This window comes from Camelus ferus, chromosome 4 (genome assembly GCF_009834535.1).
Source record: "Camelus ferus isolate YT-003-E chromosome 4, BCGSAC_Cfer_1.0, whole genome shotgun sequence".
Classification (NCBI taxonomy): Eukaryota; Metazoa; Chordata; class Mammalia; order Artiodactyla; family Camelidae; genus Camelus; species Camelus ferus.
Genome location: NC_045699.1, coordinates 41,052,426 through 41,124,514, shown reverse-complemented (window position 1 = coordinate 41,124,514; position 72,089 = coordinate 41,052,426). Strand labels below are relative to the sequence as shown.

Below are 72,089 nucleotides of genomic sequence, written 5' to 3'. Positions count from 1 at the left end.
CTGCCAATCTGAAACATTTATCAGAGTGTTTGAATCTGCTCACTTCATGGAAAAAGATTTGTCAACCTATTTAAGGACATGTACTTTGGCCAGGTAAAAGAAAAGGTAAATTCACCTAAAGTCCAAAACAATGGAAGGAGTCAGCAATTGCTAAGCACTTACTGAACGGTTGTCATTTACTTTTCAAAGAAACCTTAGACTTGATAGCATACCTATTATACTATTAATAAAAGCTGGGCTCAAAGAGTTTAAATAAATTCCCACAGCTACTAAATAGCTGATCTATGATTAAAAGCTAAAATCCCGCCTCAAATTCATTCCCTCTGACCTCCATTACACCACACTGACTACGATGTGAAAGAGAAACTAATAGGACACCGTGGATTTAGAAACAGAACCCACCCTGGAGGAGCAGTGAAATCAACACACATGACCCGGGAGGACATAATTTCAATTGTCTCCCTGCCAGGTTATCTTGACCACTGTGGCTTTTTCCTACCTAGATTCTTTCATTCAACCTCCCTGTGACCCAGACTATACACCAGAAGTCCTTCTACTTGTACAATAACAAAACAAAACAAAACTTAACCAGAAAACAAAAATGAATACAAATGTTTGAATCAGTTGATGGTTATTGTGGCAAACATGGCACAGCAAAGAGATCTGGGCTAATGTGCTCCCGGAAAGAATAAAGCACTAGAGGATAAAACAGTCTCCCTACTTGGATTCTTCCCACACACTGACATGGTACTGCTCCATAGTTTTTTGGTCACAAACTTTCATATAAATCACTGGAACCACTACATCTCTTGTCAAGTTGGTTTCAAATGACACCAGAGCACTAAGCAGCGGTCACAGGACTGTCCCCCTGCCAGCTTCTTGCACGTGGCCACCCCTCTGCCCACCCTCGGAGTAGACCGCATCTTGCTTACTAGACAGAGATAAATTCCTCACTGGCATGCTCATCAGACGCTAAGCCAGACCCCTCTCTCTCCTTCCTCTCCTTTCCTCCCTCACTGCGGTTATTTATAGAGATCACAGGTGAATCGGGGGAAATTATTACAGTGCAATGACTGCTGAAAGGCTGGAAGCTAAAGAAGATGGATTATCATAGCTCTGACATGATTTGTATGGATTTCCAAAATTAAGCTGTTCGCTTTAGAATGACCACCTTCCTCCCGCCCTGGGCTTTGCAGCTGCCCCGGTGATAACCTTCATCTGCACTTGTGAGCCCAGAAAGCTGAGCACGTTTTCCATTACCTTTTGAGCGAGTGTGTAAGGTTCTTCTGGCCCCTCAGTAATAGCAGGGCTGCTGGTGAACTGAGTGATAAACACCCACTGAGAGGGATGTAGCGTGGAAAGATCTCATCACCTGCCATTAGCTCGCAATGAATAATGCAGCATGCTCCATGGCAGGTGTCAGGGTGGGAGAGAGAACCGCTCTCCGGAACGCTCTGGTGAGCACTTCAGCACAGAGTAGTTGGTGAGAGCAAGAGATACATGTGACAAAATTACACAAGCTATTGTGTTCCAAAAGAAAAGGGAACTTTTACTTCACAAATCCCTGGCAGGTTTTCTTTCTTTCTCCACCTTACAGTTAGGACAGGGTAATGTTGCCTTTTCTTCAACTTTTACCATTCTAATTCGGACCCCTTGCAAAGGGAGTTTCTCTTTAATTGCCATTAGCCAGCTAAGAGTACATTTCTCCATTGGTTCCAGTTCTTTCTCTGCTTTGTATACCTCGGTCTTGATTTGTATGTGTGGACCTTTGTTGTTTTTTTTTTTTTTAAGTTAATAGGCTTCGGTTAAATAGACATATCAAACAAGAGCAAAGGTAATCTTTTCTGTGTGTGTTTATACCCACATATGCATACACACACACACACCCCACATTAAAGTGGTAATTTTTTGCCCAAAGAATGGGTAGCTAACAGGCTTACTGCCTTTGAGAATCTGCCTGAAGGGAATAATATCAGACAAGCAGAGTTGAAGACAAAAATGGGATCCATTACTGGTTCATCACAGCACACAAATCCATCTATCTGAGAGCCACAAACTGAGGTGATTTGGAGCCTCAGATCTCAACATGTGGAAAACTTGCGATTAAATTAGGTCAACTCTCCTCAAGACTGGCACAATTTCTGAGCACTCAGGAGTAGTTTTTCATTTTTCAGCCCGTTGTCATCTAACTTCCAGTCTGGAGAGATATGAGAATTAAATTCCAGGACCCCCTAAATCCCACATTTTCTGAGGCCTAAATGCCAAATTCTCTTATTGTGTTGAGCTTCACCATGTAAGGTGAGAAGGAAAAATTTTAAAGTCCTCTGGTTAAAATTATGCTGAAGAATTTTTCAGTGTGATGCACACAACTACCAATAAAGGAGTCACTGAAGACACAGCTACAACCTGTCCCTACATCTAATTCTGTATCTGCCCTTGTCAATGGAGCAAATCAAGCTTTGTTCCCAGACTTTTCCCGCATCGTGAGGGAGGGAAAAGGGCCCTGACAGACTGTAGCACCATAGTAAATTAAAACAAAGCCTACCTTTGACTGTATGATGTCTTTTTTCTTTTTCAGAGAGAATAGAATAGTGCAGCTTTTAGGTTTTCATCTAAAGTTATGAATTTAAGTTTTCCATATTACCTCTTCTCCTTTTTGGGTATTGAATCATGATCAAATAAATTGAATTTATTGAATTTATTTTGAATTTATTTGGGTATTGACTTTATTTTGAATTTATTTTGGGTATTGAATTTATTTTGGGTATTGAATCATGGTCAAATAAATATTCCTTGGGGGTGAAACAGTTACTACTGAAAACAAACATTTGGTAAAAAGAAATAATGAATTTCTGTAATCACTTTCTAAGACTAGGGTTTCAAATACAGAAATTCCAAACCCAATATAGATCCCAGTGGATGCAAGCAACAACAAAAATTAATTTTTTGACATATAAGTAGTATATTCACATTAGACTTTAAAAACTTCAGAAAAATAGAACAAAATAAAGATTATCCTCTGTTCATTTACCTCTTGATATTTAAGTGTATATTTTAATGTATATATATGATATACATATATATAGTCTTTTAAAATAATTATACTATGATATGTTCATCATAGTTCTCTTAATTCACTGGGGAATACCTTTCCTTGTCAATAATTCTGGATCTACGTAATTTTTAAATTCAATTTATTTAAACTAAAAAACAAAATAAAAAAGAAACAGTTCACCCATTTTCCTGTCCTCCTACTCCTTACTTCTGGCAACCACCAATCTGTTCCCTGTATCTATGAGTTTGATTTTTTAAATTTGTTTCTAGATTCCACATATAAGAGCGATCATACAGTATTTGTCTTCCTCTCTGATGCCTCTTTAATGTCACTTTGACTGTCATTTTTCAGAACATCTTGAAAAGGGTGATTACTCTTAGTTGACAGAAATGGAGTTGTTCCAGAGAATTAGGGACATACAGTCAACAATTAGGGGCATCTCTCTTTTACCTTGTTATCCCAAGAGACTGGGATCCACAAAGTGCCTTTAACTGCCCCCAAATGCCCAGTTTAGTCTTGCCCTCCTCCACAACTCCCAGCTCCCTGTTAGAAAATCTATCAGGATCCACTCATTCACTTGACAGTACCAGTTAAGCACATGTGATATGCCAGGAATGCAGCTCCGTGCTGGGGCTGCTATGTCCCCGCCCAAAGGAGGATCACATTCCACTAGACAAATAAATAATTAACCAAATAAGTGAACAAGTACATAAGCACTGTGATCACTGCTATGAAATTTTAAAATGGATATGCTAACTAATAAGCAGGAGAGAGGGCTTCAGTAGTGAAGTTGGTTAGAGAAGGCCATGTAGGAGTGGACATTTGACCAGACAGTAAGGAAGATCAAGCCAGCTGTATTAGTCCAGGTCCTCTGAGAAGCAGAAGCCAAGACGGGATTAATGTCCATCAACAGGTGACTGGATAAAGAAGATGTGGTATATTTATACAATGGAATACTACTCAGCCATAAAAACCGACAACATAATGCCATTTGCAGCAACATGGATGCTCCTGGAGAATGTCATTCTAAGTGAAGTAAGCCAGAAAGAGAAAGAAAAATACCATATGAGATCGCTCATATGTGGAATCTAAAAAACAAAAACAAACAAACAAAAACAAAGCGTAAATAAAGGACAGAAATAGACTCACAGACAGAGAATACAGACTTGTGGTTACCAGGGGGGTGGAGGGTGGGAAGGGACAGACTGGGATTTCAAAATTGTAGAATAGACTACACTGTATAGCACAGGGAAATATACACAAAATGTTATGATAACTCACAGAGAAAAAAATGTGACAATGAGTGTGTATATGTCCATGAATGACTGAAAAATTGTGCTGAACACTGGAATTTGACACAACATTGCAAAATGATTATAAATCAATAAAAAGTGTTAAAAAAAAAAAAAGTACAAGGACTTTTTTTTTTTTTTTTTTTTTGAGAAACTGCCTGTGTTGAAAGGATGGAGTAGAGGAAGGCCCAGGTAAAGGAAAGGAGGAGAGAACAGTGATTAGAAGAATCTGAGGCTGCTGTGCAATCCAAGAAAAGTCCAGCAAAACTTCCATGGGTCCCAGAGCTGAAGTCAACAAAGAAGCCCCATGTTTCCTAGGAACGGGGCTGCCCAAGTCTCCCCACAACCCTCAGTCACCGGTGGGGAGCAGTCCTGAGAGGATGGCCTCAATGCAAAACGAGAGAGACTTCAAATCACAGCAGCAGGAGCCCTCGGTCAGGCACACCACCTGCAGAGAAGGGCTGTGAGACTCAGGCTCACGGCTACCACGACCATCCTGTGAAGAGCAGGAGGAGAATTCCAGGGAGAGGGAACAGCCAGGACAACTACCTGGAGCTCATAAACCACTTGGAATAAATTAAGGGAGCTTGGGTTGGTTTGACAGTGACAGAAAAATACACGAGGGCCTATTCATGGGGTCTTAAAACATCACAGAAGTAATAATGCCTCAGTTCCTGACCACAGTAACTGTATGCCAGGTACTGCTCTAATCACTTTATATACATAAACTCTGTTCATCCTCATGACATCTCTAAAAGATGTTACTGGTATTATGCGAACTGCAGCAGTGAGCAAAGGGAGGCCAGAGAGGTAAAGTAACTTGTCTAAGGTCACATTAGTTTGTAAGTGGCAGAGTTGAGATTCAAGCACAGACCCTCTGCCTGCACTTAACCACCATACTATATGTTGTCCCTGGTAAGGGTTTTGAATTTTGTGCTAAGAAACTCAAGACAGAAGTGGCATAACCAGAATTAATAAATATACATTAATATGTGGTTTCAGGGCATCTACTTATCCTCTTAGCCCCTTGAGAATCTTTTTTTTTTTTAAATAAACCTAAAGTAATCACCTAGAGTTTGAACTCACAAAGGAGGCAACTGTAGGAGCTACTCTCACTCACTCACAGAATGGCTGAACAGCTGCCGGTTTTGCATGGATCTGGAACAGAAGCCTCTGCAGGAGGCCCAGGTTCCCATGGGCTCACCTCATCACATTATGTCTTAAAAGCAAAGACCTTTCCAGGCTGAGGTCACAGAACACATAAGCATGGAAGGATGGTCAGAGAGATGCAACATCACTGGCTTTGAAGATGGATAAAGAGGCCACAAGCCAAGGAGTATGAGCAGTCCCTAGAAGCTGGAAAAGGCAAAGAAATGGATTCTCCCTTAGACCCCCCCCAAAAAAGGAGTTCACTCAGCCCTGCTGCCACCCTGAGACCCATTTCAGACTTCTGACCTTCAAAACTGTCAGGTAATAAATTTGTATCAGTTAAGCTATTAAGTCTGTGGTCATTTGTTACAGTTGCTATAGAAAACTATAGCATATACAAGGTATATGGATAGACCTCCTCAGAGGGACACAAAGTGAGAAGATATTTGTGTCCCATGTGAACGCTTACCAAAGGATGACCTCAGTGGAAAAGGATTTTAATAATCAGGTTGATAGAATGACCGGTTCTGTTAATTACCATCAGCTTTTCACCAGCTCCTCCTGCCACTCCCGATGGGCTTATGAAAAAAGTGGCCATGGTTGCAGGAATGGAGGTTATGCAAGGGTTCAGCAGTGTGGATTCCTACACCTCAAAGTCAATGGTTAGGCTTACACATATGAAGAAAGTCTGTAATACAATGTTCAAAATTTGGAAAGATAACCATTTGGTAAGTCTATCATTATCAAATAATCCCTTTGACTGATTTCTCTACTGAAAGTAGAGTATTTGGAAGTTACTTTAAAAAAAAAAAGCATTAGTAATCAAAAGAAGTTTAATACACTACTGAAAATGTATTTTAGGCTTGTTCTTTATGCACAGTAATTACCCTGATGAAGCCTAATGCAAACAATAAGCACTACCCAATTTGGAAAACAATCCAGTGAAGTTACTCGTAAGTCTGTACTGCGTGAACCTTAGGTGGAACAACCCATTCACTCAAAATCTCTTAGAAATAGGAATAAGATGGCTGGCAGTGGTTGGGATTCCGGTAAAAATATGCCTAGTGGTCCCTGGTAGCATCTTAATACTCCTCTTTCTGACTCCTGTGGTTCCAGTTGATGTCCAAATTGGTTTCCAGCCTTCTAATCAATTCTGTAAGCCATATGTGGTAGAAAGCTTCTAAAATGAGAGGCCAGTGACCTCTGCCTTCTCTTACTAATGCCCCTGTGTAATCCCTTCCCCTCGTGTATGGGCTAACCTAGGGACTTGCTTCTAATGAGCAGAAATCGCAAAAACAATGGGATATCACTTTCTAGATTAAGTTATGCAAGATCATGACTTCCATTTTTCTCACACACTCTCTCTGCCTCGTCTCACTTCCTCACCCTGAAGAAGCAAGCTGCCATGTTGAAATCTGCCAACAGAGAGGCCAGTGTAGCAGGTAACTGAGGGAGGCTGCCACCCAACAGCCAGCTGATGAAATGAGGCCTTCAATCTACCAGTCCCAAGGAACCGAATCTTGCCTAACAACCATGAGACTGAGTATGGAAGTAGATTTTTCTTCCCATCTGGGCCTTGAGCTACCTGCAGGCCTGGCCAACACCTTGAATACAACCCTGCAAGAGACCTTGAACCAGAGAACTCTGCTAACTGATGCCCAGATTCCTGGTACACAGTAATCTGTGTGATAATAAATGATTTAGTGGCTCCCTGGAGCACATAGTCCACTTTGTGTGTCTTATTTGAGGATACAGGCTGAAGAAACAGCATTCAACTGGGGTATAATCTCAGATCACCAAAAAGTAAGAGTCCAAGGCCAGACACACAAGCACATTTCAAGCTTCTGCCAATACCATGTCTGCTAACGTTCCAATGGTTGAAGCAAATCATGTGGCCACCCTAAAGCCAGGGGTAGGAACTCACACTCAGCCTACCACAGGCATGGCAAGGGTGTGAACACATCTTACTACTCCAGGGCCATGCAGCATTAGGGTCAATTCCTCAACCTACCACACACCCAATAACTTTTCTTAAGTTATCTATGATGGTTTTCTGTTTGTTTGCAACCAAGGATCCTTACTTACAGAATGTCTGAGAGGAAAAAGAAGCAGTCAAAGGGGGAAAAACATAAAATTATGGGCTTAGCAATAGGATAATGATCACTTAAACCATGGCATATTCATGAATGAAATGCTATGTGGTCATTATTGTAAATTTTTAAAAATATAGTTGATGTGTAATATTATGTTTGCTTTAGGTGTAGTGACTTGACATTTGCATATATTATGAAATGATCACCATAATAAGTAACCATCTGCCATCATATAAAGTTATTATATTATTGACCACATTCTTTATACTGTATATTACATCTCCATAGCTTATTTTCTAACTGGAGGTATGTACCTCTTATTCCCTTCACCTATTTTGTGCCCTCCTCCACTCTGACAACCACCCATTTTGTTCTCTGTATCTATAATCTGCTTTCACTTTATCGTATTTGTTTGTTTTTTAGATTACAGTAATGTGGATTTTAAAGTAAAGAATTTCGGTTCTTTACTTTACACACACACACACACACTACCCAAATTAACAGTTCCAGACTGGTCAGGTTTAAGAACAAAAGCCACATTGCTAGTAAAAAGCATACCTAAATGTGCTCAGCAAAGCAGCTAAAAATCAAGTACATAGGTAAGGGTGTGAAAGGGATCTCTCTTTCTCTCTCTTCTTTTTTTAACTGGACTGGCATTTTTCTATGGGAAAACAAGACTTACTGGGCTAAGAATCTGGTATCCCAATTAAAGAGAAAGGAATTATGAAAGTAACTAAGGGAAGGTCACACTGAAAGATAAAAGGAAGATCAAGCTGGCTGCAAAAGACAGAGGGCTAGTGAAAAATCTCATCCACGCTAGATGTTTACAAACTAAGCTTAGAACAGAGATGTCTCAGAAGCTTAACTATTTGAACAGAGTGGTCACCAAGCGAATTTCCTCTTAATGGAACTGGCTTGGGAAATAACAGGGTTAATCTGGGTCATAATTTTGTACATCAATTTTAAAATAATTCAAAAAGGGCTACCTATGGATCCGTAACAACAATAGGTTGAAATCAAGGTGTATATTTTATCTGATTAATTATCTTCATATTTTAGCACTGTTGTTTGCCCTCAGTAGGGATCAAAGACCTGTTTCTTGAACCGAATTTCAATATAACAAATGACCAAGAGCAACTGTCAAATGGAAATAGCAAATGTTATCCATTAAATATTATCTTAGATGGTTTTTCCCTAATATCTTAATCTAGCTACCTTGTGCAAGTGTTAGAACCAATTGATGTCATCTGTTTTTAATAACCAAGATAGTCTTGTTGATTGGTGATAACATCTTTTAAAGTTCCATTCAATAATCAATTCTACTGAAGAAATCTCCTAGGAAAGTAATTTGGATTTTACTTATAAAATAGGGAAAGAAAGAAGTCATGTAAGTTAAAACAGGACTATAGAGCAGAAACCAACTGTCATGGATTGAATACTGTCCCCCTTCCAAAAAAGGTATGTTCAAGGCCTGACCCCCAGCATGTGCGAATATGACCTTATTTGGAAATAGGGTCTTTGCAGATACAATTAAGGTGTTGAGATGAGGTCACACTGGATTAAGGTGGGCACTAAATCTAATAACTGATGTCCTTGTAAGAGGCCAGACACAGAGGAACAGACACAGAGAAGGTGGTCATTGGATGATGAGAGGCAGAAGCTGAAGTGATGCAACTACAAGCCAAAGGATGCCAAGGACTGCCAGCAACTACTAAAGAAGCTATGAGCAAGACATGCAAAAGATTCTCCCTCAGGGCCTCCAGAAGGAACCAACATTGTCGACACCTTGATTTTGGACTTCTAACCTCCAGAACAATGAAAGAAGAGACTCTTGTTGTTTTAAGCCACCAAGTTAGTGGTAATTTGTTATGTCAGACCTAGAAAACTAATAAACCAACCGCGTTCCTTCTGATCTTTGATCGATATTACAGATTGCTTAACAGATAACAAAAAGAAAAAACTAATCTTTATATAAGGTTACATTGAAACTGAAGAATGTCACAGCAACACCAGTAGCTTTTATTTGAAATGAGGCCCCACCCACCACAGGTGCCCTATGCTGCAGTGGGCTTGAAGCCTATCAGCACAGGAGCACACAGAGTAGGGACTGGATCCAGGCATCTTGTATTCTAACCTGATCAGATGAGCAATGCACCATTTATAATGCCTGCTGAATACAGTCTTGATGAGTGGTGTCCAGGGAGCCTGGAAAACAAAACCAGGGCAGCCCCTCAGCAATTCTGAGCAGCTGTTAGGAAACCAACAAGATTGGGCCATCTGAACTTGCCTCACCAAGTTCATTAGGATACGCCAGCACACATTATTATAACTGAAAATCATAAGCCAGGAAAGACTCTTTAGGGAATAGGTTATTCTCACCATGCTGTTCAGTAGCACAGCTTCTCACAGATGTTGTTAACTATATCACTATCCTTGGACAAAGGTGAAGTATGATGACCCCCTTTTCCAATTACAACAATCACATCTTTGTATGCAATTTTTCTTGAAATGCAGTGAATTCACAAGTTTATCAAAAGTCTTATCTCAAAAATGTAAGCATTTCTCTTAACAGAAACTGACTATGGCTTTATAAGAAATGTCCCAGTGTTAGGAATAAAGAATACAAAATCTTTTGAAGGAATTATTTGATGTTGCTCATTGCTATTGTTGGCTTCTTAAATTATCTGGGAACAAATGTGCATATTTCCTTAAATTTGAGGGAAGGAAAATTTCTTATGACGTCAGACTTTTCAAAAAGATATACATAAAGGATTTAGGAGTATGTAGGAAAAGAAAAGTAAACAGAAGGAAAAAAAGATTAAATACATTATTAAAATTAGGTGTATTCTGATATTTCTGCATCCTGAGGTAAATCAAAACTTTCAGCTTCAAGAACATCTAAGAAACTGTTGCATTTTCAGCATACAATTTATTTTATATAAATGAAGACAAATAAATTGCTCTGAGATAGCAAATCTATGTAGAATCATTGTTTTCTTAATGAAGAGGATTCATTTCTATGATATGCTTTTTTGTCAGTAACTCTGCTAACCAAAAGCAAAACAACAAAAGAACCACAGGGTTGCCTTCTGCAATATTAGATAATAGGAAAGGGGTATAAAAGGATTATTCACTATTACATAAAATACTATCAAATGTGACAGCACTCATCAAATACACACTCAGGAATCTTGAGGCTGGGGAATAGCATGGCATAGTTTAAAAAACAAAATGCAGAAAAGGAAAGATGTAGTCTAGGGCAAATGTTTGGGTATGTGGAAGTGTAGATTAAGGTTGGCTTTCCAAAAAAGTATTTTTCTGGATTCTACAATTCTGCAGTACAGTAAAGAGTATCTAAAGTTGTACAATTTCATAGTATTTAAGACAACTTCTAGCTGGCCTATATATAGGAGATTTTTATATTCTGGAAAGCTCATTTTCTAAAAGTAAAGTAATATAAGGACTAGCTTCTGTAGAAAATGGGAAGATGTAGCCAACACTTACAGACTTCTTTGTCCAAATTCTCCCCCTCAATACATATGCTTATTACACTGGCCCCTCAGAAGGCATGTTCTTAAAATGTAACATTTTCTGGCTGGCCTGGGTTGGGACAATATGGTTGGACCTGAGTTGGGCCTTTCATCCCACTAGGACAATGAGTTTCTCCCCAGAGAAATTGGAATTAAGCATACAATATAATAAACACAGTTTGGCTGGTTTCTTAAACAGAGAAGATATAAATTTAGAGCCATAAGAAATTATTTTCTGCTATGTACATTGGGTAGTTTCAAGTTTTTATAAAAAGGAGAAAAGAAAATTTGAAAATAAGGAATAAAAGCAGTTGACACATGGCAAAAGGGAAGATCAGAGAAAGTCTTAATTAGCATTCGTATTTCTGGTTCCAGTTTGTTCCTGAGGACCAGCTGCAATCTGTATTACAAGATAATCTTTAAAATAATTTCCACCTTATTTTTAAGATATTCTTGATGGACTTTTATTATTTTCAATTAAAGAATGTCAATACAGAAATTGGTAGCAAGATGAGGTAAAAAAGAATGATATGATGGGTGGGATTTCAACAATTCCAAGTTGAGATATTCACAATTCTCATCATGCCTTATAATACAAGAAAAACTAGATTTAAGAGTATCAGTAAAACAATTTAAAAATAAAGAACAGCAACTCAAATCTCACAAGCAGTCAAAGATAAAAGATGCTTTACCTTTAAAGAAGCAACAGTAAGATTAACAGCTGACTTCTCAACAAAATCAATACAAGCCAGAAGCTAATGGAATGGTGGCATTTTTAAAGTTCTGAAAGAAAAGAACTGCCAACCTAGAATTTAAAACACCTTAGTAACATCCTTCAAAAGTGAGGTAAAAATAAAGACCTTCTAAGGAAAACAAAAGCTAAGCAAATCTGTCAAAATCATATTTGCTCTAAAGTGGGGTGAAAGGGAAAAGAAAGGAAGAGAGGGAGGTAGGAAAGAAAAATCTTCTTTACAGATGAAGGCCAACAAACATGCAAGAACTTTAGAATTTTCATGGTGCTAAAGTATCGCCTCACTACCACAAAGATTACTTACTAAGGACAAAGGGAAAATTGTACCTTGTATAATAAGGCCTGGCAATCACCATCTCAAGCAAACAGTCAAGCTTAGCTTAATATTAAGCAACTTGACCTTATGTGCCTTCAATCTACTGCAGTATCACCTCTAGTGTCACGTCTCTAAGAAGTATCCTTGGAGAAAACACTAACCTGAATATCATCAAGCCTCTAGACATAATTTCAAACTTACTAGTATTTCACAAGTTAAAGGAACATGTTAAGTAAGATCACGTGAAAAAAATCAGACAAACTCAAAATAAAGAGCGACCTTACTAGTACTAGCCTGGACTCCTCAAAAGTCAATGTCACATTTTTCAAAACGGGAAATGGCTCTAGACTAAAGAGATTTAATAGCGAAAGTCAATGTGTGAAACTTGATTGGAACCTCATTCTATTTTAAAAAAAATCTATAAAAGGCATACTTGAGAAAACTAGAGAAGTTTAAACATGGACTGAATAGTATAATGTGTTGAATTGTTAATTTTCTTATGTGTGATGATGGTATTGTGTTTATGGAGCAGTATTCTTTATTTTTAAAAGATGTATGTTGAAATATTTAGGATAATGTGTCATGATGTCTAAAATATGCTTTCAAGTGGTACAGAAAAGATAGTGTTAATTGCTGAAGTCTAGGTGGAGAATATACTGAAATCTGTTTTGCTATTCTTTCTCTTCTGGGTATGTTTGAAACTTTCCCTACTTAAAAAGAGTAGGGAATAATTTTTTAACCCCTGTTGGAGCAACTTAACCACAGTATAAGTATCTATTGGTTAGGTCTTTATTTGATGTAAATGACAAAATCCAATACAAAATGGTTTAGGGTCAGGGAGGCACTTATTCTTTCTCATAAATAGAATCAATACTATTTCAGACATGTTTGGATACAGGTGCTCAAATGCTGTCACCGTAAATCTTTCTGGCCCATCACTTGGCTCTTCTTTCTGCTGAGGTAAGCTTATAAGGAGCATGGAAACCACCAGTAACCTCTCATTGACAGCCTATCTGCTTTGCAATCCTGGCAAAAAGAAAATCCATCTTCCAAACAGTTCCAGCAAAATCCCTCAGACCAGCTCATGTCACACCTCTGAACTAAGTATTGTGTTAAAATACTGAATATGCCATCCAGCCGGTTTTGAGACATATGCCTACTCTTAGAATCATGGGTGGAGTCAACTCTACTGACTGAAAGTGATTAAGGGTAGTTGCTTACAAGTTAACAGAAGGAAAATCTGGTAAATCTTGTTATCATCACCAGAAAGACTGGTATGCGGGAAGAGGGTGGGAATGGACAGGGGGGAGGATAACATATGGGCAAAATAATGACCAATTCTTCCCTCTTTAATGGAGGTTTGAGGAGTGCAGAGACCTGGACTATATTGGACATCCAAGTAGGAATTAACATCTCCAGCAAGGAAGGCCCAGGGAGAAGACTGGTAACAGGAAATGATTTTAGCAAATGTATCAAATAGGGAGCTTTCAACCATAAGACACAGAAGAGCTGAATAAAATGTGTGCACAGAAAGCTCCTAATGCTGACATCTTTGAGGCATCCGCAAATGCAGCGTTTCCTCCATCTGACCATCATCACCTGGTTTCCAGGGTCTTCTCTATAGAGACTCTCTCTTAGGGCTCCAATGCCTTTCCAGGTGGCCCTCTTGGGCAAAGCCCCTATATGTTCAGTCCAGAGCAGTTCAGCTCTTTCAACTGAATGATCCCATCTGGCCCAGACCAAACACCTCTGCATCAATGGCACCAAAAAGTCTGTTAGTGCTGCACACTGCCACCATGTCATCTTTCCTTACTTGGCTGTCAGAGTAGCTGGCTAGTCAAAATCTTTGGCCTTTAAATTTATCAGGCAAGGGTCAAGTACCAGTCCCTTCTGTTCTTTCAACCTCAAGGGTACAGTAACAAGATCTCCATGCTTTTTTCAAAACCCTCTCTCTTCGTGTAAAATGAGGGGCAAGTCCCACCCACCAAGAGAAAGCAAAGTGCCACAGATCCTCCAACAGCTTTTCCAAAAAAAAAATACTCACTCTCTCTTTTCACTTTAATCTCAACCTTTTTTCATGCAAAAAGGGATGTTGGGTGAGAGTTTACAAAACTGAATTTTCTGACACCTCCTTTGCAAATTGGACAGTAGTGACCTAGCACCACCACCCCCTACCTCGCTGGCATGACAGATTATTAGCCACCTATTACTTTCGTTTGTGGGTCTTTACTCAGCACTGAGATGCCAATAATCCCATATTAACACCCTATTACACTTGACTGTTACCAGCCCAGTAATGATTTATCCCCTGGGAATGATACCTTACCAATAACGGAATTGCAGCTTTAAGGGAGAAAGGCCATCTGGTAGGCAACCATCTGTGTACCTCATAGCAGAATTCACACTTTTACCTGGGACAGCACCTATTTACCTTCCAATAATCGGGAACAAATGGAAGCCATACAAGAAGGTTTTACTGTCCTGGAGGTAGAAAACATTAACATTTGACTTTTTTGTATACAGGTCACTAGATTCTAAGCTGCTAAGCTTCCCTGTTTTCTAACTGCCATACTTTCAGTGCCTGGCATGAAGCCCAAGGTCTATAAATACTTATTGATTGGCTGACTACAGACCAGTTACTTCATTATAAAAGAGTTTGTTCTCAAAGAATTCATTAATGTCAATATCCTTGCATATGTGATCGCATAGTATAAACATGAACAATGCATTCTATATATTTTAACTCCTGTTCCTAGAATGTTCCTGCCACATCGTGTATTTGTCAAGAGTTAAAATTTAAGAGTTTCTGCATAAATACAATTTAAATCTGCAATCCAATTAATGCATTAAAAGCTGACCGATTTTTTTGCTAAAAATCACCATTTGTCATGTATTCTGTGCCCTGGTATTATTCCCACAGATATAGAAGGCTTAAAAAGGCCACCTATTACTGGAGAGATGTATCTAAAAAATCTCTCAGGCTGCCTGTAATAATCTCCATTATGTATAATGACCATTTTGATAATAGTCTTTAGAAGAGGTAATGGCCCTGCTGAACAGTTATTACCTGTCTATTCATGCTGGAAGCAAGATGCAGAAGCCAGAGGGGACAGTCAAATGGTCCTTGTGGTATATTCTGAGGAAATAAGAAATATTTAACAGAATGCAAGAAACAGACAAGCGAGCGCCTTTTGCGGCAGAACTGGCCACCTCTCTGCCACAAGCCTTCCTGAATTTCATAATTTAAAGCAAATGCTCCCAATAATGGACCTGCTCTCAGCTTTCAGACCAATTTCATCTGAAGCATCACTAGCTGGTCTATTAAGAGGAAGGGGAAAAGACAACTGAACATTACCATATTCCTTCCCGTATTATTGTTAGGGAGCAGACTCATAACAACAGAGACTCCAGTGGGGGATAAGGGATTGTTTCTCATCAGCCCTGAAAAGGGAGGCCTACCTGTGGCTTAGGTCAAACTTAGGACATGTCATGGTTCCAGGGACCAAATTTGATCCAGGCTCAACCACAGCTGTAACTAGAAAACATACCATCCCTCTGTGATAGGTAATTTCAGAGTCTCAATAGCTTCATGCCTGTGGGGCAAACGTCATGTCCCATTCTCCTGGGAACAGATTTTATAAAGCTTAGAGAAGACTCCCCTTTATCCCTACTTAAGTCATCCTTATGCTTCCACTAAAATAGAGGGAATAGTCTGGCTAAAGGTGCAACACAGGGTTTCGATGGGAAAGATGGTCTGAAGGATACTTTTTCCAAGAGGGTTCTGCAGAATGAGGTCATAAATTATTCACAGACATTATTGGTTGGGGGGAGGGGCTGCAAATTCCATGGTCAAATGAAACCGGAAAATTCTGGGTTAAAGTGACATAAACGGATTACTTGTTTTTGCAGTGAGACTTCTTAGAGACTACCATGTTCCTGTGCATTGTGAATCTCAAAAAGGGGGAAACATAATACAGGGAGTGTTTCCCAAAGTAATTTATTCAAGGGCATTTTATTTATTTATAGAAATATGTGAGATGTTATTTGCCATTGGTCTATATCTACCATGTCCAGCACAGCTGCCATTAACCACATATGACAATTTAACTTTGAATTAATTAAATTAAAACTCAGTTTCAGTCACACAAGCCACAAAGCAAGTTCTCAATTAGCCACAAGTGGCTAGGGGCAGCTATACTGAAGAGTGCAGACACAGAACATTTTCATCATTGCAGACATTTTTATTAGGCAGCTCTGCTCTAAATAATCAGTGACATTTTGGATTGAATTTGAAATGCAGCTTTTTTTACCTCTCAACCAATAAATTGTTGTAAAACACATACACATTCTCAAAATGAATTTTCCTTCCACAGAAAACAAAATGGGGAAAAAGAAGAATATCTGATATCTATACCCATCCTAAATTCACACAAATGGTAGCACTTATGGAGATAAAATCTCAGTAGCTTCGAAAATTGAAGGAAGTTGGCAAGGTCTGAAATCAAAGAAACCTCCAAGGACGGTAGCAGAGAAAGGTTCAAAGGTGAGAAGCAGAGAAAACTAACTTGGCACAGTTAGTTCCTGGCACAGAGGTTAAAAGAACCACAGAAATCTGTTCAAACCAATCACTGACCCATAAGTCAAGCATTCTTTGTGAAATTCCAAGTTGCACACATTGCTCTTATTTAAGGACTATAATTTAGAAAACCTTATTTTATTGATCTTTGCTGGGCCCAAAGAGGGAGAATTGATGTGAATTACATAATGCTTAGCACAGTTCTTGGCACACAGCAAATATTCAAGATACGTAAGTTGAAGGACAGAAAACCTTCAATACAACAAGTATTTTTAAGCATATCATATGCTAACCACACATTCTAAGGAGTAATAATACAAAGATGCGTTTCACCCTTGCTCTCAAAGAGCTCACAGCTGTTCAAGTATGAAAATAAGTTTGCCAAAAACACAGGACCGTATGTAAACAGACATAAAAGTAAAGCATGTGGAAAATCAAAAGAGGTTGAGGTCAATTCCAGAAAAGATAATGAGGAAGGATTTCATGGGGAAGGTGACATCTGAAATGTATCCTTAACCATTAGAATTTAGATTACTTGAGATGAAGAAACAAAAATGCATATATTGTTTAGAAAACCCAGAAACCTAGGTTTATATAAAATCTACCAATCTTTATAGTGAAATTCAAGCTTCAACTTCTCCATGAAGCTTGTGCTAACCACCCCAGTCTTCAACAGATCTAACACAGTGGAAAAACAACCTTGGGCACCTATCAAGTCTGGAACTGGAAGTGACTATGACTTCCAATGTGGAGGCCTGAAGTTGGACACCCAAAATCTACATTTTTCTATCGAGAACTAGGTAAAGGAATTTCTATAAATCTGACAGTAGGAGAGAGAATTCTAGTCTATAAAAATCCTCTCATTCCTCATGTTGACACTTTCTTCCATGAAAATAAGTTTGTATGATTCCAAATTCCCCTATTTTCTAGAACAATGATGACATCATTGACAAACCATAAGTATCACTAAAGTTTGCATATTGATTTATATGCTATTCTCAAACCCAGATGGCTATTCTAGAAATGCCCAGAAATAAGTAAATCATATAGAAGTAAAAATGAATCATAAATTTCCTATTCGCAGCCAGTTTTTGAGTTAACAGCCTTCATGGCAACATTCTATCAGTCTGGATTTAGACCAAATCAAGAGTTCTAGAAACCAAACATCAGGCAAAGGGATGAACTGCTTTTCAGGATCAAATGATAGGTGAACATGAGAGATCAGTACTAAAAGAGACTGTCTCAGGAAGGAAAAACAATGGATTGAAGTAACTAAGACATCAAAGGCCAAATTTATCCTAGAACTGGGCCAGGTCAAATAAAACATGTTAAAAAGGGAAAAATAAAAATTAATATATAATGAGCAACTTCTACATGCTAAGCAATATCCTACTCTGGGTTCCCTAGACAAAAGAGTCTGAAGAACTGACTATTGATGCTTTTGAGAGGTATAATTCCTGGGTAGGGAAAATGAGGAAAAAGTTTAAAAACAGAGAAGAATAGCAGGAGAGGCAAGGTGATGCATTATCACTCCGGTCATGGTATCATAATAAGCCATGAACAACACAGCCTGCTCTAAACTCAGACAAGGAGCAGTCTGTGGGCAGAGAAGGCTGGAGGAGAGAAATTTATCTTCCACACTCTCCCCATCTCATGATGCCTACTAGTCAAAACGTGTGCTCTAGGAGTAAACTGCCCCATACGTCTGGAGGGCATCAGCTCACTTCCCCAAGTGAGGGAAGTGACTCATCCAAGTCCAGAAGTGACAAAAGGAGTCAAACACAGGGCATGCAGCTGTTCCATCTGGCTGCTCAGTGCCAACTGCTCAGCCCTACTCAGCAAAAATAGTGTGGACGCAAACAGAGTACCTGGCCATAGTACCGAAGATCTGAGAGACAACAGCACCGATGGAATTGGGGAAGGCCCATAAGGTATGTCTGAAATTAGCCATTACGTTAGGTGTTTTATGTAGTTCTATATGGTAGGTATTATCACTGCTCCTTTACTCTTGGTACATTTGGGTTTTAATTCAAAGGATAAACCTTGAACTATTGTCATAGTACTAAAGCAACAAAGCTTATCCTTGATTCAAGCCTAATAATCTGAATTCTGATGTTTCACCTGTTTCCTTTTTCATTTCTGTATCATCATAGATACTAAACTTGATGTTTTGCTTACATATGATCATGATTCCCAACTTACACATTATTTCACCTATTTATATAATACATGTGCCAAAAATACTGCTCTTAAGAAAGAATAAACTTCTTGCCCAAATTCTCATGGCTATTAAGTGAGAGAACCATACTTTAAACATATACCAGAGTCCAAAGTCTCTCTCTGCTTTCCAACCAGTGCTTTGCCTCTACTTGGCTCCAGTTCATAGAAGAACCCTTATAACTACAATCTGCTTCACCCCCTTCATGGTTCCCTGATGGAGTATCTTCTATTTGGGATATCATCACAAAATACACTGTCTTGTAAAGGATGCAACTGAGCCACAACAAGGTTAAGAATTTCCAAGAACACAGGCATCAAGTCACTGATAGCCTTAGTCCTAGGTTTAAGGTTACCCAATGACCTTCTAGTCCTGCGACTAGAATTACAAACACAATTCAGATAACACAACATGTAAAGGCAAATCCACATGCACTTACAGGGTCAGGATCTATAGAAAATACAAATACAAGAGATTTCAACTAAACTGAAAAAAAAAAAGCAAATTTATAACACAAAAACTACATCTTTAAACTTGTGAAGCTCACATAGACATCATTTCTCGAAGTGGAAATATTGTTAAAATGTTTCAAATTAAAATAAAATATAAATTTTACATATGTCAAATGCTCATGAATTGTTTTATTTGTCTTGTTTTTATTTTTAACGTAGCGTAATTTTAAGGGAACAAGAAAGTTCTCTTGGTTCCTCAAAAATAATTCCACATTGGCTCATTAATTGCTAAAACTTGCATCTCTGGTATTTCATTCCCTTTGTTCGAGATTTCAATTTCTGATAAAATGCAAGTATCGTAAGAAGGCTAAGAGTTTTAGCTGTTGTCATATTTTTACAACTTAAGCTGCCACAAAGGTGCAATCCCTTTGTTGAGAAGAGGTTTGGGGTGCAAACTTGAAGCAGAAGGAAAAGAGGCTTTTTAATAAATGGCTGGGTGTTCAATAACAAGTATCATCTGCTTCACACATCTTCCTAGAGCCAGTGCAACACACGTCACCACCAGAAAGAAATACATCTTGGCAAGACCTTACGATAATGAGGGGTTATTTACAAGACAAGCTCCTTCTAAGCATCAAAATCATAACTACAATTAGCAGGTGAGCTACACCTGTCTACCTGTCCTCCTCTAAGCAATATGAACTATAATGTCATTTTCCTAAATCAAAGCTTTGGATGATACTGGCAAAAAGTCTCAGTTCTGCATTCTGCAATTTCCCGAAGACTTTAAAGACAGAGACTTCAACAACTACATTTATACCACTGCAGGCATCCAAGCTTCTTTAACATACTGCACAGAACTGTGCACATACTAGAAATTTAGATGTACACTTACAAGACACTGCTATGGAGATGCCTCTCCTGATCTGGGGGTGGGGGCATGTCTGCTGCCCATTCTCACTATTATGAGTCTCTTTATTATAAGAATGCTCTTAGCTTCTTAATTTGAGGACAGTAGTGAAGGCTGAGAAGAATGAAAAAAACTTTTCCATGAAAACTTAGAAGTCATAATATCTGTCATACTATTGAAACCAACTTTTCCTTCCATTATCTCCTCTGTATTTTGTATTTAAACAAATTTTTAGCCATGCCTTCTTTATGAAAGCCACACTACTAGAAATGAACAAAAAAGAACAGGAGATATATGGAAATCTTGGTTGGCACAACAAAAGACTAATGCATTCACAAAGGAATTCACAGCTTAAATTCCAAAATTCAGTTGACACATCCTCAGCTCTACCTCCACGGGGTAAGGTCCCTTCAGGCAACTTCTTATTCATTTTTAACGTCCATTTTGTGTGAATGCTCATTTCCTGGGGATTTGGGGTTGCATACATAGGCTTGCAAACTCAACCAGTTTGTTTTAATTCTGTCTGCTACTTTTGAGGCAGGTGATGTTGAAAATGTCACTCTCTAAGGATGAGAGCATGTGACAGAACCATTTGTATAAAGAGGGGAGCTCTCTTCAGTCTCAATTTTCCTATTTATGAAATCAATTTCAAAGCACTTCCATCTTTAACATATAATCCCTCTGAAGAGAGAGTAAGGAGGTATTGGATGTACATGCTAGTCACTACCACAAACACTTTAATAAGGTATGATGTAAAACAGGGCAATACAAGAGTTAAAAGCAAGACTTGATGTTGAAGTAGCATTTACAGAATATATTAAAAATGATACTAAAATTTTAATTTCTGGAGCTATTACTTGAAAGCCATAAATCAGTTTTAAAGATGAGTAGGAATAAAGAATTCACCTTTTTATAGGGCTTTTTATAACAAATTACAAAATCCATAAATATCATCCAATCACAACACAATGAATAAATTAAAATGCATTACACATGATGTAAAAGGTGTGTATTACACATAGTGAAATAGATGTAATTAACATATAAACAAATGGCTAATTTTTTGTCTAATGTATTTGTGATATTAATTTTAAATGAACCTAGATTGTTATTATGAAATTATACAGAATCAGTCATCTTTATCCTAACATTCATGATAAAATAATTTGAAAAGATGACTTACTATCTTTCCTGGGTAATGAACGAAAGGCGTTTTTTAAAAGTGTTTCTAAGTCTAGGCAACATAGTCTATGTAATTCTGCCTTGAGTGCAAACCTTAGCTGGAATTTTGTCTGCAGAGCCATGAGAAAAGGTCCCACAATAGTAATAAAATTAAGGCAACTGAGAGCAGTGTTATCATCTTCCCTTGGGACCAGCCAGATAGCCATGACCAGACTCTTGTTCCTTCCAAATCTTATGAAGCTCTTCAATTACTTGGATTTCAAAATCATCCATGAAAGGGAATAAAGATTTAAAAATAAAAGGAGAAAGAGAACCAAAGAGTATGTGATTAGTCAGTCTTTAGAGAGTGCCAACAGTAAGAAAAATCAGTACAAGTTGGCACCCAGAATCTTTCTAGGAACTAACAGATGGCTTGAATCAGTGTTTTAAAAGAAAAAAAAAAGGAAATATTAATCTCTCAAGTCTATTTAAACTATTTGCAATTTTATTTCTAAGACTGAAAACTACAGTTTGGATTACTGAGCAAATATTAAATGGTAGTTTAAACTATAGATACTACTTAATTAAGACAAAATCAAAATTTCTAAGACAAATAGAAGGAAAAGAACACCAACATTTGGATGTGAGTCCAAAGTCACCAGCAGTTCTGTGATATTATCTACATTGTGACATAAATTTACGTAGGAATACTGCAAATATTTTGTTACAAAGAAGAACAACTTTCACATGGATTAAAATTTCAGAATGTGAAATACCTTTAAAATCATGTAGTCGGACTACAGATCCAATGCTTAAATTCTCTTTAGAAGCCAATTAGTTCTAAAAACAGAAGCGAGAGGGACAAGATGGGGGGAAAACTCTCCTAAACCTCTCTCCAGGTGCCTAAGAGGGCATGCTCACCAAACACAAAGTGGAGGCAATTCTTCTTTACCTCTTACCCATATGCCCTCCCAGAATTTTAACCTGGAGACAAAGATACTTCATTGGTAGGAAGCATCCAAAATACTTGGAATTTATACACTTATCTTTAGTACTCTAGAACACTCTAGTATAGTTCAGAGCAACAAGCAATTACTGAGTATCTACCAAATATCAGGTGTCATGCTGGTGAAATGAGTTAGTAGAGACCATCACTTGACCAAGTGAACATCTTGTGAGCAGCTACTCAGACCATTATGAATTTAATACCAATAACTCTTGAGTTCCTATCTCCAGCTTTGACCTCACGCCTAAGTTTCAGATTCATGGACCCAACCATCTTCTTGACATCTTCATTTAGAAGCTTAACAAGCATCTCAAAGCAAACATGGATAAAACAGAACTATAATTTTCCCACCCAGTTATCTTCCTATCTCAGCCTCTTGTATCCCCCCAAAATGGCACATTTGACTAAGCACAAAAGGAAGTCCTCATTCTTGGTTTCTCTTTTCCCTTGTCTCCTCCCCCTTATCCAATCCATCAGCAAGTTCTCTTGGTTTGACCTCCAAAATCATCAACTTTTCTCCATCATCACTGCCACCACATAGTAGCAGTAGCGGTCACATTTGTTTTCATCTGGATATCTTCAATAACCTTCATTTGATTTCCCTGCTCCTTTTTTGTCTCACTCCAATCCACCACCCACTAGAAGCAGCCATAGTGATTTCTTTACAATACAAATGAGGCAAAACCCCAACCTCATACCAAGGCCTGTAAGACTGTCCTATGCTTGTGATTTTCCTTCCTTTCTGATCCTGTCCAGTCCTATCCTCCCCCTTACTGACTGTATTCATGCCATACTGACATGAAAGGTTTTTCCTTGAAAGTGACAAACTATTCCTGATGTACTATGAGCCTGTGGTTCACTCTGCTTTGGTGATCCTGCCTCTGATCTAAAGATGACTGTCTGTGTCTCATCATTCAGGTCTCAAATCAAGTATCTACTCCTGAGAGGCTTCTCTAACCATCCCATGGACAAACCTAACTGCACCCAAGTTACTGCCAATCATGTTACTCTGTTTTAGTAACAAGCATCTGAAATTACCTTTCATGTGTTTTCCTGTTTATTGTCTATCTCTACTCTTCTCCTCCCATCCTCAAGAATTTACCTGTGCATCAGCTGTATTTCCATGACCAAGAGCATAGCTGTCACCTGCCAGGTATTTAATACATGTTAGATAAATGAATGAATCAATGAATGAATGCATACATACATGAATGAAAAGGCTAAGATGCACCATACACATCAAGAGAAAACTATATACTATGCACTCTGCGTACAAAAGTGGCCTGAATGAAGAGCTACCTTTTACTGACCCTTAACCCAGCCTAGTACGAAAGAACCACAGTTACATAAACAATGTATTTCAAACTAAGAGAAACTCAACCTCAAAAACAGTCTCAGTGCCAGGGCATGTCAGAAACTCCTCCTTCTCTTCCCATCAGGAATCTTGCCCTCCTTCGAATCCTTCCTCCACACTGCCACCAGCGTGATCTTTCTAAAACATAAATCTGAGCAAGTCACTCCCCTGCCTATAATACTTTGATGCCCACCCACTCCCCCAGTGCCCTCAAAGAGAATGTAAACTCCCTGGTATAAAAGACTCTTATGATCTGATTCCAGCCTTTCTCACCAGATTAATCTATAGCTATTCCCCCTTCACCTTTTCCCTCCAAACTCTCATTCTCTAGACTACAAACACTGAAAAATTCATGCTGTTACCAAAGACCCTTCTATTGTGTGGCTCTGAGAATTTGTACACACTGTTCCCTCCACTTGGTAAAATGCCCTTTATTTTTTTTTCTTCCTGATGAATTCTTATTTATCCTTCAAAACTCAGATTAAGAGTCACATCCCTGGTTAAACCTAGGAAGAGGAAATTTCCTTTTTCTCTCCCAACTCAACTAGATTTGACTATTTGCTTCTTGTTCACTTCTCATATATACCGTATGAGAAGAGCTCTATGATAACTGTTTGGATATTTGCAGAAAGCTGTGACATTCTCTTACACTCTTCTCTCCTCCAGTCACTTCAACCCTTCTTTACATGACTGAGTTTACTCCAGACCAATCTTATTACTGGTCTGCAGGCAGATTTCATGGTCTTGTTCATTCCCTTAAAGTCATATCCAAAACCAACCACTGCACTTTATACATGGTCTGAACAATAACTGAACATAAGCTCCAGTGAGCATTGCAGTATATATCTTATGACTGCATCCATCATTTACCTGACTCTGTAGATCCTCACTCAGTATTAATTGAGTCAATGAAGGGGAATGAGTAAATAGGTGCATATGATGAATAAGAAATAGATGAAAAGTGCAGTTAAATAATTATTTCCTTTCTTCTAGGTAGTACAATAAGCTCCAATTAATATACCCTTAGGTTATATTTGATTTGAAGTATTCACGTAATACAGAAGACTGAGGATTTATATTGTTTACCATTACCTGAAACTGCTCATATTTGGACAAAGGACTGGCCCAAATTTCATGTCTTAATGTTTTTCTAATTAAGTTGGGTCTTGTTAGACTCATCTCATCATTCCAGATCTAAATCTTTTCGTAACTCTTTCATTGTTGATTAATATTTTGTGCCAGCCACATAATGGATGCACGTATTTATTTTGGCCTTGATATATACGTGGGCAAAGGACAGGCTGCACCCAACTTAGACACAAGTGCCCCTACACAAACAACTGTTTAGCACTTTTAGGTACAAAGATCATTCTATTTGATAGAAATGGAGAGAAAACAGGTACTGGGTTGCTGTGCACCTTTTTTTCCCACTTTTTAACATAATAGTATCTACAGCAAGCTGTGGCTCCACTGAAGACTTGATGTTTTCTTAGTGCTTTATTTTCTTCCATGGAAGTACAACCTTTCATTAAATCAAAATTATAAATATCATGTGCTCCATGAAAAAATGCTCAATATCACTAATTATCAGAGAAATGCAAATCAAAACTACAATGAGGTATCACCTCACACCAGTCAGAATGGCCATCATTCAAAAATCCACAAATGACAAATGCTGGAGAGGCTGTGGAGAAAAGAGAACCCTCCTACACTGCTGGTGGGAATCCAGTTTGGCACAGCCACTGTGGAAAACAGTATGGACATTCCTCAAAAGACTAGGAATAGACTTACCATATGACCCAGGAATCCTACTCCTGGGCATATATCCAGAAGGAACCCTACTTCAAAATGACACCTGCACCCCAATGTTCATAGCAGCACTATTTACAATAGCCAAGACATGGAGACAGCCTAAATGTCCATCAACGGATGACTGGACAAAGAAGAAGTGATATATTTATACAATGGAATACTACTCAGCCATAAAAACCGACAACTTAACGCCATTTGCAGCAACATGGATGCTCCTAGAGAATGTCATTCTAAGTGATGTAAGCCAGAAAGAGAAAGAAAAATACCGTATGAGATCACTCATGTGTGGGATCTAAAAATAAACAAAACAAAACAAAAAACCAAAAAAAGCATAAACACAAAACAGAAATAGACTCAAAGACATAGAACACAAACTTGTGGTTGCCAAGGGGGCAGAGGGTGGGAAGGGATAGACTGGGATTTCAAAAATGTAGAATAGATAAACAAGATTATACTGTATAGCACAGGGAAATATATACAAGATCTTATGGTAGCCCATGGAGAAAAAAATGTGACAATGAATATATATATGTTCATGTATAACTGAAAAATTGTGCTCTACAGTGGAATTTGATACAACATTGTAAAATGATTATAAATCAATAAAAAATGTTAAAAAAAATAATAAATAAATAAATAAATATCATGTGCTCAAGAATCTTTAACATCTATAAAATTAATTATCATCTAAAACACTAAAGACTTTTTAAAGAAATTCAACCACTGGAGCCTAAACTGTTCTCACAGGTTTTGACAATTATCACTAACGACATCATTTTTCTAAATGCCTTTGTGATTTGGAATAAATCATGTTTCTTCCAGAAAAAAACAGCACAGGCCCTTCATCTATACAAAGCATCTTGCCAGCCAGTGTCAGCTTTGCCCCAAGGGCATGTCCACTGGACTTCTCACTTTACTACCTGGTGCAAAGGAGTGTGCTAGAATCGGCATGTACCAGTTACAGGAAGTTCAACTTAGCATCTCTTCCCAGCTCTGACATCATATTGGTAGTCTGAAAATGGCTCCCTCTGGAGAGTTACACCATAAAAAATTGGCAGAGGTTATAATGATAAGTGTCTACCAACACACCACTGTGCTTTGCTGTCCCTGACCACTGATTCCCCAAAGAAACTATTCCTTGCCACTGTTTTTCCCCCTTTATCTTCTATTTATTCTTTCTTCCTTATCTGTTAAGATGAAAATAGGAGTGCAAACTGTCTTAGCTTTCAGTACAAACATCAAAAGCAATCATCTTTTTTCCCAACTTTATCCAAGTATAACTGACAAATGGTAAGTTGCTTAAAGTGTATACCATGGTGATTCAATATAGGAATACACTGTGAAAGGGTTACCATCATCTGGTTAATTAATAATCAATTCACATGGTTAGCTTTTTTTTTTGGTGAAAACATTTAACGTCTACTCTGTCAGCAAATTTCAATTATATAATGCAGTGTTATCAACAATAGTCACCATGTTTTACATGAGATCTCAGACCTTATCCTTCTTATAGCTAAAAGTCTGTACCCTTTTACCAATCTCTCCCTATTTCCCACCCCTGACCCCAGCCCCTGGCAACTACTTTTCCACAGTGTTTCTAAATTTGACTTTTTTTTTAATAGTATATTCCACATACAAATGATACCATGCAGTATTTATCTTTCTCTGTCTGGCTTACTTCACTTAGCATATGCCCTCAAGGTCCATCCATGTTGTTGCAAATGGCAAAATTTCCTTCTTTCTCATAACAACTACTACTCCATTGAATATATATATCACATCTTCTTTATCTATTTACCCATTGTTGGAAACGTAGGTTGTTTCTGTACCTGGGTTATTGTGAATAATCAAGAGCAGTCATCTTATTAGTTTAAATATGACTTTGACGCTCATGACAGACACCTGACAGTAGACTAAACAACACAGTGTTTCTTGCTGTCACATAGTCCTCATTGGTATGATAGTGCTGCTCCACAAAGTCAAGAGCAGCCCAGCATCCTTCTGTCTTATTGCTCCACCATCCCTCAAGTGATGACACGAGACGGTCCATGGCAACTCATGTTGCAGCCAATAGGAAGGAGCAGGGGTAGAGGGGGAGGGCTCTGCCCCTTGCATGATGGGACCTGGAAGTGTAACTTCATTCTGGTCACATATCATTAGATATGATCCCTGGATAAGAAGTGAGGAGTGCACAAGAAGAGACAATAAGCAGTGTCCACCGCATGCCTACATCTTTTCAAATTCTGTTCTAATTATTTGAAAAGCTAGCAGCAATATATAAAAATCCTGAAAAGTACACGAGTCCACAGTAGCAAGGAAGTCTCCCTCTCACCACTGTCCTTCAATTCCTCAGCTCCCTGACCCAGAGAATACCAGTTTCTCATTTTTACGGAAATCATCTATGCATCACATAAATTTTTAAAATACTTCTTTGTTATGGACCTTCCAATTTTTTCTGCTTGTCTAAACAAATTCTGAGCTTTTCTCTCTTGAAATTGTTCTCATAGATTCCTGCTACTGTTTTTCTTCTTGGCCAGCATGGGCTAAATGGCATTCCTTCCATCTCCTATGACACCTTTTCCCTCCATCACACAATTTTATGGCTTTATGTATCATTTATGAAGAATTTCAAGCAGTCCATTTAACCAATATGAATCAACCAATCTGAGCCCACTTAATACCAGGTGCTTATAAAAAAGGATGAGAGACCAATCTATTGATTGTAGTGGGCAATGAAGAATGCAGGCACTGATCCTTGCCCTCCTATTTCTCCACCTCCAGTTCCAAATCAAAAAACTCCCACAGAATGAGCATTTTCTCCCTCCAAAGAGTTGCTAGTTCCAGTTGGTCTTGTTTTGGCTAGCTAAAAGACATGGGATTTTTAACTTCTAAAGAGTTAAACATGCCACCTTTCAGCACAACTGCTTATGTTGTATCCCAGAATTATAATCCCAGAAGCTGTAGAAATCTACAAAAATGGCAAAATCTTACTGTGTCCTGAGAGCTTAGCCTGGAAACCATCAGACTGGGAGCCACAAAATATGGTTAGACAGAAATGTGAGTTGTGTCCCAAGTGTACCCAGATATGGCTAGACTGAAATATGGATCACAGCCCATTTATGCCTAGGGTGCTACGATACTGCTGCTGGCCCTCAGAGAAAGTACAATAGTTATTATCAGGAATATTCCAACTAGACAGGATCACTTAAGAAGTGCACCTAAAAACAAGGGATACCTATTTTAATTGGTATGCAAAAGTCTCCAGAAGGCTTCAAAATTCCAAAATAGCTTCATTGAAAATTTCACTGCAAAAAGCTAATGAAAAATTAAAGGTATAAGACAAAAGACTATATGAGATGAACAAAATCTCTACTGCTCCACTCTCTCTTCCTTTGAGTACTCATTCTAGTAATCCTGTCTGAACTGTCTTTTGACAATGAAGAGGCAAGACCATAAACAAAAATCCTCCAAATTAACTGTCTCACAGACAACCCCCCCATACCTATCTTTGAGGGAGGTCCCTCCATATGGGCCCTTTTCAGAGTTCACAGAACTCTGAGGAATTTTCTGGTAAACTGCTACATTATTCCCTTAAACAGCCAAGGTAAAATTAAAATTAAGAACTGGAACCTGCAAAAGTGAACACTGGCAGAAGCCAGCAAACCATGTGAGTTCTTACCAGGGCCAGCTCTCCCATTTCTCTGTAGTGCCCAGTTGAGAGAGGAAAATACAATTTCACTTTGTCCCTTCCTTTCCAAATCCAGACCCACTGATACTTTCTCACTGATACTTTCTCTCCCAGGGATACCTACTGCTTCTTGCTTGTCTCATCACCTGGCTTGGCTTCCTACCTGCCTGGGACAAGTAAGTTGTCAGTTCTTTCTTTTGGCTACCTTTGGGAATGACTCTAGATCTTACGAAGATAATACCTTTTGCAACGTTTTTGAAGACACCTCGAAGTCCAAGTGGTTGTTCAGCATTGCCAGAGATATACATTGCTTCTCCTGGCTGAAACCTGACAAGATACTTTAAAGGATTTAGTAACTTTATAATCAGAAGTGTGGCCAAATTGGAAGCTCATATTCAGAGTTTGATAGAAAAAAAAATTTACGCCATCTCCTCTAAGCTAAATGTAACTGGAGGGAAACATCCCAACGTAGGAGAAGGGTGTTCAGTCCTTTAGCATCTGGGCTACAAACCAATTCCTTGAGGAACGGAGAACAACTGTTATTATCTTACAAATATTTGCAAAACTATAAACACAGCTCTAGAGGACTACAGAAAAAAACAGGGGGCACTTTTTAAAAATACAAACTGCTATATAAGCAACTTTGCTCAAAAATCTAGTTCAACAAAAAATTTTAAATGAAAACTAGGTCTCTGTTTAAATCTGCATGTTTATGCTGCAGATGTGTGGTATTTTTCTACCTTCAGATGGTATCGCTAAAATTAATTTGTAAAACAGCTCTACTTTATTGGCTTAAACAAGTGCTTTTATAAACTTGGTATTCAAACTAACCCAACTACTTTTCAATTTCATGTGATCTGGGATAATCTCTGGTAAATAAAAGCTAGTTTAAGTTTGTTGGTTTAATTAAAATAGGTTTATCCTTAGAGTTATCAACACTGAATATAATGCAAACATACAACTTTTTATTCTACCTGGGTTTATCAGTGAAATAGGTTTATGTTACCTCTTGGAAAATTTGTGGACCAAAAAAAAAATCTAGAATGATGACTGACTTTTTCTAATGCCTCATGAAGTTTATGTGGGTGGTCTAACCATAATTGTTGAAAACAAGTAGATTAAATGGATAAAGTAAGATTAAAATTTCTAGGTAAACTTTTAAAAGAGTTTCCCCAAATCTTTTTTGTAACCTGAAATCTTAAAGTTTTGATAAGTTAAATTAAATGGTGGATAGTCATTGAATATCCAGGTGATTTCCAAGTAAGATACAATACTGAAACATTACTGAACATAGGTTTATCTACTTTTTGCTTCCTTTTATGGAGGAATTAAAGATATTTGTGTCTATTAGCAAACATGTTTTGGGCCATGCTGAGAAGCACATTTCTAGAAATTATAAAAAGCATCTATGTCTTAAATTAGCATTCTGTGGACCGGCAAAGTCCATGACTGCTTACTTCCTACTTTTCAGTAGAAATTAAAGTTTGTAAGGGTTAAAATTTTTAATATATGTAATTAAAACTACTAGCAATAAGAAAACAGAATTTTGTGTGGTCAAGACTAGATTACAATCAAATGAATTTAATCAAGTAAATGAGTTTTAATATTAAAAGTTAGCTGGTGCAAAAGTGAAATTTGCATTCTCTGTTAAAAGTAGTTTTTTTCTACTGGTCTGCTTTTGCTACTGAGAGATTATGAAAGGTTTTTATCTTTAAGTAATCTTCTCAAAAAAAAAAAAAACAAAGATATTTTATCTTGTCAAAATAAATGATCTATCTTTTACGTTGTCTTTATCAAATCTGTGACCATGTAAGTAAAACTAGTCCACTCAAAATTAAGAGCTAAGTTTTGCTCAGAACTATGTAACCTCCTATATTTTCCAATGAAGCCTTTGTTATTTAAATAGATAAAGAGGTACTGTTTCATAGTGAACTATGATCCTATTTGATCAAATATTTTAAAACCTTTTGATATATTTTTTTTACAAACTCCAAAAAAACCCCACAATTCTAAACGAAGTCTTTATAACCTTGAATTAACTCTGAAATGTTCCAGTGGGCCTCTGGAACATTTTAAAAGATTTGCTCTCTCTTCTTATAAAAAGGTAGATATTAAACCAATTATGCTTATTTAATGTGTTAAAATACATGGGAAGCATTGTCAAATAAGAAGTAATACAAAGCCTTCTTTATGTTGTTTCTATATATATACATATATATATAAAAGAAATATTGCAGAAATTTTGTGAACTTCCTATTAATCTTATATGTCCTGGTATAAAGTTACCAGTCATTATTTCAGTTATTGCCTTAAAATGTGTGTCACAGAAATTTCCTTGTCAATTCCATCAAATTTTAATAATGGGCACTTTTTAAGCCTCCTGTCATTTATAGAAAGTTACTTTTTTACTTTGATATTTTGCAAACATGTTCCTGCAAAAGTTTTTCAACTCTAGGAAAAAAAAAGAAAAAAGGATTTTTTGACAAGTGCTGAGTTTTGATAACTTTAAGATACAACACTTAACTGGTAAGAACAAAGGCTACCCTTGAATCACCTTGTAAGGGACTATACCAGGCCCGCCTCACTACCCAGATGGCAGCCATACATCAGAGATTTAAGCCTTGGGTACACATTTCACAGCTAAAGAACACTCCACCTGACATCTGGCCCCATACGAACACTGGAGGCTTCCAAATCAAATTGACTAGGAAGAAGAGCAGCGACTTCAAGGTTGACTGCTTTCTCCCAAGACGCTAAATCAAGACTTCACACTTTAACTAAACATGAAGCTCTCTCCTTTTCTCTTTCTTTCACTCTGGCATTAGCCTAGAAAGGTAATGCCATCATCCATATCTTCCAAGCCACTGATGATAAGAGGGGTAAACTTTCAGGCTTCTGGATTTTTCATCAAAAACTCTGATCTGTCCATGATGCTGGAGACCCCCTGGTTCGTTTCCCTGTCTCTGGTTAACACCAAACTTGGGGAACTTGGAGTCCAGGTTCTGTACAAAGAGAAGGAAATAAGGCCAGAGTAACTGGAATAAAACTGCCTATGTGGTCTATAGACCCTTAACACCAGGAAGAATTCAAGATTCAAAATTAGCTCCCTGAGACAGATCTCTACTTCCCTGGTTAGGAACAAAAGCAAATGAGGAATTTTCCTTAACTCCTGAAGATACTGCAAATTCCATTGCTAAGAAAACAGCTGCCTAAGACCCTTAGACTTTCTGGCCAAGTTGTTTTTGATAACAGGATAGCCCTTAATTATCTTTTAGCTGAGCAAGGAGGTGTCTGTCTGTGTTGTGGCCAAGACCATGTGCTGTACCTGGAGTAACACTTCTAGGGAAGCTGAAGCTCAAAGATATAAGATTACTGAGCAAGCCACTTGGCTTTAAAAGATGACCCATTCAATAGGGTATTTCTTTGACTTATTTAATTTTGATTGATTGAGTCTTGGGGACCATGGCTCCAAAGTGCACTCCAAACATTGGGAATTATCTTGCTTATAATAATCATAATCATGTCCTGGAATGTTGTATTCTTTCAAAAGTTTTAAATACTTGTTCGCAGCCTCTAACCACCAAGCAAATGATCTCCCTAAGACTGCAACATCAGAAAATGAATGAGGAGAATGATCGACTTAAAGAGCAGGAACCTGAAGCTGTGACCTGTGAATATCACAGGAGTTAAGCAAAAAACATCAAAACCTAAGGATACCACACAAGGAAGGAAGAAAAATGAGGAGAACTTCAGAGTAGTGGCTGAGAGTGGCACTAACACCTTAAACTTTGATCACATCTCTCAGTTAAGCTGATAGTCTGGTCAAATAGGGGGAACTGCTAAAAAGAATTAGATCCTTAAAATGTACTCAGTTGAACTCTATTTTTCAACAATTCCAATCATTATAGCCTTCCATCACTTTAATACATAGTCTCTGGGTAGTTCTCTGATTAAATCTGGAATGTCTGCCTAATGGACCTGCAGTAAATCCAACACAAGTGGCACTTCCTTTCCCCCCTTTTATCTTCACTCAGATACTCTATAATGAGGCTTAATCCTTAGATTTATGAATTGCCCCAAGTTTACATTTAAATGTGAATCTTCTCCACACAGAATGCTCTCCCCACAGCTTTCTGGTAGACACCCTTCCACCACATTGGTATGGCATCTACTGACCCATCCCCCTGACCCCTTGATACCTATGAAGTTGTATTTACCTCTTGATGTTAAAAAAAAAAAAATCTCGAAATTATCTCCTCATCATAAACAACTGAATTTCAAGTTAATATCTCATACCCATTTTCAAGTTGTATTTTCTTGTATGTAACAGGAATACCTCCTCCTGACATTTTTATTTCTATACCTCAAGCTATCCTCCCTATTTACTTTTAGAGTTTCATCAAGATGTTTTTTATGTTTTTCTCCTACAGTTCCATGTGCCATTTAGGACTCTTGAGTTTATCTAGTCAGCTGACATTTAGCAGGACCAAGGCTTGAGTAATTTTTTATGGGCAGAACATATGAAGAAGGTCCTGCTAAACCTGGAACAAGCCTTGCAGAAATAAAAGTATAAGAGGCCTAGAGAAGAGTGGAAACTTGGAGAAAAGGGCATCATGGAAGAAGAGGGCTTTAAAGGAAATATGAAGAGGCACCAAAGACAAATGTTGACTCTTTGCACTTTAACTTGGGAGAGACCATGGACCAGATCATTTAAGAAGAACCCTGCATCTAAGTCCTACCAAATATCAAGTTCAGTCATTTCACCAATACCATATGCATTTTCAGTGAACTGATTTTTTTTCAGGTACCCCAAATATCAAATAATTTTCATTTTCTCAGGCCTCTTCCAATTTTTGAATGTCAATTTCTACTTTACACATAAATGTACAATCATCAAGCATAACAGTGTATCCTGCAAGGTATCACCTTTACAAAGTAGAACCCAACAGAGCCTACCCTCTGCTGGAAAGGGAATCAATCCACTCAATATTCTACATAAAACTATTCACATTTTGTTGCTTAAAACTGAAAAAAATACCAAAAAAGGAAATATTATCTGAGGAAAACTCCTCATAGGTTTTTTAAAATTAAATGACATAACTCATATGTGATAATTAATACAGAAAACTTCAACTAAAATTGGATTTGGGGAGGCCTGTAGAGGGAGCTCTCATGCCGTACCACTCACTGTCAATTAGACCCCAACAAGAAGAGACATACCTTGCAAGTCAGGGAGGAAGTGACACTACTTTACTACCCCAGCAGGAGGAAGGAAAATTTTCTTCTTACCTGGTAACAAACCCAGCCAGAGAAAATGCTGCAGCTCAGCCAACGAGAAGGTGTGTCACCTTGACCTCTTATTTCCCTCCAGTGAATTATCTTTTTTTTCTTACTGATGACTTCCTTGTCCCACCCTCTTCTCTATAAAAGCCTTGCATTTTCTGTAACTCCTTGAACTCTCTTTCCTGTCAGATGAGATGCTGACCGATTCATGCATCATTTAATAAAGTTGATTAGATCTTCAAATTTACTCAGTTCATGAATTTTGTTTTTTAACACATGTAAGGGGCTACTACAATGTGAGTTATATCTAATGCATTTTTGATAAATGTTTGTGATCAACATCAGCTATCATTAACAGAGACCAGGAATCACAGTTAAAAAAAAAATCTTTCATATTTTAAATATATTAAATTTAAACCTAAACACAGAACATATACTAAATTACATAGAAAACTTAAGAAAATGAAGATGACTATATGCAAAAGCTAGAAATATTGCCAACCTGAGAGCCAGGAAGAGATCATTTTTTCAATATCTTCCTTATCGCCTGACTTTTAGGATGCAAGAGCATCAAAATTGAGAAACAGATTTGTTCACTGGGGGAGTCCATGATAAATTCAGTTTATAAAATAAAACCAGGAGAACTCTAGAGAAGCTCTTCCTGGGATATATTTCATTTTTTTTAAAGGAAGACATGATTGTAGCTCTTACCCCTAGCAGCTTGGCAATGAGCTAGAATGTTATTAAGATATCTGTCAAAAACAGCTCAGTTAGCGGGAGTGAAGCTATGGAATGTGTCCTTAGGGGACTTTCAAACTGATGCCATTAATGTAGTATTACAGAACAGGAAACAAAACGGACAACACACAAATAAAGGGTGAAGGCAAAACAACCCCATTATCAGCTGCAGAGTGAGACCCAGAAATTTCAGGCTATGTGATTCTTCGAGGGATGACTGAAACATGTAAATGGGGTAGGAATGTGGCTAAAAGAAAAAATAAAAATAAAAATAAAAAAGCAGAGAGACAAAGGGAGTCTGTTTCTCGGGCATTTAAAAGAAAAAAAAATTCCATTTTCGCTTCCAAGGACAAGCAATGAATGTATGAGAATGGACTCTTTCATCTCAACCATGTTCCAGTTCTCAGCAGGGCCCAAAGAGCTTTGGTTTAACAATGCCATTTCCAGCCTGTTGGTTCCCACCATGGTACAGGCTGTTCATGGCAGAAGAGAGGCAGGCAGGGCTGTTCAAAAGCAGGGCAGGGATCCCAAAAACATCTCAGGAGAAGTACCATGACATTTAGAAGGTCAAAGCACTCCAATCTCTAATAGCCCTTTAACTTATCCTCCATCAATCTAATGGCACACATTTGGCCTCCTCTCCCCTGGACCACTCCTCCCAGCATCACGGCTCAGGTACCCGAGGAAAGACTTTGGCTCCTTTTATTTTCGGGTCCTCTTTTGCTCCCATTCTTTGGCTTCAAAACAAGTACAAATTGACAAAATCGAATCATTTCTGCTTGGCACAGAGCTTGGCAACCAGATAACACCAGCAAAGCCAGGTCCACATTTCCTCGCCCCCGCATACATCGGCATGCAAAGTTCCAAGATGGAAATTTGTTTCTCCTGCAGTTTTATGACATTTCTACTGCCTGATTATCCCACTTTATGGCAATTTGCATCATTGCGGGCCTGTGGCAAATGAAACAAACTGCCATAAAATGTTGGGAAAATCCTAAATCATGGCTCTGTCTGGCTTGCTTGAATTATGACGCTGGGGTTGAACTGAGATGACTGGGTTCATTTTGCTACAAACAGCCACGCAGGCTTTAATGGGTGCCACTGGCCCGCTCATCAGGCTGTGTGGTGACTACTAAATGAAGCAAACTAATAGAATTTTTTTCCGATGCACTAAGCAAGTCTTCAGTAAAGAAAAACACATTGATTCCAAAGTTGTTTACTACCAACTAAATAGAACCCCTATAGCTTTTCCCATGCAACCCACATTAGAGCTAAACTAACAGCCCTCGTATGTATCCATTCTACTAGTTTCAGACAAAAGTGCTTACACCATTAGGAATGGAAGTTGCCTCAGTCTAAATCTTAATACAGAAGATTGTCTTTCTCACTGAACTGCCTACTATCAAAAGTTATCAGCATAGACAACACTTTAAAGAAAAAATAAATGCACTGAAAGGTCATCAGTAATTGGTGCATTTTAATTCAGTGGTGATGTGTTGTTAGCTTTAAAGGAAAGGAACAGGAGCCTGATGGTTAGACATGCACAAATGAAAGAGATTCAGCAAGGCTAACAACTGTGATGATTATTATGATCCCTGTGGATCACAATCTTGGTTCTCCTTTTGCAAACCTCTTCTGTGAGTCCATTTATGAGCAGAGAAGCTTCATACTAAGGAACAGTTCACAACACATAAGATGCATCTAGACAACGAGGCTGGAATAAAAGCAATGGGATTTTATTTCTTATAACATCCTTTATTTCCCTTGATCCTAACCTCCAAATCATCCTCAGTGTTCTGACCCAAGACACTCATGGTGGATACTCAGCTCTTCCTATACAGGAGGCAAGTCTTTCAGAACCACCTGCCGGTCCCCAATACCTCTACCAAAGAGGATTCTAACGTCATTTCCAAAAAACAGAGAATGCCTAGACGTGAAGAGAACCTGACAAAGGAGATTCAGAGTCCTGAGTAGAGGATTAAGATCACGAGGGACAAGCTGTATCAAGAACTCAGTATTCAGACAAACTGTAAAGATTCGGGAAAGCAGTTTTATGGAGTCCAGTTTTACTTTATTTGAAACATACACACATATATTCGTGTAACACTTGACTGAAAGTAATTAAATTCACAATTATCATTCACTGAGCATTTAATATGTACTAAGCACAGTACTGAGAAGTTTAAGTAATTATTTGATTGAATCATCCCCCACCCACCCATTAGCCACTTCCAGATGAGTAAACTAATGCTTAGAGATGCTGAAGTACTTCCCCGAGGATGAATAGGCAGTCAGGCAGAACTAGAATCTGAACAACGATCTAGTCTCATTGTTAATTTCATGCTCTCTACCACTATGCCACACAACTGCATTATAAGAATCAACTTTTCTGCTAAATTAACATTATTATTAGTCCAACAATAAACTCCATGGGCTAAAAGATCCTTGCATAATTTTAACAAGTATCTCACATTTGGCTTCTCCTAGGTGATTTTTATGACTCATTAGGATAGCCTTTTCTTCTTCTAACTAATTTATCCTTTTCTATTTCACTATCATTTGCTAGTCAAAGTGTCATAGTCTCTCATTACAGAATAAAAAAATTTGACCCTGCCTTTCACTTTCTCTCCACCTTAAATTTGCTCTTTTCTAAGGTCACAAAAGCTGCACGTGATAAGCCAAGCCTGTAACACAAAGCAACATAAAGTTCTTGGGTATTTGCTATCCACAGCAGTTTGAATTCATGTTGTTTGACTGACACATAAATGTGCATTTATTTCCAGACTATAAATATTTATTCTGATGTTCCCTTAGATTTCACATATGTTCTTTTCCTTTTGGTTTCTAAAGTAGGAAGCATAGAAGAAATTCACATGGTCGTGAACCAGAGGTCCTGATTTACAGTTTCTAAAGCATCTGTTAAATTATGAACCTATATATTACATATACATTTTGAAACAGCCCTTTAGCATACATTATATATTCAACCTCTTCTCTAAAAGAATCATTGAGCTAAAATTCTTTAGTAATGTATACTGAGAAGCCACTGAAATTTGGGGCTTTGTTATTGAAGCCAACATTATCCTAACTAATTTAACTTCAAAGAGCTTAGCATAAATTATAGCATGTAACTAACACATTTGAGAATTTCTGTGCACCTTCCACAACAATCTAAACACTAGGATCAGACTTAGGATATAAAAATTCCCAAAATGACTCCCACTTATTACAGTTCAACCTTCTTTATTAAACATTTTTTTGAGCATCTACTCTATTCTAGCCAAAATTCTGGGTTTTGGGTATATAGTGGGCACCAGGACAACCACATTCCTACCTTCCTGGGGATTTTATTCTAGTCTGGTAAAGCACAACGTTAACTATGTAAATATTACACAAATAAATAAGATGGTTTCAGATAGATCATAATAGAGAATGGCTTGGGGCTGGGAGAAGCTATTTTATTTTATTTTATTTTATTTTATTTTATTTTATTTTTTACTTTTTTTTGAGAAGCAATTTTAGATAGGAATTTTATATAAGTTTTTTCTGAAGATGAAAAACAATGGGAATGGCTAACTCAGTGTGACATACTCACACCATGTTACTTAACTGACCTGGAAACTACATTTCCCAGCATTTCCTTCCTTGCATAGTTTCAGGTTGATGTGGCACACGAGACATTTTTACACTGATTTGGAAGGCAGAAATGAAGCAGCCACATTCTCTTTGTGCTCAGAAGGGCAGTGCAGGACACCAAGAACTGTGGCAGCTCACACACGCTGTTCCTGATCTGCTGCCTTACTTTGTGGGGCAATCATCCAGCATGCAGATCCTTCACCTCCTACAGGACACCCACATCACTGCAGTGGGAGGGCTAGAGGCGGGAATATTCCAACATGGTTTCCAACTCATCCTTATGTGTTCTCCTTTGTCCCTATCACCCCCATTTCACATCCATCTTCCCTTCCTGATATTTTTTTCCCTGATGACTTCAAGGCCAACATCAGAGAAGCAGCAGCCGTTCAGAAACTGCATTAAGTCAGTCTCCTTTGACTTATCTTTTCTAACGTTCTGTTTCTTTGCTCAAACCCTCAATGTTAATACACACATGTGCATATTCTCTATGGAAAGTGCACACTGCTATGAGTTTTCTAAGTTTATCTCATTTAATCCTCATGGCAACTGTGAAATGTGTACTACTATTATCCCCATTAGAGATGAAGAAACTGCACTCAACAAGACCAAGTGACTTTCCCCAGATCACACTCCTAAGCAAGTGATGAAGCTGGAACTCAAACCATGGGAACATGATAAAGAGAGTCCAAAAAGCTAAATGCTATACTACCAGCTTTACTTATGTTCCTTAGGATGGTTCTATAAGGTTTAGAAATTTTCTAAGTGCTCTCTTCATCAGGGATTTAGCTCAGGAAGTCTTTGGGCTCATAACTGAGAAAATGCAACTGATCAGGGAATAGAACTTTTAAAATGGAAAAAAAAATTAAAAATCATTGAGCCCAATTTTATATACATGTATATATAAATGTATATGTGTGTGTGTGTATATATATATACACACACCCCAGAGAAGAGATTGTACAAGTTAAGTGAAGTCGTTTGATGAGTTTCTGCCTAAATTCTGTGGCCTCCTGCCACACGTCACTCCACGTGTGAGCAAATCTGGTTCACTTTCAAAAGGAAGTGATGCAGGGGTCTGGGACATACCTCGTGAGCCAGGTGTAAGACTTTAGATTTGTTTATGTGTGTGTAACTATCTCTCTGGTGTCCTTCGGCCTGAGAGAAAATAACTCTATTTCATTTTTCATGTGCTGTAAGGGCCCTTTCTGGTGTAATTCAAGTCTCTCCCAACACTTCAACTGGAGGTACTATTAGGAAAATCCCTTCCAATAATTCTGCTAATCGTTTCCAGCAAACGTAAACCTGGACTGACATTTGAATGAATTTATCTGTAGTGGGCTTCCGCGAGAATCAATAAGTCATTCTGATTCACTCTCAGCTTCTAGAGGAAAGTATTTATTTTCTAAGATGAGACTGAATAGAAGCGGGAATCATTTGTATGTGGTGATGCACAGCTTGCTGATTAAGACTACCTCCTTTTCCTTGAGGATGAAACCACAGGAATTTTGAAACTTAAAGCTACAGATTTTTTCTTGGGACCTCTACAGAATCTTAGAGAAACACTAAATATCCCCATGGGATTCTAATAATTTGCACCATTTTGATGTTAGGATTTTATCAAAATACTTTGAAAAACCAGCCAGTTGAAAACCAGACCATGCATCATCTGCTAGTATTTAATACATGAATATGTGTCCAGAAAAAAAGGTCAATTCTCTTATATCCTCTAGTGAAAATACATAACAAAAATACAAGTCATCATTTTAAGAGAGATGAGAAAGTTATTAACTGGTAGCCCAAACCTATGATTTTTTCTAATAATGAACAATTTTTTACAATAGTGAAAGGGTTTACAGAAGTAAAAATTCTCCTGAGGAATTTAGATTAAGAACAAACCCCAAAATATCAGAGGTCCCTGTGAGACCATGTCTGTTCATTTCCTACCATATAGAGACCATAGCATGATTGGAATGAGTTTGAGTCTACAGGTTTGGAAGATAGGACCACTAAAACTTCAGAACATCCCACTAAGACATTTTTAACCTACCCAGGAATTAGTCCTTATAGGATTGAAATAGCATGTAATTTTGCTTCCTTTAACAGATAGCTATAAAATATGGAAGGCTTAAGGTTCCTAGGAGTCAATTATAAAACCTGTCTGTCTTTGGGGTTAATAATTCTATACTCAATTCCAACATGTGTTTTTATTTTCCCTACACCACCAAGCAATTCTCGGAGGCCAGCTGGGTGTCCTACAATTCAGCTTAATTCTCACACTATCTATCTAGAAATAGCAGATTCCACAGTCCCACAATACTGCACCCCCACTTCAGATGCCAGTCACAAGCCCAGGTTCTTACCTGTGCTTCTGACCAACTGGATATAAATCAGAAATTCCCACACCCCTTTCCTTGGGTTCAGTTAATTTGCTTGAGCAGCTCACAGAACTTAGGATGCTAATTTACTCACTATATTACCAGGTTATTACAAAGGATATTAGAGAATACAAATCAACAGCCAGATGAAGAAATACATAGGGCAAGGTATGGGGAAAGGGCAGGGCACTTCCACAGCCTCTTCAGAGTACACCACTCTCCCCAAATCTCCCCATGTTCACCCACTGAGAAGCTCTCTGAATTCTGCCTTTTGGGGAGGCTTCTGTACAAAAGCATGATTGATTAAACCAGTGATGAATGAACTCCATCTCAAGCCCCTCTCCCCTCACCAGAGGCCACAGGGGGTGGGAGTGCAAGTTCCAACCCTATAATCATGTGGTTTACTCCTCTAGTGACCAACCCCATCCTTGGGTGCTTTCTAAAAATCACATCATTAACATAACGAAAGACAGCTTTATCGCTCTTAGAAAATTCCAAGGGTTTTAGCAGCTCTCTGTGCCAGAAATGAGGACAAAGACCAAATATGTATTTCTTACTGTAAATCAAGTATCACAGGAAGAGGTGATCTTCAACACAAAGTAGATCTCATAGAATAATATGATCCATAAAGCCCAAGGTCTAATCCTGGTCCTGGCCCAGAGGACTTAATAGATATAAGGGTATGAATACAAACAGGTTCCCAGGACACAGCGGGAGAGAAGCCTCTTTCAGGGATTCTGCCAGGTGTAGGCTCTTAGGGCCAAAACAGAATGTATAATATCTCTTGGTTCCTGAAATAGGGGAGGAATCGGGAAAGAGGCAATGTCACTGAGAAAGGAGGGGCTCAGGCACAGACAGGCTCTTGTCTCTTTACTGATAATAGAGTTTGAGTTCTGCTGGCAATGCGAACAACTGTGTATAATCCGGAGAGGTAACGGATCATGTTATTCAGCACCTACTGACATGCCATGATCTTTCCCTGGGGTGCAGCCTCAACTCTTGCCAAGTTTTATCAATCAACAGTCTTAACTACCAGAGGTTAGGGAATGCTAAGAAGATAGCAATTCAACATTTAGAAAAATTACTTTTGTCTAATTTAAAAGTATTTTATAGAAATTATTAAAAATGTAACAAAAATACATACCCACCAATCAAAGTTAAAACATTTTAACATCTTGCTGTATTTACTACAGCTTTTTTCCTTCCTTACAGACCTCTACCTTCCTCTCTTTCTGTTCCTCTAAAGGTCACTGCAATGAGAAAATATGAACAGACTAATTACCAGTAGTGAAACTGAATCAGTAATTTTAGAACTCCCAACAAACAAAAGTCCAGGACCAGATAGCTTTACAGGTGAAATCTATGAAACATCTAGGGAAGAATTAATGCTTATCCTGAAACTACTCCAAAGAATTGCAGAGGAAGGAATACTTCTGAACTCATTTTATGAGGCCACCATCATCTTGATACCAAGATCAGAAAAAGACATCACAGAAAAAGAAAATTACAGCCCAATATTACTGATGAACATGGATGCAAAAATCCTAATGGATCATTGAAGAAACCAAGAAAGAAATAAAAAAATACCTAGAGACAAATCAAAAAGAAAATACAATGATCCAAAACCTATGTGATGCAACAAAAGCAATTCTGAGAGAAGTTTATAGCGATACCAGCTTACCTCAGAAAATAAGAAAAATCTCAAATAAACAACCTTACACCTAAAGCAACTTGAGAAAGAATAATGAACAAAACCCAAAGTTGGTAGAAAGAAAGAAAGATCAAAGCATAAATAAATGAAATAGAGACAAAAAAAAATAGAAATGATCAATGAAACTGAAAGCTGGCTCTTTGAACAGATAAGCAAAATTGATAAGCCTTTAGCCAGACTCATCAAGAAAAAAAAGGAGAAGGCCCAAATCAATAAAATCAGAAATGAAAAAGAAGTTATAGCCAAAACAGAAATACAAAGGATCATTAGAGATTACTAAGAGCAACTACATGCCAATAAAGTGGATGACCTAGAAGAAATGGACAAATTCTTAGTAAGGTACAACCTCCCAAGACTGAACCAGGAAGAAATACAAAATATGAACAGGTTACTATAGTTTGAAAGTTGGTATGTTTCATTCCCAGGCATGATTTTCAACATTAGGTAAATATGTAGGAATCCATCAAATAAGATGGTTTGGTGTAATTTTTAACTAATATGTATATGATATTCAGTACTAGAATTTCTCAATCTTGACTTTACTGGCATTTTGGGTCTTGTATTAGTTTCCTATTGCTGCTGTAACAAATTACCCAAAACCTAGTGGCTTGAAACAATACCAATTTATTCTTTACAGGTCTGGAGGTCAGAAGTGTGAAATGAGTCTTGCAGGACTACAGACAAGCTGCCAGTAGGGCTGGCTCCTTCTGGAGGCTTTGGAGAGAATTCATTTTCTTGCTCCCACGGAATTCTAAAGGTTGTCCTCATTCCTTGGCTTGTAGCCTTGCATCACATAGACTTTTTCCCACCTGTTTCCATCATCACACTGCCATCTTCCTTCTTTGACTTTCTTATTGCCCTCTTAAAAGGACCCTTGCAATTACACTTACTTACCATCCAAGAGAATAATTCAGGACAATCTCCCATTTTAAGACCTTTAATTTAATCACGTGTAAAATCCCTTTCGTCATACCACATAGAATTCATAAGTTTCAGGGATTAGGATATGGACATCTTTGGAGACCTCACTGAGCCAGATAATTCTGTTGTGTGTGTGTTGGGGGGAGGGGGGGTCCTGTACACTGTAGAAGGTTTAGCTGCATCGCTAGTCTCTATCCACTAGATGCCAGTAATATCCCTCAAGTTCTGACAACTAAAAATGCCTCCAGACATTGCCAGATGTCTCCTGGGGAAGGGGTGCAAAATCACACAGTAGTCGTTCTACATGCATGGCTCATCACTTGGTATATTTCATTCTACCTGCATTTGAGAATTATCCATGTCAAAACATCAATACCTAGTTCATTAATTTTAAGTGCTTCATAATATTCTGTTGAATGAATAAAAGCTTTCTTCCCCAGTTTTTTCCTCTATTACAAACAATGCTTCAAAAATAATCTCAACATGTCTCCTCAAAAGCATGAGCAAACAGTTTCTTCACATTATGGCAATGACTCTTTCTCTTTGACATGTCCAGAATCACCTGGAGAGCTCCTTCACACAGAGACTGATGGGTAACAGGACTAAAGTTTCTGATTCAGTAGATGCTAAAACACTGAATTCTTAACAAGTTCCCAGGTGACGCTGAAGCTGCCAGTCTGGGGACCACTCTTCAAGAACCACTGCTCTAGCATATATACTTAGAAATATGACTTGCCAAGGATAATTTGCCAGATACTGTCAAACTGCCACCATAGTGGTTATAACAATTTCACTCCTACCCTCAAGGAATTCATGTTTCCCTAAAACCTGCCCAATAATTGGTGCAGAGAGGCTGTAATTTTTTTGCAAAGTGAAAGGAATAAAGTAGCATCATAGAGTCTATTACTTTGTATTTCTCATATTACCAAAGAAGTCATGCATAAGTTCACAAAATTATTGGCCATGGGGGTTCCTATTCTGTGTGTTGCCTGTTCTTATCTTTTGCCTGGTTTTCTACAGAGTTAATTGCAGGATTTCTTTCTACACTCCAAATACTGAATTTCTGTCAGCTGTATGTATTATAAGTCTCTCTTCCTGTTATGTGTCTTGTCTTTTGAATTTGCCTCTTTGCTTCTTTTGATAAAAAAGACTTTTTTTTTAATTTAGTCAAATCTATCAAATTTTTCTAGCTTTTGGTTTTTTTAATCTTAAGAAATCCTTCTCTGCCCTAAGGTCATAAAGACAGTTCTCTTAATTTTTAAAAATTTTGCTGTTTATATTTTCATTTTTAGTTCAACTAGAATTTACTTTTGTGCTAAGATATGAGGCAGGGATCTGTTTTAATTCATCCCACATGAATAGCTGTCTGACTCAGACTCACTTATTGAATAGTTGGATTCATGGTTTGTAATGTCTCTTCTGCCCTATGTACCCATATGTGTATGATTCTATTTTTCAGCTTTCTACTCTATTCCACTGAATATTTTTGTGCCAACACCACACAGTTTTAACTACTACAGGTTTATAATAGGTCTTAATATATTTTAGGTTAAGTACTCCTTTATTCTTGTTCAAAAACACCATGGCTCTTCTCTTTATCCAGTCAAGTAAAATTTAGGATCAGCTGAAGTTCTATGAAAAGTATCTATGGAATTCTTACAATTTTTGCATAAAAATGATACATAGTTGCTATGATTATAACATTCACATCTTCCCTAATATGATACATTTGTCCACTTATTTATGTTCTTTAATGAAGTTTTTAAAGCTTGTTCATAAATGTCTTCCATATCTTTTCACACATTTGTTGCTAGGTCCTTAAAATATTGTGCTATTTTAATAATGTTTTAATTGCATTTTCTAAGTGCTCCTTTTGTATAGAAATGTTAATAATGTTTGTACCTGGATATTGTTTCCAGCAGCCTTGCAGCATTCCCTGATTAGTTCACATAGTTTGTAGATTTGTGTGGGTTTTTCTAAATAGGCAATGTTATTATTTGCAAATAACCATCCACATGTTTCTTCCTTTCCCATTCTCAGGCTTTGTGGCCTTATCATGCCAACTAGGATTTCCAATAATGTATCGATGAAAGCTACTGCAAGTGGGAACCTTTGTCTTTGAAAATACTGCTTTTGCTATGTGACGATGAAGTAAAATATTTGCTCTTGCTTTCTAAGTTACCATTTACCAGATGAAGAAAGTTTGCTAAGATAGGTTGTCAGGAGTAAATACTGAGCTTAATGAAATGTGTATCTTGTGTTTATTAGTGGATTATATGATTTTTCTCTTTTAAGTTGTTAATGAGGTAATTATACTCATTTACTTTTTAAGACAGTTTTAATTTTTATCAAAGTTAATAAAGGTGAATATATTTTAGAGTCAAATAATTCTACATATCTGCTGTGAAACACAGCAGACTCCCTATTTCCTCACCCACAAAGCCAACAACTTTTATGACCTAATTCTTTCAGTTGTTTCCGTATCTCCAAAAAAAAAAAAAAGCTTACATTGTTACTTCTTGATTTTTCAGTGTTTTAATCCTCTACTAACTTTCCACACAGGTATAACTCTTTTACCCCCAGTTCCCATCACAGATATATTCTCCCTTCCCCTGTCATCCTAATACAGTCATATGCTTATTTTACTCAGATGAATATTCTGTTTACATTACTATAACTATACAAACACTTCACAGCTGAACCATGTAGTAAACTATGACTATTTTTCCCTTGTTGACAACTTCATTTTGTCAGCAAACACTGTCTTCTTCTCGTTTATTAAGTTTTCTATGAGTTTACAATTAACACCAAACTCTTTACCAACTGTCTAAAACTCCTTTGAAGATCAGCAGATATCAGGTATTCTCTCAACTTTCTCTTCCTGAAGAAGTTTCTCCCAGCCCATCACCTGCTCCAATCTGGGGTGGCTGCCCAGCGTGCCTGATTCACAGCTATTAGCATCCATTTTTTCCCATCACCCCAGACACGCTCTTTGTATTTCTCCTGTGAGGGATCTCCAATATCCAGTATCCTAAGCCTTCATTTTTTCACTTATTTCTCATTTTATGAAACGTATCCTCCAGCAGAATCCACAGAAAGAATGGGTATGGAAAAAATAGTATGGCTGAGCCTAAGACTCTGGGAAGAAAACTACTTTTCTTCAGAATTTTTAACTTTACTCCATTGTTTTCCATCTTCCAGTACTGGTATTAAGAAATAAGAATTTCAATATAAGTTCTGATGTTTTGTACACAAACATGCTTTTTTTTTTCTTTTTGGGACCCTGATGATCATCAGTCTAGCTTCGGATTTCTGAAATTTCACAATGACGTGTCGGTGTGGATCTCTTTTTATCTGGTGTACTTACTGATCTCTTTTGTACTTTGAAACTCATGTCTTTTAGCTTCAGAAAATTGTTTAATCTTTTTGATAGTCTTGACCCATATTCCACCCTTTCAGGACCCCCGTTATTTGAATGTGGCACTGGTCTTGCATTCTTGTCTTTCTTCCATCTATTTCGTAATATTCATCTGTTTTTTTCTTTGTTCTAAGAAATGTATTTAACACTATTTAGCTAATTTTAAGAACAAAATTGTCTAAGTCTATTTGATGAGTCTTTTATTCCATCCCTATTAACTTCTCTGTGCCAATCTATTAATTACTGAGAACACTGTATGAAATCTCTATGACATAATATTTGATATACCCTTCATGAAATTCTGTTTTTATTTTGTATCCTGAGGCTACATTTTTAGGTACTTAGAGGTTCTAAATAATTATAGCTTCCTGATGAATTGTCTCCCTTTATCATTATGCAATGATTCTCTATTTAGTAAGTATGATAAATACAGGTTCTCCAGTTTTCTTCTAGTCAATATTAGTCTCACATATCACTTCCTTTCCTTCACTTGCAACCTGTTGCACTACATTTTAGGTGTTTGCCTTTGAAACACCATACAGCTGGGGTCTGTTCTTTCCCAATAGGACAGTCTCTACTTGACACTGGTCAAAGTCATACATTTGTATTTTTGTTACTTTAGATATATTTAGATTATTTTGTGTTTTCAATTTATCATTTCACATTTTGTTCCTCCATACTTTGTGTTCAGTAATCAAGTGTTATTTATTTGTCTTTCTTCCTTCCACTACTATGACTGAGTGAAATACTTAATATCAGGACTAGTCTTAGAAAGCAGCCCCTCAAAGAATGAGGTTTCTGTATTGCCTGGGATGACTAACTCTAATAATTAAGGGGAAATTGTTTTGCCTTTGCAGAACAGGAAAATGGCATCTATATCAGTAACTCAGGGGTCCTCTGGGAAGCCTCTTAATGCTTCCATGTTCAATAGCAAAAGTTAATGAGTATCTATAGCAACTAAAAAATAAGTCAGTACCACTTAGGAATCCAATATTTCAGAAATGGAGATTTAGTTAACCCAACAGGTAAAAAAATAACCTGTTTTTCTTCCACTTAACCTATGGTGTTTCCAAATTCACTTATTAAGAATACACAGAATATATAGTTCTATCCTTATATCTTTCACCTGTCTCTATCTCACTGTGCTCAAGTCTATGTATTTTACTTATAACTGTTCTCTATTTTACAAGTTTTTTCCTCAGTTGTTTCTAATTGGATATTTAACCTCTCCATTGGTTTTAATTTAAAATTCCTGAGTTTTTTCATTTCTAGAAGTTCAGTTTTTTTTCCTCAAACCTACCTAAGCATCATTTTGTTGTTGTTGTTGTTGTTATGTTTCCTGCTCCTTCTTTTTTCTTTGCTAACCATTTAACAGATACTAACCGTATAGCTTCAGATTATTATTTTATCTCATGATTTGGCACACTAAACTTGTTTTGTCTGCTGACACTAACTCATGACAGAATTTAAGTCCATCTTAGGTGGAAATATTTTTTTCCTGCGGCCTGGATTATGGAAAATACCCTCCAAACATAGTTGCATTTATTTCTTGCTGGCATTCCAGGGATAGCACCAGCCTGGGGACTACTTTTATGTTAATTTATCAGTTTGGCAGTATGGAAAAGCATAGGTTTAACCCAAGTGTGGCTCAACTTGGGGTCTAATAGGTTTCTCCTTCACCATGCAGTGAAAAGCACTTTATTTTTGGCTATGCATCAACCCTACCTTAGAGCTCACATTTTCACTGCATGTTTCATTGAGTTGCACTCCTTTGCCAACTGCCAGAGCAAACCACACTCATACTCTAGTGAATGACAAGATACATAAATAAGTACAGTATAAAATAGTTAATGTCACTACAGAAGAATTCATTTTCAAATATCGATTTCATCATGATCAAAGTCGGGCTAGTATATTAGGCAGGGAGAACAGCAAGTTCAAAGGCACAAAGGAATTCAAGTTTGGCATTTTCTGAAAACAGAGCAAGGTGAAAGACAGTTGGAAGACAAAAGATGTGATGTGGTTGAGGGCGGACCAATCAGCTGCAGGGATCTTATGAAAACCTCCTATCAACACAGATAGGAAGAAATTCTGATTAGAAGATTACATACCTTGTTTTTATGTAAAAACTTGATTCATACAATGGCAATATGAAATAATTACATACTAAATGTAACCTTTTACATTTAATAAACTTTTTACATTTAATAAACTTTTTACATTTAATAATTACATATTAAATGTAAAATGTTACACCTTTTGATTGACAAAATCATTTCAAACATGAAGGAAATATATAATTAATAGGTTTTTGTAGTAAAAATTGATGATTCTGATTTAACACTTGTTCTTCTTTAGTTTCTTGGCAAAAAAAAAAAAAAAAAGGAGCAGCCAAACAAGATTTTTCTCTTGGTCACTGCCCAAGGAAGGCACTGAAGAGGAATACTGGTTGTTAGAGAGGGTTGGACATAAGCCTGCCCCAGTCAACACAGACACAGAGCCCAGGACAAGAGGGAATAAAAACACCTGCTAAACCATTTTGCCAACTATGCTTTTCAGAGGACGGAAGAATTAAGGAAATTTTGTGCTTCCGAAGAATGGACGCTAATCATGTACACTTACTGCAATTGTAAACTATATGGTTCTAACAACTTTTTCAAGAAAATCCTAGATTTTATACATAGTAGACAGAACAGAAGTAGAATAAACAGGATTCTGTCACTATGTATGCCAATGGTTTCTTAATCTATCTGTACTATGAAAATCATCTAGGGAGAGTCTGAAAATCTGTAAATGCCTAGAGCCCACCCTTGAGACTAGAATTCCATTGCCCTCTTTTTTTTTTGAACATTTTTTTATTGAGTTATAGTCATTTTACAATACTGTGTCAAATTCCAGTGTATATTCATTGTCTCATTCTTTTTCACCATGAGCTACCACAAGATCTTGTATATATTTCCCTGTGCTACACAGTATAATCTTATCTATTCTGCATATGACTGTCAGTATCTACAAATTTTGAATTCCCAGTTTGTCCCTTCCCACCCCACCACCACTTCCCTTGGCAACCACAAGTTTGGATTCTATGTCTCTGAGTCTGTTTCTGTTTTGTATTTATGTTCTTTTTTTTTTTAGATTCCACATATGAGCAATCTCATATGGTATTTTTCTTTCTCTTTCTGGCTTACTTCACTTAGAGTGACATTCTCCAGGGACATCCATGTTGCTGCAAATGGTGAATATGTTGTTTTTTATGGCTGAATAGTATTCCATTGTATAAATATACCACATCTTCTTTATCCAGTCATCTGGATAAAAAATAGATAAATAACCTGCAACCTCTCAAAATTGACAGATCAGTTTGATAACATAGTTTTACAAGAGAGTGGGAGAAACTGAATCCCTCATGCATTCTTTGTCAGAGTACAAGATGGCATAGCCTTCTTGGAGGACAATTTCCCAATATCTACTAGAATTCTAAAAATACTGTGACCCAGAGATTCCACATCTAAGAAATTATGCTTCAACTATAGTTACAAGTGTGCAAGATAACATATGTACTATAATATATACCACACCATTATTAACACAAGAAAAACAACCCAAATATCCATCAGGAGAGAATTTGATGACACAATGCTGCTATTAAAAAGAATGAGGTAACAGACTCACAAACAGTAAACAAACTTATGGTCACTGGGGGGAAAGGGCTAAATTGGGAGTTCGAGATTTGCAAATATTAACCACTATATATAAAATACATAAAAAACAAATTTCTTCTGTATAGCACAGGGAACTATATTCAGCATCTTGTGGTAACCTATACTGAAAAACATGAAAATGAATATATGTGTGTGTATATATATATATGACTTAAACATGCTGTAACAAGAAATTGACACATTATAACTCACTATACTTCAATAAAAAAAGAATGAGGCAGTCTTATATTGAAGTATAGAAGAATGTATCAATTATGTGAAAAAAATTGTTTTATATACACATACTTTTCATTCTAAATCCTTTGTACCTTTCAAATTTTGTGTTGTATGAATACAATACTCATTCAAAAACTTACACATGCAGTTTTATGGCATTTCTGTCAAATATACATGCAATTAGATGGCCAATGGAATGTAATACTATAAAAATTATAATGGTATTACGGTGGTCAAATCATGGGTTTTTACTTTTTAAAATTGTCTTTAATGTTTTAAGTTTTTACAAAAAAAAAAATAGAACCAGGAATGATAAACTTTTTAAAAAAGTATCCCTGCTATTGTACAGAGGTTACAAAATCCTGAATAGTAGAGAGAAGAAAAAAAATATGTAAATGACAATCCCCAACTCAAAATAACTTGTTAGCATTCTCGTGTTTTATGTTTCTATATGTACTTATGTGCTTGTTAGTGTGTATATAATATGTAAAAATATACATATACACAAACATATGTATATTTTAGAAGAGATGGTGGCAGTATGTTCTTCACTATACTGATTTTTATACTTAGTGTGAGGAATTTAAATGATGGTACTTTCATAAAATATAACACAGCAATTAAAATGAGGGTACTGACTAACAGTCATACATTTAGTTTTTATATTTACTTTGGAAGTTTAATTAGCTTGACATTAATAGATGTATGCCCCACTGAGAGGTGTTGAGGGTAGGGGAGTATATATGTGTGGGTGGGGAAGGCTATGTGCGAAAACTCTATTTTCTGCTCAATTCTGCTGTGAACCTCAAACTGCTCTAAAAATAAAGTCTATTAATAAAAAATAAAAGGCTAAAAAATAATAATAAAATCTCTAGGGACAGAGATTCCACCACCTTCTTCAAAACATTACTCCAGAGCTTCATCTCATTACTAGTTTATATGAGTGAAAACTCCCATTGTGTATAAATAAAGAAGTCTCAAAGTGTGATTAATTGAATGACATTCTCGGCAAGAAACTGTAAAAAAAAAAAAAAAAAAAACTCAAAAATATTTTGACTGTGGTCCATCTATTTATATATACTAGACTTATAACTGAAAACTTTGATTAAATATGCACTAAAATGAAAAAAAAGATACATGTCCCAATTGTAAATTTTAAAGAATACTCTTTTGACCAACACCACATTTGAAGTCCCTTAAAAACAACAGCAGAACCTTGAACAACAGGTTATTAAAAAAAAAAAATTAAACATAACAGTACATAATATATTTCTACCGCTAAAAATGCACATTGTTAATAATTTAGTTCTTGCCTTAACCACCTAGTAAAAGCAAAATAAGTGTTGTAAGGAATTAAGGGATGCTTCACTTTGGCCACCAGCAGGGTAAGAAGGATTAATGTGGAATTACTGCATTAACATTGTCCCATTGCATAGGCACATTTGGAGGAAAGGATTAAAACATAACATTGTTTGGTGCTTTACCATGGTATGGAAAAAGAGTCAATTATACTACAAACTAAATGTTTAATTTTACAAATTATATTTGTGTCCATCAAAAATGCAAATCAAAAAGGGGGAAATAAATGTACCAAGAAATTTATAATTCCATTACAACACCTGAGAAGGTGTTGATTCAACATACAAATTCCACTTTCACATATTGGATTAGAGATTGGTTATGTTCCTTAGAAATAGGTTTGTATTAACTAAATATAAAAGTTATTTATATATATATATTTCCCCTTCTTGAAAACTTGGTGACCAATCTTTTTTTTTTTAACATTTTTTATTGATTTATAATCATTTTACAATGTTGTGTCAAATTCCAGTGTTCAGCACAATTTTTCAGTCATTCATGGACATATACACACTCATTGGGTGACCAATCTTGTTGCAAAATGTGATCATGGGAAACACTTCTTTATGTAAGATTTATGGACTACAGACCTTGACTTACAAAGCTTTTTAAAAGTCCCCAATATTGTTTATTCTTAATTCTAGCCTTTCTTCACATATGCCATTTTCCCCTTGGCTTCTATACCCTTTAGACTTTCAAAATTTGACTTCAAAACCCACATCTTCTATTAAGTCTTCCCAGTTACTTTCCCTCCCACCATCGTAACCCCACTTCTAGGCTTCAATTCTGCCTTTCTGAACTGAACAACACTCAAGGTTAGGGATAGTATTATGCCTCATACTGTTTTTACATCTTCCCATAATACCTTCTTTATCGATATGCACACAGTAGGCACTTAATGAATGTATTTAGCGATTGTTTCAAGGATCCTACAAATGCTTGAGTTTGTAGCACACAGGTAAATTACTACCTGATAGAATTTAATATCTCCTTCCTCTTTGCAGGGAGATCAAAACAGGTGTTCAAAAAGCCAGCTAAGTGTTCAGTATCCTTTACCATAATTCCTCTTAACAACTGTGTTCCAGCTCTAAAATTATTTGATTCTTGCCAAGATCTTATTTGGAGAAGCTGTGAAGTTCAATCTCATTTCATCAAGCCATATTGTCCTCTCCAACATGATTTTTTTCACCTCTTACACCAAAGTAGGTTGTTCAGGATAAGCTGAGTTGCCTCTATTAACAAGTTAACCCCTAAACTTCAGCAGTTTAACACAACAAATGTGTATTTCTCATCTATGCTATGTCCTCATGGGTGAGGGGAGGGGCAGGCTCTGCTCCACAGGGTTAATCAGGGGTCTAGACGAACGGAGGTTCATAATCTCAACACTACACAGGAAAAGAGTCAGAGAGTCATGTCATGCCACATCTTTAATGCTTCAGCCCAGAAATGAACAGCCTCTTGCACTCACAGCTAATGGCCAACACTTGCTCATCCCCTCGCCAATGCAAAGGGACTGGCAAAGGAAGAGCACACGGGTAGTCGGGCAGTAACCGTCTCTGCCCGGCAGCCTCACTAGAGAATCTCAGCCATACCGTGTGCCATTTCCCTTTATTATTTCCAAATTGATCCTAAATTTTTAAAAATTCCTGCTCCTCATCACACAGGAAGCGAGTGCCCAGCCTCTCTGGCTAGCCCTCATACTCTGGAAGCTTCTTACCATAGGAGTGGCCAACCATGGCATACCCATCAAGACCTAAAAACATGAGTTTACCTTCAGTGAAGCTTCTTCTGTCCATCCCAAGCAAAGATGGTCATTACTACTTCCTATCACACCTTCGCATGGCACATACTGCTATTAGACAAATTTAAAATATTGGAACTGCCATATTTGCTCAGTTTAAAAAAACTACGCTCTTAAAAACATCAGTGATTTATAAATAGGCTATGAAATAAAATGCTGTATTAATATTGTATATTAGTTGTAACACATATAATGATTCTTAACAAGATAAAATACTTAAAAATACGTATCCTATGATCAGAGAATACAATCATTGTTGACTTATATGTCTTATCCCACTAGACTGGCAGTTCCTCAGCCAGCAGTAGGAATCATGTCTCATTCATCTTATTACCAATGTTTACCCCATGGCTAGTATATAGCATTGGCTCAAGAAATATTTGTTGAATGAATTAATTGAACAAGTAAGTTTTAGTTGGCCAGAAATTTAACATTGTTTGACATTCTGGTCTGGCCACTATGAAACCTTGCATGATAGTAGAAGGTTCACAGGACAGAAAGCAATAATCCCAAAGAGATTCAATTACACCTGGACTACAGTTTTTAATATTTTAATTGTGTTAAATACTTAAAAGGGGACATTGACCATGCAGGATGACCAGGATGGTGTTAGGCCCAGAAACATAAAGCAAGGCAGATGAAATTGGGTAGCAATAGCCTACAAAAAGAAGCAAGTGTGAAACATGATAGCTGTCTTCACACATCTGAAGGACTACCTGTGTAGGTGTAAAAAGGCCTCATGTGTGGAGTTCCAGAGCAGCAAAGACCAGTATGATGACAGTTCCAGGAGCAGATGTGATTCTCTATATAAAATGCCTTTACAAATCTTTGCTGTACAGCAATGAACAGTTGTCTTGTGATACTATGAGCATCCCATCACAGGATGTATCAAAGCAAAAGCTTTATGGCTAAGAGTCACCCAGCACTGGATAGAATGGTAGACTAACAGTCCCACTGGGCTTTCTACATTTTAAAAATTCTGATTTTATCAACATTAATTCCTTTTCAGGCACAACTGAAAAATGACAAGTATCCTAGGGGACGACCTGAAAGTTTTTTTAGCCCTAGCTCTACTACAGATTATCAATGAAAATGCATTTGCCCATCCATCCATTCATTTATCCAACCAGTGAGTACTGGCTCAGTGCCAGGCACTGTCCCGAGTCTTAGAGATACAGCAGTGTGCAGAACAGACACAGTTGCTGTGCTCATGAACTCAGTGCCTAGGCAGACAGTAATAGCACACATACACTGAAATTACCACCCACAGTGAGTGCTAGGAAGAAAGGCATGGGATGCTACAAGAGCCAGCTGAGCTAGGTGAAGGGCTCAGTAAAGGGCTGCCTGGGTGCAAGTCATTTAACTTCTCTACTCATCTACAATGACTGCTGCTGAAGACGGCAGAAGATTCTTGCTGTACATGACTTTGAGGAATTTAGAGCTTGTGACCTAGGGGTCTCCTGTCTTCGTACTCTTGGAGAAGGTCATGAGACCTCTGTAAACCTCAGTCTCCTCATTCCTAAAAACGGGAAGCACAACAGCCCCCAGGTCCTGCTGCTGTGAGATCATGCATGTGAGCTCAGTGTCTGCCTTGGAGTTAACTACTCAGTAACTGGCAACTAGTGTTGTTGAAGTAAACAGAGGACACCCTGAGTGCTTAGAAAGAAAAATTCCACATACATACTAGCTCTGTTATTTTCACTTTTCTAGTTATCTCAGGCCTCTGAAATCCCAGGGCTATTGGCTGGGAAAGGAGGGGAGAGCGCTGCACGGATAAGACAGCCAGTGGGGAGGAGGTGGCACTTGATCTCAGTCTCACTTGGGGACACCCACACCTCTCCCTCCACCCTATTTTTCCTTCCTTAGAGGTCACTGTCTGCTACAGGATGAAGAACATCCCTCCTTCTTGCTTTCATGTTCAACCCTTTCTTTCTTCTCTTTACTAGTCAGAGAAGGTTGGAAAGGACCCTTCTGGAGGAACTAGACCACCTCTGCCTGAGCCAGTGCAGCCATCGAAAGAAAAATCACAGCAGCAGCTCCCGGGTGTTCCAGGAGACCAGCCCAGGATGAATAAGTAATCCACCTTTCAAGCAGGATTATGGCTGTAAATGAAAGACGAAAAGCACATCAGGGTACCAATTCATCACATATCTCCACACAAAAGGACAGTCTTGTTTTTCTCCTTATCCCCAGCTTACCCCACTTCCCCCTGCACTTTCTGCCCAAACACGCACAACTGTGGAAAAGATTTTTTAAAGTAGGGCAGAGAGAGAGAGACAGACAGAGAGAGAGAAACAGCTGCCAGCCAGCCAGGCAGGTTGAGTGGGGCCCTGAGTACCATCCATCGCCTCCTTCCCTACCAACACTTGGGATCTCTTTAACTTTAGGGGTCAGGTGATCCCTGCCAGGGGCTTGACTGTCACCTCCGCAAGTGGTGTCACAGAGCACCTGGCTACAGCTTGGCTGAAACCTGGCGCTGCATGGGTCCTCCTGTTCTCTCCCTCTTGACCTGATAACTAATAGAGCTCCCGTGGTCGCTATATCCCATTAGGTCAGAGCAATGAAAATGAATGCCATTTTCTTGATGGTTTTATGCAGAATTGCTGTAATTTGAAGCAAGCTTCCCTGGCCCTGCTGCTTCTACTGTCTCCATCCCCCCCCCCCTGCCACTCCCCCCCCCCCCCCCCCCCCCCGCTTCCTTGCCTGGCTGCTCCCTCTCCCACCCCCATCGTCTCTGTCTGTCTTCTTCCTTTCCATACTGAATATATTGGGGCCCTGGCAGGCTGCCATTCTAACTGCACATTAGAAATGGTAGAGTTTTCCTCTATCTGATTCTATAAAATGAGTTCACCAGAAGGTGCAGACCCAGCACATTCGTGGTTTTTCCTATAAATTACTTTAACACTGTGTCCAATCATATATATAATTTCAGATTTTCAATTTCAACTCACTGCTGTGTCAGCACAGACTCCACTGATATGTCTAACGTATTTAGCTTAAAATGAAACGGATGGCATTTCATTACCAGGAAGATAATATTTTTGAATATGTTTCCTGCATGGCGGGATCCATCATTATTCTGCCATTTTATGTTCAGTGTGTGTAATAGCTTTTTAATGCTTTGACGTATTTTATTTATATGTGTAATATTTTTCTAATACCACAGGACAGTTTAACTCATTGGACACATTAGAAAATCTTAATTGAATGCTTTTTAAATATTAGCTAGGGGGAAAAGGCTGAACACATTGCCAATATTTTTATTTAAAATTTCATCAAGAGTAACAAAAAGGCACAGGAATTGCTCAACCCTTGTTCTTTCCCTGTATCTCCTCTCCCCAACCTCCTCCCTGCTCCCCACCCCCTCTGAGGAGTCGCCCCCATCAATATACGCACTTTGGAGAGGAAATATAAAGATAAAGAAAAATCCCCTAGTCGCCTGGGACTTAGAAGCTGTCAGGGTGAAAGCAAAGAACATGAGAAATATTGAGCAAGCCCCAGTGTGAATGGCAGGAGCTCTCTCATTGGCGGAAGCTTCTGACAGCGCTGAAACCTTTAATACCAGGTTCCCAGCTCTTTGACCAAAGTCATGGAATGTTTAAAAGGAGACTTTTTCTCAAAAGCTGTCTTTGCAAAGAAAATGCAAAGGAAAGTGTTCCGCCTTAAAAACTTGCAGGTAGCCAACTTTGCTGAAGGCATTGCAAATTCACAGGTAAGTGCCGGAGAGACCACTTTCTTCTGGTTCTTGGCCCCCTTCTATCAAAGCAGCACCTTCCTCTTCTGAAGGAAAGATCTGGGAGTCAGCATGGGAAAGGTGCTTTGCTTTCCTCACTTCAAGTCCAAGAAGCTCAGTACCCCACTGGGAGCCCCGAGTCTGGGCTCACACTCCCCAGGGAACGATGTGAGGATTAACATCCTCTCTGTGGAGGATCTGCCTTCCCTGTATGTGCACATGTACGTTTTCCCAGCTTTTCTGAAGCATAGTTGACAGATCAATTTGTGTATAAAGTGCAATAAAGTGTACCATGTGCCTTCCCCGTATTTCAATTGCAGCCCCTATTTCTCTAACTGCTGTTCTCCCAGGGAAGAGCAAATAGACACGGATTCCAATTCTGGGCCACCTGTGATCCCCCCTGATCCTGAGCAGTTACTGTAGCCCTCCGAGCCCCAGGGCCTTCGTCTATAAAATGGAGCTACTAGCTTCTGCCTTGGAGGTCACTGTGAGAATAAGACATCATACATGCAGGCACCTCACACAAGCCATGGCTTACATAGTAAACACACGATGATCATTTTTACGATAGTTAACAACTTGCTTTGTAGTTAAAAGTAGGCCCATCTTTTCCCTTCTCTCTCCTTCAAATTCTCCAGTCTAAAACAGGGGACTCCACTCTGCATGCTGATAAAACAGCCTCCTTGCTATAAATAAAAGTTGGCATTAAAGCCCAATTACAGTATTTCATTTATTCCAGTAAAGCTCACTTTGGAGTGAAACTCTCCAAGTTTTGCTTAAGAATATTTTAAAGAGGTTTTTATGGCTTGTTAGCTTAGTTTATTTTTTTCTCCTATGTTTATTTACCTCCTTGTTCTTAAAAGAGTAGAAAATTATAGCACAAAACTCCATTGAACAGAACTGGCCACTACAATTCCCTGGGTCACTTTACCTACTTGAAAATTCTTGTACCTTTTCTAGCTCTCAAAGAGTTGGGAAAATTATCACTACCACAGCAATCATATTACAACATATCAAATTAACAGGTACACCTTAAATTTATATGTTACATGTCAAATATATTTCAATTTAAAAAAAAGGAGTTGGGAAAACAACGCTCTAGGAAAGAGGTAAAGCAAACTTTCCTCAAAAGGTAAATGTTTTTTATTTTGCTGGCTCAATTCTGCCCTTGTTTGTGTAAAAACAGATATAGAAAATATGTAATGAATGAGCATGACTGTTTCAATAAAACTTTATTCCCAAAAACAGGCAGTGGGTTGCAAGCCTTAATCTGCAGACTAACTTCCAATCTAGAACATTAATATGACAATGAGAAATTTGCATTTCTCAAGAACTAACTGTTCCTAAGAATAGAAACATAAAATCAAGTGCCGAGAAAAGGAAATGTCAATAATACGACCCTTTAGGTCGGGTAAGGGATTGAGTCCCAAATTACTAGATTCTGTATCACCTATTATTCTTCTATCTGTTTTAATTGTTTTAGTATTCACAATTTTACAGAAATTTGCCAAGAGGAAGTTTTCACTCTTCACCCCAAGCCTCTGTTATAGACAGTTCAAAGTTAACCTAATTTGCTGATGACCAATTGGACAATTTTGTTCAAGACAATAAATAGCATAAATCATTTACTCATTCAACAAACTCCACTGAACAACCAGTAAGTGCTAGTCACTGGTGAAAAACAGGATACATAAATCCACCTCCACACATTTATGTTTTACTGAAGGGAAATAGTATATCCTTAAATATGTCAATAAAAAGGTAAGTTGATTTACCAGTATGTAGGAATGACAATTCAAAGAGTGTAACAGAAAGGAATGGGTCTAGGGACCAGGGGAGTCCTGAGAGTGGCCTCTTTAAGGAGGGGACATGATTTGAGCTTTGGAAGGAAAAAAGTGACCATGACCTACCCTTTGAAAAGCTAGGAATAACAATGCAAAAGTCATGAAGCAAAATAAAAGCATTTAGAGACCAGTAGGGAAAGTAAGGAAGACTTTGTGGTTGGAATTTAGGAAATGACAGAGTCACATGGATAGTTATTATTATCACAAAATTATAAAGACTAGATTATGTCCTCATCAATAGAAAAGTGTTTGCGCTGGTTAATTTCCAGTTGTTGACAACTTTGAAAAAAATCAACCTGAAGTGACCCCATGAACCTACTGGAGGACAAAAATCAAAATTCCTAATTACTCTGCTCTAGGCCTCCTTCTGAACCCTATTTCTAAACTCCTGCTGTCTCAATCCTGCTATTCTACAAGGAGGCAGAACAATTTAGACAGGCACATGCAGATCAGCCTTGCCTTACTTTGAGTTGCTCTTTCAGGCACCAAAGCAGAAGCTATGTGGTAATATTCCTCTTCAAAGTTATATGGCACTTTTCATCTAAGAACATCAGAGCACTCTGTCGCAATTAAATCATTAATCCTCATGACAACCCCATCAAGAAAGTATCTGCTTTATTATAAGTGAGAACACTCGGCATTTACATGCTCGTCTTGAGGATGCTATTCAATCACACACAGTTAATTAATGCACACAACACAATCAGAAGGCAGGTCAGCATTCTGGTCCCCAGTTACAGACAAAGAAAATGTGGTCCCAAAACGGTGAGGTATTTCAAGCCGATTTATCCAAATGAGAGCAGTGTCAGAAATTACTTGATGTCTTGATCTTAGTTAAGAATCACTTTTCAATGCATTGAGCTCTCAAATATTTAAGTACCCATAATTATATTATTGTTGATAAAATCATCAATTAGATGGTCATCAACCTGAAGGCAGAAGCCAGTCTTTTTTAAAATAATTCCCATAATAATGTCCTTATAGCAATATGAAGTTTGCACAGTATTTTCACACTTAACCTTCATTATGACCTTATAAGTCAGAATGGATGTTGATGTCACCATTCACAAGTGACAGAATGGAGATTCAAAGAGATTTTAAGATTTGTCCATCATTTTATCATTAGTAAATAAGGAAGGCAGGAATTTTGACTTTAAGTGGATTGTTTTTCCCTTTGTATCACTGTTATTCCTCTAACCTCCTAGATTTCTATTTTAAGATGATTTGTCCTGGACCTCCCTCCGAAGTGTTTTGTTGTCCCACACCCAAGGTGGTGCTAATTTTATGTATGTGGCGCCTACAAATTTGTTTCAAGGTATGGACTTTGAGAGAAGGCATATAACAAAACTTCCTTCATTGATAATGAAACTACTATAAACAAAGAAAAAAGGCTACACTGTTTTTGCCTTTGATTTGGCGTGTTGTATTCTGGTAAATCTTGCTGGGAAAAAAGAAACTATTCTAGGTATTTCAAACAGAGAGAATTTAATTTAGGGAGTTAATTTAAAAGCACTGAAAGGCTGCAAGAACAGATGGAGGAGGGAGCTGGATTCTCAAAAAGGAAAAGTGAGGTCAAATGCTACTAATGGTGCTGAGTCGAATGAAGTCTGTAAGCCTGGACTGCTGCTACTGGTGGGGACACCTCTTTTGGATCCATAGAAGAGGGGTCTCCTCAGCTAAGGCTCGAAACACTGAAACAGTCCCTACTGTGCCTGGAGGTGAGAATTGTTACATCCCAGAAATCACCATACTGAATGAGCCTGAAGCCCCAGCCTCTTTCTTCTTCCCAAGTATTGATTATTCACCAGTGCCTCCTACTGGCAGATGCCAATAGGAAAGGGGCCTGGGAAATGTAGCTTACAGACTCCCAGCCCCCAGAGGGCAGTGTGGAAAAGTGGGTATGAGTCTGGAAGACAGAGGAGAACTAAATGGCATGATCTGATCTATGAAGGCTTGGGCAGATCAAGCAGTGGGTAGAGCTGGTACTTGACCCCAGGTCAGCGCTCTCCACCACAGTGACAGAGGAGGCATTATGAAGGTTACTCCCACAACCTCCCTGAAAAGATTGAAAATAAAATACTCTCCCCAGGAAACCAATGTGCAAAACTCAAACAGTGGGTTTCATTGTACTTTAAAGTCCATAAGGGAGGATAAGGTGCCTATCCAAGAGAGAAAAAGGTTGTCATTAATACAAAAGTAGGTCACGAGAATCCGTGAAGGGAACATGTATCTCTGCTCTCCTGGGAGTGAGTGGTGAAAGTGGGAAGGGAAAAAGAACAAGAAAACGAGACACAGAAGATGCTGGCAAGAATTGTGAGGGATAAGGCGGGAGAAGGAAAACTGAGCAGCAAGAAGATCCAGAGTTAGAGAGGAACTAGGATGTATTTTCAGAGTAGAAGAGCTTACAAGGAAACATCAAGCATAAGGCTAGCAAATGTCCATCAAGATCCAAAGGACAAAGTTCAGGAGAATGACAGCCAAGTGCAATATACTGCCTCAGTTTCCCAGAGATAATTAACCTCCAAAGGAACACAGATACCCAGGCACCAGGGGAGAATCTGAAGCAAGCATGGTTCTTATACTATTGCCCCATCACCCTCCAACGCACCCTCCAAACTAACAGTGTAAACGGGAGGGCTGCCTTTCCAATATCTGGTTCTTCTCGTTTATTATATACTTAGATGGTAACTGGAACCCCCAACTGTCTAAGTACCTTGGTGTAGTATGGGTTTCCCAGAACTATAAACTGGTTAATTTTCTAAAACCAAAGAGTGAAAGTACCTTGGAGTTGGCTGGGTCCTTCCACTTGACAGCTTTCAAGATTCTTCCCCACCCCCAGCCAGAAACCTTGATAGATATACATGCACACATAATAAAGGAATGAACGAATGAATAGAACAAACACCTCAAGTACTCTCTTCCACCAATCCTCCTTTTATTTTTTAAGATCCCAGACACCTACAAAGGTTACAAAGTTGGTAATCAAGCCCTCTTTCACTGAATTCCAGCGGAAATTCCCAACAGGACTTCCTTATAAGGCTACAGAAATCAATCTAGAAGTACCCCAGGGGTTAACATATAGCTGAAGAAACCTACCATTAGTCTTTTATTTTGGAGGGGGTGGACTTTTTCCTTAACTCAGGATAGGTTTCCTCACTTGGGGTGCTCCATCAGGGCAAGACAACAGGAGATACAATGGCTGATTGGCTGCAAATACTATGCAAAGTCTCATTTAAGTTGTGATTTCTGACTGCATGTGCACTCTGGCCTCATGGTACAGAATTGTGACCATTTCTGCATGGAGGACAAAGACAAAGTACTGTGGTGTGTTCCTTTTTCCTTACTACACTGAGATTTAATTTTTTTTAGGAAAGTATTCAAGCCTCTTGGGATTCTAATACAGACTTCTTATAGCTTCAGCTCCGTCTCCCACCGTCTCCACATACATACATACCCACCTACATGTTCTTCAGCCACCATCTCTGAACCAATATGTCCTGTCTTCCCTCCACCATTCTCCCCCACTTCTCATTCTCTAAATGGAAAATTCCTTCTCATGCCAGGCTCCAGCTTCAATGAAGTCCTCCTGTCTCTGTAAATTCTTCCATGATTTTACCAGGAACAATCCATCTACCCCCTAATCTACTCCTTAATGCCTTTCATTGTTGTTATCAACAGCATTTGTGCTCACCTTTCCATCAAGCACTTCCTTCCTCTTGATCTCTTATCTGGACACCCACATACCCTCTGTGCAGCCCACATTGTTGAGGGTGTGAGGCTCAGGCTTAAACCAGTCATCCTAGTCTTGGCTGCAATTAATGACTCAGATATAGACAAATTCCCAAATCAAGCCAAAGATCCAAGAGGACCAGTGTGCTGATCACTTCAGAGTAAGTAGCTACCCTGCTTCCCTTAAGAGAGCTGCTGCTAGAAAAGGAAAAAGAAGAATGAAACTCCTTGAAAAAACGAGATGACAGTTTCAGAAGGACATTGATGCTGTAAAAGACAAGCATAAGAGACCGAGACAGGGTCCTTAATGACATATCTGATGCACTAAATCAAACCAAGCATGAACATCAAGGCAGATAGACATGTTATACAAGAGAAAAAGAATCATCTTTTATTGCCCAAGTCCAGTGGAGTTGGATTTTCTGTTAGAAGGAAGGAAAACCACTTTAATGGATACAAATACCTAAGCTACACTCTATCACGATGAAAATATATACACGTGTGTGTCCCCCGCCCTCAGCAGACTAGGAGCTCCATGGTCACCCAAGAGCTTCCACAGCACAGAGGAAAGCCCTAACATCACCCGCATGCCCCCAGTCTCTGGCCCACATTAAGCTGTCTAAAAATGGCTGTTCAGTGTAATTGGATTGAGGTAGGTGGTCATCCCATTTGCCCAAAGGGAGTTCTGAAGCAACACAATGACTTCTCAGCTTCTTCACACAGTCCCATCCTGTCCTTCCTTACTTCTCTGTGTTAGCCCTCCTGTCTCTCAGTTGCCCAAGTCACTGACACCTCCCTCCACCCCACACTTCAAATCCGCAATGCCACTGAAGACCAGTCACTAAATCCCCAAAACCAACATCCCCGACTCCTCTTCCTCTCCACTTCTAACACCTCGTTCTGAGCACCTACAGGACCATTTTGGATGACTGACACTGTCTGCAGCCTGCTCATCTGACTCAGGCCTTGCCTCCCGCCTCTCTATTCCAACCTGCAGCCAGAGTGATGATGACTCTAATGTGCATATCTAGTGGTGCTGCTCTTACGATTGGAAGCCCTTGCTGCTCTCAGGTTAAAATCCAAACCCCTAACTAGGACAAGCAGCCCGTGGAGATCTGGCCCGTCTGATCCTTTCAGGGTCAGTTCTCTCTACCCTACTCCCTCCCACCCCACCACATACTACAGCAATACTTCCGGATTATCACTAGCGCCCCTAACACAAGCCCTCCTCTTGGGGCCTTCACATATGTTACCCTCTCTACCTGGAACAACCTTCCCCCAATTCTTCATCTGCATAAATTTTCTCCCCCTTCAGAGCCCATTTCAGCCACCACCTCCTCCAAGAACACTTTTATTCTCCCCCTGCCACCCAGGCTGTGACCAGCCCCTCCTCTATCACTTACAAGCAACCCCAAATTACCTCTCATAGCATGGGTGATGCTGCCTTGTCTTCAGCTAACTGTGTCTCTTCTGTCAAGCTTTCCATCAGCTGCAAGTAGCAGTCAGGAACCATGTTATATTTGCCACTGAACCCAGAGCCATGCTTATTACGTAGCAGGTGCTCAGTATACTCTTTTAAAATGAATCAGTGAGTTAGTGAATGAAGAAACCCATTGGACAGTCAGAAACATCCCACTTCCAACTTCATTTTCACACTCGAATAACTGTCAAAAATGTATTCTTTCCCGAATTACATTATTGTTAAAAAGTCACTCACTCTGAATTACAGAAAATAATCTCCCTAAAGCCAAAATAAGTTATTATCAAACAACTCTCCTGTGGCCCAACTTTGCCCTTCAACTACTGCCCTGACATCACCCTGCTCTGTGTGAATCTAATTCTGCACTGATGCACGAAGGTCAGCATGAATCTAGTTAAAGATGGACTTCCAGGTTGTGGGGTGGGCCAGCCATTACACAGAAAACACGGTGTGAGCACATCCAAAATTAAGCCCTGATACAGCTTTTTGTGTAGCCCTAGTAGGAAAAGAGGAGACAATTTCTAACCAAAAAGGGGGTGAAGCATTATAAGCTCTTATCACTCCTGGCAGAACACGCTGCCCTCTAACAGTAGGAAAGGTGGCATTGTTCCAGCTGACTGCAGGTCTCCATGGGGCCTGGGGAGAAACAGCTCCTCTCCAGCATCTCCTTGGGAGCAATAGCAGCACCCCTGGCCTCGGGCTGCCCGGGAGGGATGGCCACTGGTGGCTGTTACCAGGACAACGAGAGTGCCCTTCTTAAGAGCAGCTGGCTATTCAGGAGCCAGGTTGCCCAGGCACGAGTGACACAGCCCTCACACCCCCATTCAACCCCTTAAAAATACTGATCTAAGAGTTCATCAGAATCTTACTATTTTAACTCAGTATGGTGCTCCGTTTGCCAGATAAAATACTGAACTCCCAGTTGAAACTGAATTTCAGGTGAACAAATGTTTTTAGTGTAAGTCTATCAGTTGAACAGTGAACCTTTTCAGTATTAGTATGATCCAAACAATATTTGGGATTTACTTAAAAAAATTTTTTAATTGAAGTACCATCAGTTACAATGTGTCAATTTCTGGTGTACAACACAGTGGGACATCCTTTTATTAAAAAATTATTCAGTTTAGTAGGGAGGGTATAGCTCAGTGGTTCACTGCCCACTTGGCATGTATGAGGTCCTGGGTCCAATCCCCAGTAACTCCATTAAAATAAATAAATAAACCTAATTGCCTCCCTTCCCCCCAATTTTTTTTTTAATTTTTAAGGAAACCTTATTAAAAAATTATCCAGTTTACCTGGAATTCATATTTTACAGGGAGTCCTATGTTTTTAGTTCCTAGAGCTGCCAACTCCTTTTGGCATCAAAATTCAAACTGTTAAACTAGTTGATGTTGGTAGACTTTAAGAGACAGTCTGGTAATGGAAGAAAAAAAGTTTTGATATAAAGGAACAATCTCAAAAGGGGATTATTCCAGGGGCCTTTACAAATGAAATGATTCAATCAGGGCACATACTCCAGATTTGTTGTTTGTTGATTTGTTTGCTTCGATGAAAGAGTCTGAATGATGGTGGGGTTTTTTGTTTGTTTCTTTGTTTTTACCCCTTTCATCTGGGATTTGTGCATAAGGGTCAAACAACTTGAGCTACCAGCTTTCTGCAAGGGCAAATACTAAAGACATTAGCAGTCTCCCAGAAGCGCACGTGTCTCCCTTAGAATCATTAAAAGCTGGCCCCATTCCTTGTGAGTTCATCCTCTCGTTTCTCCTGACCCCACCCAGACTCAGAGATGACGAGTAACTACACAAGCAAGAGACTAAGAACTGGGTTGTGTGAGCAGAAAGACACTATGGAAATTCTCCCGGGGCTCCTCAAAAGAAAACGAGTCCAACCTTCTGCATTAGTTAGCTTGACTCATTTGCTGTTCACGGCGAGGAGACTGAATTACAGCAGCCTATAATAGCTAAGTAGTAATGTTTTCCTTGGCTCATTGCTCAGTGGTGAAATTTCCACTGCAGTATTGATGCCATACCCGGCACCCTAAACAGCGAGAAGGGTGCCCCATTCTCTCTGCCGGTGTATTCACACAGACTATTGGTTAGGGTGTCTCTACCAGGGGTTCTCAGGTAAGCACCCCATCATTTGCCTTTTATTTTCAGTGCAGCAGTTAAAAAAAAAATTCTGAATTCAAAATTTATTTCCAACTCATAAAGAAGATTCTTTAAGTCTTTCTTCTAAAGCAGAGACATCCTTATCCTTCTTCTTGATGTAGCATCAGCTGCTTTAAATGCAGTCCCCTTGTGTCTGCCACAGTAACTCAGAAAACCAGGCCAGTGATGATTCTGTTATTTAGTGGTTCTGTGGCATATGTGCCCTACCATCTTCCATTTCTATGCTTCAGAATACTAAGTGGGCCACCCCGAGACATCTTTTGATCGGAGTTCTCCATGTAATGGTTTTGGAACAGTGGGAGGGAAACGGGGGTGAGGAGAGGGGGCACTTTTGCATAATCGCTGTTTATTTCTGCGGCAGATCGCTCCTCAGGAAAACATGTATTTGAGGGACATTTTAGGTTTGGCATTTCAGGCCTTGACTTCAGCCCTTGGAACTGCCATTTGCGTGGTGACATTTGAAACTTGACCATCCTAGATCACCTGGTTGCCAGACAGCAGCCACTTTGGCAAGAGGTAACTCCAGAGGGAAGCGAAGAGGCAGTCTTCGAAAAGGAATGAATAAATGTCTGCTTGGGCCTCTCTATCAGCCCAAACAAGCAGCTGCATTCAAAAGGTTTCTCCTATCTTGTAGAGCCAGAGAAGGTGAGCTGTTCCAGGGAAGGCCGGAAAAAAAAATGTACTAGAATGTGTGTGTGGGAAAAAACACTTATTTCTTAAAGGAGAATGACAGAGCTCCACTGTAGGATAAGAACAGTACTTTCTCCCCACCAGCAGCCCACCTCCTCTTCAGTGTGTCTGAGCACAGAGCGCACACGGTTAGAATCTATGAGCTCTACCCAGACCATGGTTGCTGAGAGGCCTGCCACTGGTGTGAGGTCAGTATTTTCCCCTGGTATGTCATGTCCCCCGTTCTCTTTAGATTATTACAAGCCTTGATGTAAGGAAAGCAGTTAATTGAAACTCTTTAATTTCTTGTCTCTTACCCCCCATACTCCTTGTCTCTTACCCCCCATACTCCTGCTGTCTTCTTCGTGCACCTGCTTCCTTGTCTTGACTGCCCCTGCCACCCACCCCCTCAAAAAAATTTAAAAAAGGAGGCAAGACAGAGTCAAAGGCAAGAGAAGTGAGTGGTGAGCTGGACTAGGGGAGTTCTGAAGAAAGTCTACAGAGGCCCTCCAACATGGGTTTTCACTCCCTGAGAAGTTGGACGAAATCAAGACACTCCTAGAAAAGGGCAGGCCACTTCCCTCTGCTGTAGTAAAATAGTAACAGTAACAGCAAACACTAACATAAAGCTTATACTGCTCTAAACACTTGGCATATGTTGGTTCATTCAATCTTCACACACCAAATTAGGGCAGTACTAATGTTATTCATTTCAGTAGATGAGGAGAAAGGCCCAGAGAGGGTGAATAACTTGCCCAGCATCACACAGCATGTAAGTTGCAAAAGAATCAGGACTTGAAGCTGGCAGCCTAGCTCTGCTCTATCTAGGCTGCCGCCTTAAGTTGCAAGTGTTCATTTCTGTCTGTACTGTCCTCCTACTCTGTTACACTTCATATTTCTTCTGTCTTGGGGTTGAAATACGGAGAGAGAGAGATTTACTGTTTCACAGATTGTACTCAAATGTTTCCAGGATCCAGAAAAATAAGGTCTGTAACCATGGAAGATAGGAAACGTGCCAGTTTCAATCTGCAAATCAAGATCATTCCCTGATGTACGTATATCAGTCACTCAGGATTCAGTTAGAGAAGCACTAGAAAGTATGAGTAAGATTGAACCCTGAATGCCTGACAGGGACTTGGGGCTGGTTAAGCACGGTCTGCAAGGCTACTGTCTTTAGGGGTAGCAAACACTGAGGAGGGACATTGGCAGGAAAAGCTGTTGGCAGGGGAGGAAATAAGGTGAGGGAGATCAAGGGTAAGCTGGAACCCCAAAAGGATGATGTAAAGTCCTCAAAAGTTCTTACTGTGACCTTGATGGGATGAATGTCCTGCAAAAGCTGGAAAGAGAGAGGAGGCCATGTCACAAAGCTAAGCATGTATACTTGACCCTGGAGCTGCAGGAGCTGAAGGAGGATCTCAGGGAAGGGGAGCAGAGGCAAGCCCCTTTTCTGCCAACAAAGCGAGCCAGCATAAAGTGACGCTGCGTGTGAACAGCAACATGGCTGCGCTCCACTTCCACCTTCCAGGTCCCCCTCCAGGACATCACGTATGACCTACTGGAACCAGACGCATCTGCAAAGGGTATTCTCGGAAACGCGGTTCAGCCTAGAGAAATCCACACATTACAAAGCCACCACGCGACCTAAATGAACCCGTGCCAAGCGCAGTCTTAGTAGAGTCAGCTCATTATCCAACCAGCTTTCCGATTCAGCAAATGTGGGAGGCAGTAAAGAAGAATGGTTACGACAAGGGCGCTGGTGCCAAACAAAGCTGAGCTCAAATCCTAGCCCCAGTTACTTGTCCTATGACTTCTACAGACTTTGATTTCCATATTTATAAAATAAAGGTAATAATAAAGCAATCTTCATCGAATACAGTAAAGATTAAGTCAGATATACTTATAAAGCACTAGTTTCTACCTCTAGCGCATAATATTCCATATTTAATATAAACTAACACATTCTATATAATCATAAATATACAGTAATAAAGCAAATGATAGCTTTTATTAATACTTTCTAATTTAGCAATAAATCATACAACAAACAGAGTCATTGAAAATACATTTTCTCAGCCAGAGTTCTTACACTTGATGAAGAACCACCACCTCTGAGGTCTCCTACTTCAGTATCCCCATATAGTCAGAGTTTTCATGTAAAATATGCTAATTAAAAATTTTAAATATCCTTTACTAAGACGTAATTAGGGAATCCCTTCAGTACTTGAAGGTTTTTTGTTGAGGCTCTTTTTCTAAATATGCTTATTTTAAGCCAGGAGAAATCAGTGCCAGGAAGACAATAAGAAATACAGATACTTGGGATCCACACCACAGATTACATTCATGGCCTGTAAACATTATTAATTTCTATGAGTTACAGGAACCCTGAAATTCAGAATTGATGTGAACCACAGGAGTTTAACCTAAGCCTGCCCTGAAGCACCAATCTTCTCTAGATCATTCTTATTAACTCTGAAATTTAGCAATATCAAGTGATAAAAAATTAACCCCAGCTGGAAGCAGACCAGTCTATATCGAAACAACTCAAAATTTTTAAAATATTCTTGATATGGCCATATTTTGCCTCCTTGCAACTTAGAGTTATTGGTCACTGTCATTCCCCCTTTAGCCAAACAGACGAAGCATAGCACGTTGACATTTACTCTGAAAACCTGGCTAATTCTATGGACCTACTTCACCCCAGTGTATAAATGCTCCCACATACATCAACTCGGCACATGACTTCAGGAGCTTCTCATATCTCCTTTACTTCCTGGTGACCAGGCCTCCACATGACCTCTCCTTTATTCAAAGGCAGCCATCAAGTACCTCCTGAGCCTTCCTTTGTTCCGAGTTTCATCAACTGTTTTGTGGGCATGAATTTAAGATTTCTTACTATCATAGGCCTGTTTCTTTGAATCAGCTCATCTTTCCAATGTTTCTCTTAATGGGTTGCACTCAAAAATAAACACATTTCCAGAGTGACCTGGCAAGTTCAGAGCATGGTGAAATCATCACCACCTGGGCCACTCATGTTCTGATTTAACACAGCCCAACACTGCATGAGAGTTCTGCCTCTCAACACAACAGTGGATTCTCCCCCGATATAAAGGGGGACTGGAAGCTGGACAGCCAATGTCTTTGGCCATGGTTTGAAGTAAGAATAGGCACAAAATGGAAAGATCTGTGAAATTTACTAAAATGCCAATTAAGAAGAAAAAGCTTTTCCTTATTACCTTTGAAGAGCATTTTCAGATTAAAAAGAGCTTTTATAAACATTCAAACTATCTTGCTTGGAAGGCCATTTCTGAAGCTTTATTACACTATCCTAATTAATGTTCAGCAGAAAACACTACAGACTTACCAGTCTCTCAGAAATGAGGGGTTCCCATTCGTTACCAAGTTCATCACTTAGCATTTATGCATGTGTAAGAAGCATAAGAATTGCGAGGCTCTAGTTCAGCTGCTGCTCTACAGCTGAACACCACTAATTTAACCAACTGGAGGCCAGATGTGTTGCAAAGGGGTGATTTATCTAGATTACTCATCACATACTGATAGCCATGATCCTCTTTTGCAAAATGCACAGCACATCCTGAACCTAGGAAGCCTCGACATTATGAATTCCTTTCACTCGGCTGAGTGTTTCATTTGCCTCCTAATATAAAATTCACTGAGGCAGCAGGCAACAGTCAGAGCTGCTGGGAGTTCAAGCCCAGTGGCCCACAATCCCACTGTAGTGAGACTAATGGCAAAGAGGGCACCCCAGAATAACCCACTTACCTGTTTGGCGTAACAGTAGGCTTTCTGCAAATGTGAAGCACATGGACAGAGTTTACAATGGTTTGGGATAATTTTGCAAATCTGACCACCAGAGACCAGGACTATTTCCACTGCGGTTCTGTAACTACTTAGCAAAAATGCTT

At 38.6% G+C, this 72,089-nt stretch overlaps 1 long non-coding RNA gene across 1 annotated transcript; it reads left to right on the top strand.

The window, feature by feature from the left end:
• Positions 1–29,738: 29,738 nt before the first annotated feature.
• Positions 29,739–54,276, top strand: LOC116663171. The gene is made up of 3 exons (XR_004319294.1): positions 29,739–29,807; positions 53,055–53,060; positions 54,265–54,276. It is a non-coding gene; the product is annotated as an uncharacterized LOC116663171 (long non-coding RNA).
• Positions 54,277–72,089: the final 17,813 nt, after the last annotated feature.